This window comes from Sander vitreus, chromosome 21 (genome assembly GCF_031162955.1).
Source record: "Sander vitreus isolate 19-12246 chromosome 21, sanVit1, whole genome shotgun sequence".
NCBI classification, from domain to species: Eukaryota; Metazoa; Chordata; class Actinopteri; order Perciformes; family Percidae; genus Sander; species Sander vitreus.
In genome coordinates, this window is record NC_135875.1 from 17221754 (window position 1) to 17282701 (window position 60948).

The window sequence follows — 60948 nt, forward strand, 5'->3', positions numbered from 1 at the left end:
AAATGTGTCTGTGTTTACACATCTGGCTTCTGAACCGAGCAACTGTAAATGGATGTGAGGAGGGGCTGAAAGAGGAAGAGACGTAGGAGCAGCGAGAGCGGCGTGAGGCTTATTGGGGCCAACAGAGGGCATTGTTATCTGTAATATCCATTCAAATGTGCCGTATCAGATGCAGTGAGTGCGGCGCTGCTTGAGGATGGAAATTAGTCTTGTTCCCCCACTCAGCCCTGGTCACACGAAGGGCAAATTCAGACAAATGAATTTACTCAGACAATACATATGGAACCCTGGCAATACAGAGGGATGTATGAATGGCACAGGATGGCAGAAACAGTGGTGTGTGAAGCGCAGAGGCCCATGCCTCAGTATGTAAAACCAACCTGCCCTGACCTTCTTCTCTTACAATACTAAACAACTGTCAGCATTTTATGTCCATGCAGATTCAGGGAGACTTTCCTGAAACAGTAATTGAAGTGAGCCATCATCCATCAAGGATTTTATTTTATTTTTTAAATGCATTGAGCTGTCTCTTGCTGAATCTTTCAAATGGATAAACCTACACCAATGATATGCAACCAAATTTTTTAATTTGAGATTAAAAAATGTTGTTTTAATATGGAACTATAAAACAGTTTGCCATTCATTATTTAGACTAAATAGAGGTGTGTTATGATATAGAATATTAGCCAACATAATAAAAACGTAATTTTTCATTTTGACTTAAATAACATCTTGCCTGAATCTATTTATTTGGAAGACTTTGTACAGTAGCAAAGCTCACCCTTCACCGTAATAGTGCAGATAGGAACACAGATAGTGCTATCTCACTGAGAGACACTGTGAAGTGTAGAGGACATAAATCTTGTGTATTTACAACCCGTGCTGTAGTCAGCTTTAGGATGCCCTGCCCTCCTCCCCCTCCTTCTCTTCCTGATCTTGTCTGTGCAACATCTTGGAGCTTTCAATAGCTTCTGTTGTCAAATGGGATATCAAAGAATGGTGTTTCTCAATCAGCCTGTTGTGTCACAGATTGCGATCAGAAGGTTCTTTAAAAAGAAAAAGGCTTGGTCATAGAAAATATAAATGTTGCGAAGGAACAAAGGGTGGAACTCGACACTGGTAATCCTAGAGTTGGGTCCTTTTGTCTGCGGATTATTTTTTTCTTGTGTTATGCTTTGTCATGATAGCTTGCATTTCTATCCAGTAATAGAGTGAGATTACTCATTTGGAGTCATCTCACAACAGTCCACTTCCATTACCAGATCCGAAGTGCTAATGTCATTTGACAGCATATAAAATGAGAGTACATTTTTTTTTTTTTTAAATGTGTCGACGTATCAGCGAGAGAATCTCGTTGATGCTGAAAAGCTGGGCTATATGATTGCACAAGTCAGGTCTTGTGAGTAACCATTGATCCATCGACTGCTGTGATCCATGTCTGACTGACATCAATACACATTCATCTCTGCTTGTTTCACCTCAGGCTAGTAGGCCACAGGCTACAGCGGCTGGCATAAGATCCGGACAGGCAACAAGCATCACTTTGTCTTCCACGCTCGCACTATCACTGACATCAAACACCAGGGGAGGCGATCTGATGGACCTTTTGCTTTGTTGGGAATTAGTCACTGTTAAAGGGCCTTGAAATGTCAGTGGTCAGTGTATCTGATTTATGTAAACCCTCCATTAAACAGTAATTTAGGGGAATACTTTTTTACAACAAGGTCTTCTCTATGTCTAACACAATAGTCAATGCAGTGGAGCTGAATCCATTGTTAGTCGCTTGACACCTGATGCTTTTTCCTGGAGTAAACCAATCACCTCTCGCTTACTGTCCCAACACACACACACACACACACACACACACACACACACACACACACACACACAGTGTGTGGCATTATCTTTGTGGGGACGCGTCAATTCACATAATGCATTCCCTAGCCCCTTACCCTAACCTTAACCATCACAACTAAATGCCTAACCTTAACCCTTATCCTAACCCTAACCATAACCTAATTCTAACCCTAACCCTAAAACCAAGTCTTAACCCTCAAACAGCCCTTTAAACTTGTGGGGTCCAGCATTTTGGCCCCACAAAGCTGTCCAGACCCCACAAGTATACTGTATTCCCAGTTTTTTGACCCCACGAATATAGTTAAACAAGAACACACACACACACACACACACACACACACACACACACACACACACACTTAGAGCTTCAGATTAGACCTCTGTGCTGCTTTTTAAATTTTTCTTCTATATCAGCGTCATTAACATTCACAACTAATGTTTTGTTCCACTGGGTAAATCCCCCCACAGAGCAATCTTAATCCATCTCTACTCTTCTCTGTTAGAAATATATTCTGTTAGTACAACAGCCACCGCTGCCATATCCCTCCCTCCCTCCCTCTCCCTCTCTCTCTCTCTCTCTCTCTCTCTCTCTCTCTCTCTCTCTCTGCTCCTCTTTTTAATTATAAACTAATCTAGGGAGGTAATCACAGACAGTATGATCACTTACTCATGCGTATATGCCATACTATGAAATGCAAGCAGTTTATTACCCTGTCTCTCCTGCCTATTTACAGCCACCAGGAAGCATGGATGCAGCCATAATGCTGTGCCAATTAGCCATAAAAAAGATACATTAGTGGACTGACTGGATATTGGAGAGTGCTGGCTCTTATTTGTCTTTCATGGCAGGTTGGTGTACTGTACTGTAGGTGCTTCATGTGGCATATAGGTTAGGGGTCAGGCCAGCAGAAAAGCGTGGAGTCAGTTTATTTCTTTCTTTTAGAAAGCACAGTGCTGAAAGGCAGTGGTGGAAGAAGTATTTCCATCCTTTAGGCTACTTAAGTAAAAGTACTAATACCACACTGTAAAAATACTCTTTTACAAGTAAAAGTCCCGCAGTGAAAATGTTAAGTAAAAGAATGTAAGTATCATCAGAAAAACATGTACTTACTGTAAGTAAAAGTACTCAATGCACATTTTAGAAACTGGAAACGTTCAAAGCGGTTCAGTCAATCAACTAAGTCCTAAGGCCTATACATTGTTGGGTAGTTTAATTTATAATAAAACATTGTATATTATAAACTACATGTGTGTTGTGTGAAAAAATCTTAATTTGTAAAGTAACTAGTAACTAAAGCTGTCAGATTAATGTAGTGGAGTAAAAAGTAGAAAGTGGCATGAAAAGAAAACACTCAAATAAAGTACCTTACATTTTTAGCCTACCTAGGTACGTTACTTGAGTAAATGTACTAAGTTACATTCCACCACCGCTGAAAGGGGCTTTGTGGTTTTCATTTCATGCAGCCTTAAAAACATTATTGGAGATGTGATTGGTGCTGAGTGGCAGCAGCGCAGGATGGAACTGGATCCTCAGACTGATGAGCGCTCTAATAGGCCTGTCTAATGTATCATCGATGGATTGACTGCCGTCTCGGAGGAGAAATTTCAGAGGGATTCCAGGAGATGAATTTCAGGAAAAAAAACTGCTTTGCTGCTGCGTTTAACAGAGCCAGGCTGAATATTGGCCAGTGAAAAGACGCCCTCTTCTTGCGCAGCCGGGATGTGCAGGGAGGATTTATTCTGAGAGGAATACAGACAAGCAACTATATGCTTCACGTGGTCGCAGTCTCTCTCTCTCTCTCTCTCTCTCTCTCTCTCTCTCTCTCTCTCTCTCTCTCTCTCTCAGCCAATCTGCGCACAGTGACGCTGAGCAAAGGCTGGATCTAGTCTTGGCTTCATCATCATATTTAACACACCCACCCAGATTCACACATGCTACAGGAGGTGCATTTACTCCTAGAGGTTGGCTGGTCCTGCGGGAGGATCTCTGTCTCCTGTTACCTGTGCAGTTTATTGCGTCGGCTCGCCTCGGGTGATTAGTCTGGGACTCGATGTGACAAAAAAATTACGCATCCTGGATCGCCGAGGTGGATAAGAGCATGCATTACTTTTCGGGGACTTTCCCATAAAGCACTTCAAATGTGAATAGGTTGCACTTCCCGTACATTCCTTTTTCCCCCCTCCCCGGGCCGAAGTCCCAGCTGATCCACGGCTGCTCTTCCCCGCACAGGATCGAGGTTGGACGGTGAGACCGATGTGCGCCCTCGAACCTTTTGGACACGCACGTTTAACGGATCATTTACCCCCGCGTATAACAGCTGCTTTTGGATCCTACTCACTTGTCTGCTACTCTTCTGAAATATTTGGTGGTGGCAGTGGGAAGAAGATGTGGCTTGCGCAAATCGACCGTTGGTCTGAACCGACTCAACGTGTTTTACCTGGACGCTTGCGGATGATTTTGCGCTTCTGAAAAATCTCTCCTGGACACCCGCGCGCATAAAGCAGCTAGGACTCTGATGTTGAAAATACAAAGGCTGAACACTGAATCCTTTACTCAAGACGGCAAGTGAAGATGGCTCCTACGTGTTTAATGTATATTTCATTAGATTGGCGTCCAGTCTAATAAACATCATCAGCGATGTAGTCAGCTTGTTCATCTGCGTGCTCATCATTTGCAGTAAATACTCACATCTGCTCAAAAGAGAGACCATGAAGATGATCCTCCTGCGCAAATTCCGGGTTTTGATCCTCATGGTGTTCCTTATCGCATGCTCCATGCACATAATGATAGACTTGTTACCAAAGCTGGAGAGGCATGGCAACAGCGGCTGCTCGTGCTCCCACACGCCGAGCGAGGAGCCTCAGAGCTGGGGGAAGCAGGGCTGGCCTAACAAGCACACACTGCGGATCCTCCAGGACTTCAGCAACGAGCCCAGCTCCAATATTTCCTCCCACTCCCTGGAAAGGATCCCGGTTCCAGGCGACAAAACGCAGGCTCTCAGGAGACTGGAGCATCTGGGGCAACGTGGTGACAGGAAGAGACAGTTCATCCAGGACGCCACAGTGGCCAAAAACATGCCGGTTAAGGGTTCAAGGTTGTCGGCTCTGTATGACCACCCCTTATATAAAAGATCCCCGCCACCTCTGACAGACGAGGACACGCTGTTCAACGTCAACACGGACATCAGATTTGACCCCAAAGCTGCAGAGGATCAGGCATGGTAAAGCATTTGGCTCATAAAGTCACTTTTGAAAGCATCTCACAGTCAACTCTAATGCAACCGAAGCTTTAAATAAACATTTCATAATGAGACCAAAACGTCACATCTGAGGGCTTACAGTGCAATCGCATTATTGTAATGCTGCATGTGCTTATGGGTTGTTGCACAACACCTGTCACTGTTTACAAAAAAAATAAATAATCTGACTTCCTCCTTTACCCTTTCCTTTCCTCACCCAGGAACACTGAAGGCAACATGGATGAGTTCAGCCCAACAGGGGAGCTGACGGCGGACTCCTACCCCAACTGGCTCCGCTTCCACATTGGAATAAATCGATACGAGCTGTACTCCAGACACAACCCGGTCATCGACTCCCTCCTGAAGGACCTGGTCACCCAGAGGATCACCAGCGTTGGTGAGTCATAAGAACCACAGGGGGTGACTGGCTGGTTAACAGCAGTCAGCAGGAGGGCTTCATTGCACAGACACAGGATCAACATTTCACTTCACTCTGAAGCCCGAGCTTATAAAGCAGGAAATGTGTTCTTTTTAAAAGTCATCATGACGTGCATTTTTGGCGTGTGTTGTTCAGGTGTAAGGATGGTGTAACAAATGTGTGCTCATGCTGGGGGCTGCTAGCCGTATGACCTACCTCTCAAGCTCAGGGCCACTTTGACAGGCCACTTGTCTACTGATGGACACACATATTGGTTGGGCTCATGGATTAAACCTGTGCCATTTTGGTTATCTAGTTGCTGGGTGTCTCTGCCACACAGGTCAAAGTTTGGTTTACAAATATCAGAACCTGTGTCAGCAGCAGTGTTGCCAGATTTGACTGACACCAAGTAGCCCAATCAAGCGTGGGGATGTGTGTGATGACATTTCATACAATTTTATCATAAAATGACACAAACACACACAGCTCTTGGTCCAGCTAGACAGCAGTGAACATTTTATCTTAATAGCTTTGTAACATACTGATAACGGACATATTGGGTTTGTCCTGTTGAACAGGAATTTGCTCCCTCAGATCCTCTCTGGTTTGTTTTTTATTCTGCGGCTGAAGACAAGTGAAAAAGCAATAGCGATGAGAAGACGGTCTTCTGTTTCTTTTGTTCAATTAGGCAAACCCAATAGTATGGTTGCAGTAATTAAAAAATCAACTTCACAAGCGGATGTTATATTACATGTAAAAAGTACTCACTTTTATGAACAGACATATGCTCTTACAGGGCTTCTATCACAGAGTTGTGACTTTGTAATGGAATAACAGTTTGAATAGGAAAAGACTCCGCCTTGTTGTAACTGAAATGACATTTCAGGCCCAATCACAATACACAGAGAGGAGAAACACAAAACAAATTTTACCAGCCCAATTGGGTGGAAAACAGCTCAATCTGGCAACACTGAGTGCCAGTCGAACAGTAATGTGTGCCTCTAATGTAACTTGCCCTACTGGTTATGACTGAGAGGAGATGCTGCTAAGTAATGGACAACTATGCCTATCGATGCCACAGACACTGACAACATGAACCCACACTCAAACACACACACACACACACACACACACACACACACACACACACACACACACACACACACACACACACAAGTATACATGAAGATGGAAGTCAGCTGCAGGCTATAGCACAACAGTGCCGAATCTGCTCGGCCTGTTCACTTCTCCCTGCTTTACGAGGCTGAAGGAATAGTAAGAAAAACACCACAATTTCCTCTCATTTATCCACACAAAGCATCACCGCAGAATATATCAGAACACCTGGTCTCAATGCAAATTATGTGGCTACACATCACGGTGTGATTCAAATCAAACATTGTGGCTTTTTTATTTGATTGGCGAGTGCTTGGGGAATCCAGCTTTTTTGCAGAAAGCCGCAAGTGCAAGTAGATACCTGACAGAGACGATAATCCACGCTGGGCCAGTTATATGGGCTCTATTTCTGCTTTTCTTTTTTTTTTTTTTCAAGGGATTGTCTTCCTTTTTTGGCTCAGTCCAGCTCCCACATTCCAAGAGTGCTTGTCGACTCAAAGTCGCCCATCTTGCGCTCGCTGTGAAAAGTGATTGCAGATTTCAGGTTCATCTGCCAATCACAAAACTGTTATTGGCCTTTAGCAAAAGATTAAATACTTAACTGGGAGTAGGATTAACTGTTTATAAAACTAGTATCCCTGCCTGGTTACTAAAGGAAGAATGTATTTCTTGCTTTTCTGTCTTTCTGCTCAACATGTTCTCTGGTTTTCTCCCTCTTGCTTTCTGTCTCTTGGGCTGGGTGGATAGAGGAAGCAGTTCTCAGCATCTCTAGCCAGCTAAATACATGGTGGCTCAGTAATTACAGAGCCTTAACACAGGCCTGGGGCAGAATACCAATAGAAGCCAATAGCAGTCGGTTACTATCTAAACTCAAGGATAGGACTGCTCGGATGCATTATACGCTCTAACCTCTTTTGAGCAACGTTCATCAATAAGGGCATGGCGTGCAAATGCAGCAGATATGATAAATGTTATTACAGATTATACGGGAGGTCTGTAACTTTCATTTGCGGTTTGCATACTGTGAGTGGAGGTTGAAATGAAATGGTATATTCATGGTCCCCTGTGTACAGTTCCTATCAATTACAGTTGGATTTGCCTTTATCCAACATGCCCCCAAAAACTCTTTTGACACAGAAGCAAGTGAGACCAGGCGGACATTGATCTTTTCACTTGTAATTTCTTTCTCTGTAAACATTTTTCTTGTCCTCGTGATTCCCATATGTAAAAAATAAATGAGAGCATTGATTGAGAAGGTTGTTCTTTGGCAAAAGGCCACTGAAACACTGCTTTCGATCGATCAGCTGAAGAAAGAACTGCTCTGCTCTGTTTTGTTTTTTTGCGCGTTTCGCTGTTTTTCAGCCCTGAATAGTCCTCGCCACAGTGCCTGGCCCAGTCCCACGAGTGCCTTTAGACTGCATTATCATGTACAAAAAGGGGAAAAACATGAAGGATAGAAGGATGAATACAAACACAGTGAGACAGGGAGAGATGGACCCTCCAGAGAATACAAAGAAAGAGTAAACAGGGGAGGAACGGGCGAGCACTGGCTGTCCTTCACCCCCTCACTCTCCCTTCCCAACAAACACTGTGACATCAGCGCTCTGCCTTTTCAGTCTCTCTCTCTCACACACACACACACACACACACACACACACACACACACACACACACACACAAACAGTGCTTCACCAACATGACATGTCTCTAAAATGTGAAATCAAATCAACGTCAGGCAATATTACATTATGGTTAATATGAACAAAATATAGGCTCATTTCCTCATGTGTATATGCACTTATGGCTAGGCTCTTATCTCTGAGCTTTATGCATTTTATTCTACTCATGTGACACAGTCTACTGGTCAACACACTTCTAGTCGGTTAATATATGTGCTTATTACTTAATTTGGCCTTCGGTTAATGTATTGTTAATGGCAGTGTTGTCTGTTTCACTTCAACAGCAATGAAGTCTGGAGGCACTCAGCTCAAGCTCATCATGACCTTCCAGAACTACGGCCAGGCTCTCTTTAAACCCATGAAGTAAGTATTGTATGTGTTTGAAAAAAAAAAATAGTTCCCGCTAGCTCTATTGTTCCTCTTCTTTAAGAAAAGCAATCTCTTAAACTCATATCATGTTAAAGCTTGAGTGCCATTTCAGCATAAAACACCAATATATGCAGCTCTTTACCTCCACTGACTTCCTTTTTTCATCCTACTACCTACTCATTCTCCTCACAACATCAATCTCATTTCCTCATTCGCCTCTCTGGCTGTATCAAATTGCTTTCATTTCAGCACAACCTTGATATTCGACTGAAGGCCGACATCATTCTGCTGTGTCAGAGCCAAATGTTGAGTAGGCATTTCACCTCGCAGGGCTTTCAGGTGACACGACACATCCTTTAGTGGCCATATTTGAGGTCCTCAGCCCTCAGGCAGCGCTGGCTGTGTTGTTTTATGACTGATTCATCTGATCAATTATCTGTGTTGTGATAATGTCAAACCATCTAGTTGGCTAAATGTCACTGTCTTGTTGTCAACATGTGATTTTGCCTTGCTTGCTACAGCATGAAGTGTTCATAACCCAATGAAGTTGAAACCAAATTTGTAAACCATGACTTTTTAATTGGTTATCTCTACAGTTTCAATGTCGAACCTTTTAGTCATATGTTAGCGGTGTGGCTCTGTGCATGTTGGTTGTTTGGTTGGTCGGTTAGTCCACCACTTTGGTCCAGACTGAAACATCTCAACAACTATTAAATGGATTGCCATGAAATTTGGAACATATATCTATGGTGCCCCGAGGATGAGTCTTAGTGGCTTTGGTGATCCCCTGCCCTTGCATATAGCGCCACCATGAGGTTGTGGTTTTTGAGTTAAATGTCTCAACATCTTCAGGCTAAAACTTGTTACACACATTCATGTCCCCTTCAGGATGAGTTTTGATTCTCTGTTCGAACTTGATTGGGCCAGGCTATAATTTCTCAAAATTATGCATGGCTTGAATGAGGTCGGGTTTGCGCTGTTTTTTGTGTGTACTTAAATTGTTTAAAATTAAGACCTCATAGCCTGGTAATGTCATGAATTATGTATGGGTGTGCACAGCTGTGTTTGATCACCGTCTTCTGGTTATCTATTCAGCCCCCTCCATTTGCATGGATTAAAAAAGCAGGCCCAAACCTGCTGCAGTGGTTCAGGCTCAGTTTGGGCTTAGACAGAAACTATACAGGTTCACGTAGGGTTTGGGTCTGGGTTTTTTTGGGCCCGATTATCACTCTAGTTGTAATAACGTTGGTGATCCTTTTTATCTAGTGCAATCATTAGGTCGAAACTTAACTTATCTGTTACCTTTGTTCATAACCAAATATCTGCAAGCTCAAGCTGTAATGTATACTATACTAATTAGCATATGTTAACATCACTGGGAACATGTTAGCATTTAGCTCAAAGAAAGAGCTGCTAGCGTGACTGTAGACTCTTGTTGTCTTGTTAAATTTGTCACAAGTCCCATATTGGTTCCTGAAAGAGGATAAGGTATAATTTAAGGTATGTATTTTTGGCTTGGTGCCCGCTGCGCAGACGTGGCTACAGGCAGCAGCCTCTCAGGCATCAATCTTACTAACCCAGGAGCTACATCTTTTGTCATTATTTCTCCATAGCTGGTTCTCTGTAATGGTGCCAGACATAATTGCTGTAAGCTTTGTAATCCAACACCTCTGTTCCGTGCCTCATCTCCTTCTGAATCCTATTCCAGTTGTGATATGAGAGGATGAACTGTAGCTTATTATCAATGTCTCACATCAAGGGGTGAAGATGAGGGAAAGCACCACTTTCTTTTTCTTTTGTACCTACTGTGCTTATGTCAACACACCCTGTATTACACCTTGGTTTAACTTGTTGAGCATCTAAGTCTATCCAGTGGTTAAAAAAAATGCCACACTGTTAGATAGATACTGTGTAATATTTGATTAATTCTCATTTCCTTTATCCAAACTGTCATATTTAGACAATAACACATCCCAAGAGAAGCGCTCTTTGCTCCTTATCCCTCCTCGATTGGTGGATTTAAATGTTACCCGTCATTTGTTATGGTGATTGTAATTTAATTGTGGGTTAATACTTTTCTACACAAGACTGTTGTCTGGCCCCTGTATGTCAGCATGGAGAGCGGGGTTAAGCCTGTGGATGATAGGTAGTGAGGTGGGAGGAAAAGCTATTCAGAGACTGTTGTAATTACTGCTTCAATCGTACCACACTAAGTCAGGCTAGACGCAACAAGCCTGAAATCATCCTGACAGGTTGGGAAGAGGAGAGATGAGAATGAGGTGAGAGGAGGGAAGGGATGGGGAGGGGAGAAGTGTGGAGTGCAAGACAGGAGGGAGGAGAGGTGAGGGGGCCAGGGTTAGAGAAAATAGTAGAGAGACAGACGAGGAGACGTAGGCAAAGAGTGTTGTAAATACACGCACAGAGATAAAATCCACAGATTTTCTTGGTGCACTGCCTCGAATTTGAACCCAGACGGAAATGTGAAATTACATTTTCCGAGAAAAGCATGGGATGGTGGGCTTGGGCGTAAATCTGATGGTTGACAGTCGTGGTTGTCAGAGCCGCCGTGATGTTTGATAATCCTGAAAAATGGCAAGAGTGAAATGGGAGGGGGGCTTTTTCATTCCCTCCTGCTTGAATGCTCTTGACTTTAACAAAATAGGGCAACCCATGCTGGCATGTGTGTGTGCTCATTTGGACTGCAATCAAGGTCTTGACAGATTTGCAGTGTCATTCCCTCGCAAAGATCACACATGTACGCACGCACGCACGCACGCACGCACGCACACACACACACACACACACACACACACACACACACACACACACACACACATCCACTTAACACCCAACATCATCTGCTGGTGTGTTTCCACATGGTGCATCAAAGAGACAGAGGCTGAGAGATCAAAGACTTCTCTGGCTGTGCTCTTCTGCATGGCTCCTCTCAACTCTAATTCAAATGTGTGCCAGCCAATCAGGCAGCGAAAGCAGGCAGGCATGTATGCGGTGTCTGGGTAACGATCGACCCCTCAAACCATCCATATCTGTGGAAACCTGCTCTCTCTGTTTATCAGCCCCTCTGTCTCTTTCTCATTCTTAGTATTCTTCATCATTCTCCACCCGTGTCTGAAACTCTGCCTTTTTGTTTTTCTCTCTTGCACTTTCTTTAATGAACGGCACAGAAATCCATTAACAGGGTTCCCGTATTTGTTTCATTTTTTCTCAGAGAGAGAGAGAATGGTCAGTACCTCTGTTTTGTGATGACATTCAGAGGAACCCTTTGTATGTGTAGGTCAAGTAAAACACACTTTAGAATGATTTAACCATTCATATGACAGAGATTGAATCAGCTTCTACTGTATTGAGGCACCACAAAATGGCTTAAAGTACCTGTCCGCTATGATGTAACATAGATGAATCAGCCCACTGAACTGCTGTCTGCGGTCCACTTTTCCAGACATGGAATAAACCCAGTCTTTACTACTCTAATCTAACTCAAGGCTTGTTTTGCAAAGTTTGTTAAGACCACAGGTCTTGTGAGATCAGAGAGTCTTTAAGGGATGGCACTAAAATCCCAGCTGATGCCCAACCCTGTGTTGCTTAAGTAGACAGATGAAAACATCATGGCTGTACTCTCTGTCACAACATTGTAACCTGAATGAAGCTGAGTTTTATGACTAAGCTCAATTATTACTTTCATCATCCTCTGCATGCTGTTGTGCCTGTGGCCAGGACTGAAATAACCCTAAATTTGCGGAATTTCCATAATTCCTCCTTTTGTTCTTGTAAACAAACATTTTACGCTGTCAGCTTTGGAGCATCTACTACACATATGTGGGTTAAAACAGGTTCATTTTACTCATAAGCCCTCAAAATATACAACATATAGACATTTGGAAGACTTATCCTGAAATCTAGCTCAAATGGCAAAAATGCACATTGATGCTTTGGTATACTGTAGAACAAGAAGAAAACAGTCCCAGCTGTCCTAATAGATAATTCCTATGGTGCAGCTACTGTATGCTGTAGCTTGTAGTGTTTTTCAAAGTGGATATGCTAGAATACTGCTGCTAAAAGTAAAGTGCTTGGCTGAAACAAATATACATAATACAGAAATAACTCTTTTTTTAGTACCAAAAGTAAAACTTCCAAAAAGTTGACAATGCAAAACAATATCAAAACATTTGCAAAAACTACCAGCATTTAGATTAATCTAGCAAATTGAGTATATTGAAACTGAAGTCTAACAAAAGTAGAACATTTTTGCATGATTAACACCACTACGAATTATGACAGAAAACTGAGTATCACACCTACATATTTAACATGTTTAATGTCCCACACCCTCTTCGTTTAATTCAAGCAAGAGTAAGTCAACCAATCTGCTATTTTCTACATAGCTACAGTAAGAAAATTGCATCTTGCTATTTAGAATTAGCATGTATATAAATTGCTGTGTCATCTGCATACATTTTGATATTAACTACTGAACAGATATGAGGTATGGTAGATCATAAATATAAATTCTAAATAAAAAAGGGCCCAAATAGAACCTTGAGGGACACCGATAGAGCATCAAATGGTGTTTTTTCCTTCAATTCTTGTACAGTGGCTTTGTATGCCCCTGACATCTCCACCAATTGCAGGGTTAGGGAAACTGCTATGTTGCCTGACAGGTGAAACTCTTGGCAAAAAAAACCCTGTAAGTCGTGTTCAATCATAACTCACATTCGTTAACTTGATTTTCGATTTCCAAAAGGGCCACTAATTACTACCACTCTGGTTAGCAGCTATGAGAAAATAACTACAGCTTGAAACTGGACCGGTAACCCACTCTGTTGTTCTGTGGGGGGAAAACTTCGCTCTTTGAAAAGGTGCAGTCCCTTTGGGAAGAACGCTCCAGCAACAAAACATGTTGTACCTTCAAAAGCTTACCTTCAAGCTCAAATAATGATAATACACATAATGTGCCTTTTGCTGTCAGACACTTTTAGTGCAATGAAAAGGTATGTATGTAATACCTTAAGGACCAAAAGGAACCTCTGCGTGCTGAAATAGGCCTTTGCCGTACAGTGTGTTCGAGTCCCAGCTGTAGGGTCGTACTTTTCAGCACTTTGAACCTGTGTGTCTGGATAGAGAACACTGACAATGAAAGTCATTAATTGTTTGATTTTCTTTGTCTCTTTCTGTCTTTCCCTCTTTCTTTTTGTCTCTCTGTAATTATGACTTTGTGCTGGTGTGAACCGGGGAAATATGATTGTAATATTTACAGTGGAAATTGTCTCGGAGCACACAAAGCCCATTAGATGATGAGTGCAGATGATCGACAAAGGAAGGCGGGGGGAAGGACTGATGATTGATATAATGATGGTCTTCCGTTCCTTCTCACTTCCACTTAATTGTATCGCTTGTCAATCAGCCGACCGTTGGCTCAGTCGCACACAAATCAATCTGAGTATTCCTAGAAGAGATATCCGCTCTGTCCGCTGCTCCTCCCCACTGAGCGATCTATATCTGTGCTGAGTCGGGTCCATGAGTAATTTTTGATTGACACGTCGGGGAGACAGGAGACGAGAGCCACATAATGTCACCTCGTTTGTGTCAATAACATATTGACTGCAGCACAAATAACAGCCTGGAGGAAATGTCTTTGTTAAATGTGAAATATAAGTGGGAAATTTGCTGCGTAGAGGAGATGATGTTGTATCATCAAGCTGCATTAGCCGTGGGAGGTGAAATAATAAGATTGAGGGAGCTTTGTCTGAAGATGGGGAGGGCATGTCTCAACAAAAACCCTTATTATCCTTGCTTAAAGCTGCCCAGATTTGTCCTCATACAAGGCAAAGACCGAGAGACTGATAAAAGACAGGACAATTCAGCGATTGTTCCCGTGTGTTGCCAGACAAAAGGATGTCAAACAAGCGCACTTCTCTCTGGACTAACCTCCATTTTTGGCCCTCACTTTTTGTATACATTTTGTCAGTTTGGTGTTTTTGTCAGCGTGTGTGCATGTTTGCTGCGTGATATTGTATTCACAAGGTCTTTCTGTGCCTGTGCTTTGACTTTGAGTCAGAAAATAAAGGGATGGACCGCCTCAGGACAAGTCATTCAGAGCACAGATAATAAGAGGAGCTCTGTTTGGAAATTCACAGCAGCGCAGTTGCAACGCCAGAGCTGAGTGGGTAGAAAGTAACATGTTAACCCCCAAAACTGCTGGCCATCATATCTGGAAATGGTGCAATACACACTCTGCAGTCTGCAGCTGCATTGAACCATGATATAAAACATTTAAACATTTTTACAAGAATAATTGGATATATAAAGCACATATAGTAATTAAACCCTATACTGTACATGCTTGTGGCATACAATAGGTAGCACATGCATGAAATCCACTGTGACTATATTTGCATACATTACATGCTTATAATTCACATAAAGGTTATATCTCATAAGCAGTTTTTTATACACATTCAAACTGCAATCACAATTATCCCTGTATGACCAAATAAACATATATTTCCAAGCCCAGAATATGAGCCCACTTAAAATGTAAATGCAATAGGTCCTGCACATGCTCCACATCTTAAACAGAGCACTCGGGGATCATGAATAATTGCAGAATATTATAATTGCTTTTAAACGCACTGGCCCACCTAAGGAAATATCTCCAATCAGTTAATTTCTGCTGTTCTGTTGCTAGAGAAAACAGTTGAATAATTAAAAAAAAATTACAACCACTGTGAGATGTGTTATTTAGCAGCACTTAAGGCTTTGCACTGCTCTCTGCTTAATGTTTTGACTGTTCCCCCTATGTCATAATTGTTTCACCAGGGTATTATTTGTGTTGAAGCAAAATTGTTAGAGGAACAGAGAAAAAAAATAGTGTGTTCAAGTGCTCAGTGATCCAATCGAGCCCCGAGGCTCAGTTATCTGACCCCCTTTCTTTCTTCCCTGCCGAGACTGTAACACACTACAGGCCACCAGGATCATGTAAAGCACAGCCACACTGCTTTCCCCTGTGTGTATGTGTTAGTTTGTTGGAGCTTGAGATGGAGGAGAAGTGTTAAAACAAAAATGGTAAAATCCACCCTGATGCTACAGGAGCCTTAGATATTTAATACTAATTAGCTTCAGTGACACTGGATGCTAGTCCTAATCTATAAGGCCATAATGATAATACACCTGTATTTATCCCTGATGTATTGGTGAAAATAGCAGAGTCTGTGTGTTAACAGAGAATCATTGCTGGAGGATGCTTAAATAACTTCCATGTCAGAAAAATGTAGAAACTTGTAATTTGTGAAACAAAGTAGAGTAAGACAAAGCAGCCATTTTGCTAGATTAACATTGTTCGAAATGGACAGAAAAATGAACAGGCTTATTTTTATTCCCTTAAAGGTCCCATATTAAGCTAATTTTGAGGTTCAAACTAACGTTTGTCTGAATATACCTGTATTCATCTTCTATCTGAAACGCTCTGTTGTAGCGCCTGTCTCTTTAAGACCCACTCACGAATAAAGCCCAGTCTGCTGTGATTGGTCAGCGTTTTCCGGGTCTTCCGCATCTGTGCTCTTTGCCAAAAGATACTAAAGATAGCGCATTTCAAGCGGCACCAATGTTATGAAACTGTACACACTTACTGTCTCCTAAAGGGGTGTGGCCTCGTTTGAACGTGTAGTGAACGTCGTGTGGATGGATAAAAAGTTATATTTGAATCATTTATTAATATGTTCTTTTGCAAACGTTGGATATTTACAGTGCTAAAAGACATATTTAGCATGACACTGATACAGAAAACTACTCCAGGATAGGGTGTCTCAGTTCTAAACCGTCTCTGTCTTGGCACTGTAGCAGCACTTTCTACTTATATATAGTATAGTTGTGACATCACATTTGTACGGAAGTTCTGATGGCTCCTGCACCGTTTCTGAATACAGACTGTGTGCATTCTTTGTGGATTGACATTTTGATACTTTCACAGTATTTATATAGCATCTTGTCTTGCTTTATAATAAAAAACAGACATGGAAATCTCACTTTTCACAATATGAGACCTTGAAAATGATCAATATTGGACAAGGTCGGGCCATAGGGCATTGATGCAAACTGTGTTATTCAGTGGCCTGGTTACCATAAATCATTACTTTTTATTCAATCAGACAGTCAAGGCTCAAAACAGGGTTGTGTACATTTACGTAGACAGACGTAGAGACATGTTTTTGGGGTAAATTGTATGTGTTCCAATGCAAATTGGTCAACTAATGTCATGCATGGAAAGGCTTATATCACTGGCGACTATAAAATGAACCACTTTTTCTGTCATCAGGGAACATATTTATCACAGGATAAAAATAACTCCCTCTAGCTTCCTGTGTAAATTAATTTTATGTTATGATGTAAAAGTGGTTTATATAACCTATTTACCAAGCAGCTGTGAAATACCCTGTAAATAAAAATAAAGGCTAAACTGGCCCACTCTGATAATAATCTCTTAATATTGGGCTGAAGTTGGTATGGTAATGGACAATAAGCAGTGCAGACCTATTGCTCAGCGTACTATAGAAAAACATGCTATGAGCAGAAGCTTATGAAAATAATCTATGGTCCATTGGGGATGGGGGGAAAAACTGTTGTAATCTGTTAATGTACTGTTGGCGTTCTGCCATCTACAGTTATCAGCCATCATGATTTATGTAGAATGTAGATATTAGTAAGTAATGTATTCTAACACACAGTGCCAGTTTTATTTAGTGTAGCTGATTAGCACAATCGTTAAGTTTGACACGTCTGTGTAATGCTAACATCCATTTCTTTTCTAAAAACTCAACATCAGCATCCAGTCTTTTCACCACTTCCTCACTCTGCACCGCTGTCACTGCAAATGAGGTGTGTGTGTGTGTGTGTGTGTGTGTGTGTGTGTGTGTGTGTGTGTGTGTGTGTGTCACTGTTTTCTGCCACTTCTAATGATTTTGGACATGCATGTGTTCCAAACTGTCTCAGTATGCTGTAGTTGTAGGAGACAGACAGTGGTCTAATTTCTTTGTCTTTGTGTGCTGATTTGTGTGTACATGTTTTTGTTTGTGCTCATGTGCGTATGAGCACCACTTGGCAGTAATTCTGTTATGGCAAATTCCACACGGCCCTCGCTTAGGCCTTCCAGGAGCAGAAATGCCTTGACGATATTATCAGTCAACTGCCCCCTTCAGGTAAATGTTATCAGCTCTAATGCTGTGCTGAAGGAACGATAACACAGTGTTGCAGCCAGCAGAAATGACAAGCCAGCATCCAATCTGCATATCAAAGCCTCGGCTAAATTCCTCTGCCATCTCTGTGCGCACGCACGTTAGTGCATGTTTGTGTGTGTGCGTGCTTGCACACACATACATGGATTTGAAATGCTGTGCTGCCATTTCTCCGCAGTCTCAGAGGCAAGTTGTTCCTGGCCCCGCCACAATGACGGTTCATCCCTGATAAACTCAATCACTGTTTCTTAGAAAATTCCAAAAAGAAGCTTAATTACTCGCCCATAAACATCTCAGAGAAGCTGATCCGGTTCTGTGTTTCTGTGGGAATGCAAGGCCTCGATACCATCTGTCATCTTGTCTCTTTGCTTTGAAGGAGCTGTCACTCAAAGCCAGGCTTTACTCTCTGTCTGGACACAGCACACCTCAACAGCTAATGTGACAATCGCGGCAGACGTTGCTTCATCTGTCCTGGGCCCAGCCCTACGCGCTGCCATTCTTATTAAGGACCAGATGCTGAAAGCGGAGGCACAGAGGGTGTTTCATGACTGGAAATGAGACTTTTATGTCTTCCCAGAGTCAATGAACAAAGAGAGAGTGTGACAGTGTCATGTGTCCTGTATTTAGTATCACATACTTTAATTAAGTGGAAACACCAGCTTTTTTTTCTTGCTCGGGTTACAAACTGAATATTAACGACACAAGACTAAAAAAGAATCTCATTACAAAAAAAGAGTAAAACTTAGATTATTTTTCTTGACATCCTTAAAGGTCTAATTACGTAACTTTATTAACAAAATGGATTTAGTTCATGCTAGTTTAGGCTGCATGATAACCAGGTCTTGTAAACAAAAGTCACACAACTGGCTTGTTCACTGGACAGTGTTTTAGAAACCTGTCACCTCCATGAGGTTGGAGATTTTGGCAGCATGGTAAATCAAATAAATCTAACTTGAGTCCCTTCAACTTTAGCCAAGAATCGTGTACTTTCTGTGCTTAAGAGCATGTGAAGGAATAACAGAGCGTGAGCATCAGTCCTGACTGCAGCTTGTTTTGCTCAGCTGTCGGCTATCAAATGTCAACATCTGTCTTCGTATAGCATTCAAACCTTGGCGTTTTTTGTTTCCTGTTCTCAATACATTTTTACATCTAAGAAACAGCACCACACTCATCTTAGAAGAAGCATTTTCATCTGTCTGTGCTTTCACTTTTCTTGATCTGAGAGCTGCGATGGCCTGAAGAAGCCGCCGTGCTCAGTGGTTAATATACACACAGTATCTGTTATTCTGCCACAGGGCGAGACAGCTCTGGTTTTACAGAAATATCCAGCGTTTTATAATGTGGCTGAGCTTCAGTCTGGTCTGCAGAGCTTCTCCTGTGATCTTTCTCCTTACTTTCTGTCTTTACCTTCACCAGCCATTAAAGCTGACCGCCTCTTCACGCTGAAACTGATCCCTTTTATAAGCTGTAGTTAGCGTCAGGGAAAACACCTTAGGGGGGATCATTAGACTGTAATGAAGCAGGAGGTAAAATACCATGTTCACCCGTCGCTCTCCAACATTCCTGATTGTCAGGTTTAATTATAGCACCGCAAGGTCTTTGGGGCGTCATGTTGTTTTACTGTGTTTATATCATTTCTTTTATTCACCCTCCACCTCTCCCTTTCAGCAGATGGATACGTAGTCTAATTGGGCTTTCTCTTCCCTCCCGTCCCAAAGGAATTGCCTTTTGAGGGGGGCATTTAGGAACGTGGGGCATGTTGTGATACGTAATTAACAAACAGCAGAGCGGCGGCTAAGGTTATGGTGGGAAAAAGGTTGTGTGAACCACAGCTGTCCATGCTCTGGCTATGGTATAGATGCGGATTAAATAACATCTGTTCCACACGGCTGCATACTGTATGAGCTTGATTAAAGTAGAAAGCTCTGCTCTTACAATTGAATATCTGCATATCCCCCCCCCTCCCCCTCCTAGCTTCACCACTGACATCCTCTTCAGAGGAAAAGAAGGAGGTTGGGTAGTCAAAACAAGTGATGCAACCAACCTCAGATGGGAAGATTAAAAAGCCATCCATAATGCCCAAGTCCCAACATGAATTGCTGCCTCATATGAAACAGGATGGAAAAGGTTGCTTGTACTGTACCAGTCAGTCTCCGCTTAAGCACCTCTTTGAGATGAACATCATTTGAAAGGGATAACAGCATGTGATTTGTTGATGTGCTGCTTAAGTGGAAAAACAATATACTTAGACTGAGTTGCCTATTTGTTTATTGGCACACTTTAATTTTAATTGTGTTTAACAATGCTGTGTCATTACAGTTTATAGGTGCCTTATTGGCAAAAGATGCAAATGTGCTCGCTGCTGAAACAAAAACATCAAATAACAGATTATACATGGACTCAAATAGCAACCATTATGTAACTTATGTAACAACATAAAATATGCATCTTTTTTTAAATTAATAATGCCTTTTTTGTTTTAACAGGTTCAGAGAGAGATTATTGCTAAAATATTTTTTATGTGTGCAGACTAAAAGCAGTTTGAATTGATTTTATTGGCCAGTGGGGGTACAAGCTGTAAACAAAACTTTCGCATATACAGCAGATAGGGCTTAGATAGATAATGTGTTTGCAAACAAGAAGCAACATTAGCATTCATTTTGAGTTTTGTTTTTGGCCACCCTAGAAATTGTACCTACAAATTGTGGAAAAAATTTGCATCTAAAAAATAGTGCCTTGAAAACTCCTGAGCTAGGTTAACAAGCTAGTCTATAACATAGCATGACTAGCCTGCAGCCAAACAGCCACCAGCATGGCCAGCCCCTAAAGTTAACTGAAATTACAAAAACTGTATTTCTGGCCACTTCGGGGCAGCATAAACAATCTGTAAACACAATAAGCACTATTTTAAGTCGGTATGTTAAAGCTGTTATCAAACAGTTGCCTATCTACACATCCAACAGATACAGAGCAACGTTAGCATTAGCTTTGGAGTCATGTTTCTGGCCACCCGATTCATGTAGGTTCAATATTTCCCCCCCTTTTAGCTCTGTTTTACCTTCCACCAACTCCTGAGGGGAAATATGTGGCTCTTTAGCTGCTAAATGCTCCACTGTTTTCACCAGCTGTAGCTGTCTACAAATAGCGTTCAGAGCATTTTCACTGAAAACATAATTTATCCATTAAATTATGCTATAACTGCATTTTCAGGTGATAATTCTCTATGGGACTGTCACTACGAGCCACACCTTACACATTACACATTTCATTTTGTCATTTAAACCACTGTTATGGAAATATAAAAACTGACTTGTGCAGCTTTAATGTAGGCTACTATTGGGATTTCAAAGACAATGTCAGTTTCAGCTAAAAGAAGTACAAAAAACTACAGTGGGATTATTTGAATTTTGGGAGTGTTTTGGCCCTATACCATCTTCCCAGTCCTGCAGATTATTAATGTCAGTGGGGTGTGGATAAAGAAAGGATAAAGACAAGACCATATGGTTGCGCCCACCGAAGGATTATGATTTGTTGTTGTTTGCAAAAAAAGAGAGCGAGAGAGGGAGGAAAAGTGACTTCAGCATTGTTAGGCCTGGCGAGGAGAAAGCAGCTTGGCAAAATGGCACGGATTAGTGAGCTGTGCTGTGCTGTGTGTTCAGTTAACTCAGTGCAGCGTTGAAGTGGGAGGGGGAAGGGGGGCATCTATGGTGTTTTCCCAGCGCTTATTCAAATATGAGCTTTGGAATCTGAGTTCTCGTCCAAGCACAAGCTAACTTCAGAGGGGGCGTGGCCATCTCATCATTCAAAGTAATGATCCCTGAAAATCATAGCCCAGCGTCTGGAACAGGCCACTGCTTTCACCTTTAATTCCACATGTCCTCCCCTAATTTACTGTTCGCGGACAACTTAAGCAGGCAGACCACTTAAACATGCAGCGTTCACTATCCAAAACACTCCCTCTCCTACATAGAAGAGCACAACTCATAATTTATTAGTCAGTCTGAAGAAGGGCTTTCACGTCTGTCACACCGTCCGTGTAAAGAAACATTAAAAGCAGTTTGTTTGAGCTCTTAGCCAATATTCACTCCTTTATTCTGCAGTGCAGTAATGGAAGAGCTGCAGTTAAGTGCAACAGACTTAAAACATTTTAAATATGCAAATTATCATTGGTCTTCTTTTTTGACCATGTTTCTTTTATTCCCTGAATTAAATGTGCATGCATCTGCCATGGTGTGTACATCATTATTAGCTGTTGCTAGCTGCAACTAAGGAACTAAGCTTGTCAGTTTGTGTCTCCATGGCTGGTTGCCTGCTGCATTTTTCTCCCTCTTCACTCGTTTCTTTGTGTAGATCTGATCACGTTTCGGAGACGTGAAAACTGACGTTCAAGTCTTAAAAAGAGACTTGAAAAAAATGAGAACCTATCCTTCAATATCGTAAAGCTGTCAGCATGATCACACTCTGCCATCGGCTCATTCATTCAACACCTTTCATCTTCCTTTGCTTGTCATCCTTTTTTTCCTCTTTCCCCTCACTGCTTCTTTTCTAACCCTCCCAAGGCCATTTCCTATTTTTCTCTGTCCCTTTTCTCTCCCCGTCACTCCTTTTCACCATCACTCCTTCTTCCTCCAGCCACACCTCTCAATCTGTGGTCTTAGGAGAATAGAAAGCGTGAGGAGAGCGCTGCTCCCCACGACAACATCTCTGGGCTCTCATTTTCTCCTGATATGATATGAGTTATTCACGCTCACTTTACTCTGTCCCTTTCCTCCCCTCCTTTGAGTTTCTTCCCTCTACTTACTCTCGCAGCCCTCCCTGGAAAATCTGAATCTGACGTTTATCGTTCCTCCTCTTGCAAAACTTGTTTTTCCTGCTCATAAAGCCTCCCAGACAGTCCTTATAAATGCTTAACAAGGTCAGTTTTGTATTGTACTTTCCAGCCGTGTCCATCCGTTGGGCTTCCTCTTTTATTTGTGAGGTTATAATGGTGCTGCAATAAAAAAAAAAGAGGTTGGTTCCTCTGAGGTTTGAGGAATACGAGGCTGCCTTTCCCTTCATTTATTGCTCTTATGAAACAGAAGAACTGACTCATGGTGTTCGTGAGATCTGATAAAGTTTGTTGCTTGTATGTTTTGTGGTTAAATCTCCTGGATACCTTCCTCATTCCATCTCAGTGCTTTGGTTTCTCCATTCACCCCTCTCTCCCTCTCTCTTCATCTCGCTCTTGTTTTTCCCCTGGATATTTTTCTCCAGTTTGGAGCCTCTGTGACCTTGCCATACTAGTCCTATAGCTCCAGGGTTTCCCTATGTGTATTTATAGTTTATTTATAGGCGCAGATCTGTGTTCTATCTGCTTATCAACAGCCACCGTGTACCCCACCCACCAATTTACCAGACACAGCCCTTGGATTTCAGGACACCACAGGCCCTGGCTGCAGTCGCTCACAGCTCGCCAGACCTTGATGCCGATCCTCCCTCTCTTTTTCATTCGCTGCTTTTTACTAAAGTGTATCCCAAATCCCTTGATTTGTGTCGCTGAGTCATGTTCTTTTTTTCACCACCCAGTTTGTATTATTTCTTTCTTTGACCGTCTCCCTTTCTCTCCGCTAACCCACTTTTTGGGGGTTTCTCTTCATAGCTCTAAGACTCTGAGGCCTTCGCTGCCCCTCGGTGGTTCTCTCCAGAAACGACAGAAGAATACTCAAACGCTCCTCTCTTCTGTTCTTCTCGTCATGTGTGTATTACTTTAGCTATGAGGCGTGAACTGTGATCCGGAGAGATTTGTGTGTTATAAATCAGACGTGCGAGTCGCCTACTGGAGCATGTTGCCAAATCCCATCAGTGCATATTTTTTACACAGTCCGTGTTTCTGCTTTTACAACAACATGTGAGTCAAAAGTGGCGACACACAGAAGCACACAAGTTGGATCCTGTTACAGTGGCATGCCACCGCCTTCTCAGCTAGGCGGCAAACTGTATAATTAGACTAATTGTTTCAGCAATAAATTTCAATCCAGACATGAAAGAATTTGGGGGGGTTTACGTTACTAATTACTCACGCCGGGACATGATATCTGTTGCCTGATGCAGTGGTGGATGGTGGGTCATTTTAAGCCAGCTTTGATTAAAGTAAAACTCACAAGTTGATGCAGAGTTAAATGAAATTGTGCGCAGCAGCCACATGATTAAAAAAAAAGCACCTTGGTAGTTTGTAGTGTGACTCAGAGATACTGTACAGAGAGAGAGAGAGAGAGAGAGAGAGAGAGAGAGAGAGAGGGCGAGTGGGATGGAGACAACGTGGGAGGCAGACAGGATGAAGCGCTGCCCGGCAGAATGAGCCACTTCAACTGGATTTAATGGGACGTTGCTAACGGATGTATGAATGGTTTATCTTCTCATGTCTAATTCAGCTCCGCTCTGTCCTCATTGTCAGCCATTCTGAATGAGGTGAGGCAGGGAAATCCTTTCATCCCATCCTAATGACTTTTATATACAGTATAGTTTCAACATAGACACGTACTTGACATATTATACTTCCCGCAATCAGGTTGGTTAAGTCTTCATCAAAATGGACAACTTATTGCATAAAACAAGCACATTTGAAAAAAAAAAAAATCAATTCATATGAATGCAGCAGTGTTAAACCAAACATTTTAAAGTAACTGTTCGAAGAACAACACCACTCTCATGTCTGTACTCTAAATATGAAGCAAGAGCAAGGAAGCCATTAGCTTATCTTAAAGACTGGAAACGAGGGGAAACAGCTAGCCTGGCTCTGTCCAAAGGTAACTCTAAAGCTAACTAATTAACAAACCAAAATGTAACTACAGTAAGTTGTTTTTTTACGGGCAGTTACGTGGTGTAACTGTCAACTTGTAAGCATTAGAGGTGTTGGAAGGGGGACTTTTTTTTAGCTTTGGACATCTGTTTCCTCGTTTTTGTTGTTTATGCTAAGCTAAGCTAAGATAACCATCTCCTGGCTGTAGCTTCATATTTAACCCACAGACATGAGAGGGCTATCGGTTTTCTAACTCTCAGCAAGACTGCAAATAAGGGCATTCATTTAAGCTTTTGACTTTTCATGCTGACAGAAATCCCCAGAAATTAAATCCAGGTAAATTTTACTGCTGTTGCCTTATATATATATATATATATATATATATTTATTTTTTTATTTATTTTTTTTTTTACCCTTATTTAACCAGGAAGAGACTCATTGAGATTAAAAATCTATTTTTCAAGAGTGTCCTGGCCAAGACAGGCAGCAGTACAACCACACATACACTACATACACACAAAATACACAAAAACACTAAAAACATAAAACAACTGAAACAGCAAATCCTTCAAAGTCAACCAGAATCCTAAACACATCAGGCAAAACATCTACAGCCAGATGTGGCTGCCTCCAAGTCAATCAACATCCTCTTAAAAGCAACCAATGAGACCAGCTCAGTAAGTTTCATGGATTTCTGTAACTTGTTCCATGTAGAGGGAGCAGCAAACTTAAACGCCTTTTTCCCCAGCTCAGTTCTAACCTTTGGACAGACAAAAGGAAAAGATCCTGGGAACGAAGATTGTAAGTCCTGGTACTATTTACACTGATATAGGTCAGAAGGTTGGATTGAAGGAGACCTAAAATAGCCTTGTATATGAGGATATGCCAGTGTTGAAGTCTCCGTGTTGATAAAGAAGGCCATCCAACACGTTCATACAGTTCACAATGGTGAGGGCTTTCATACCAGTGATGAACCTCAGAGATCCATGGTATACAGTGTCAAGTGCATGTAAACTTTGAGATGAAGCATGCATGTATAAAACATCACCATAGTCAAGTACAGACATAAAAGTGGCAGCGACCAGCCTCTTTCTAGATTTGAAGGAAAGGCAGGGTTTGATTCTGAAATAAAACCCTAGTTTAAGTTGAAATCTTTTTGCCAACTGCTGAATATGAAGGGTAAAAGAAAGAGATTCATCAATTAAAATACCAAGATATCTGTACTTAGAAACACATTCAATATTCATTATCCATTTATGTTAGAAAATGTCGAGAGAAGACTTAATAATGCTGCAGCCATATAGACCTTTCTGTATGTAATACATTAATACACAGCCATGGTCTAAGATGGGCTGAGTTTATGGTGATTAAAAGATAGCCCCATTTGTCTCTAAACAAGCACTCTTAACAAATCACTACTCTTACCATCACCAGGATCTTTTTTCTTCTTCTTTCTTTCAAGACCAAAGCCACAGGAAATGAGAAAAATCCATTAGCTGGGTGGTTTTAGCCGTCTTGCCCCCCCAACACTGTACTTCAGTGGAGTGGAAGCGTAGTCCTGCCCTGTGGGCCTGCTGCATAACAAGGGCAGAGGAAATGGCCAGGCATTAATGGCAGCTTTGATTACTCTCCTGTCACTAATGTAGCCAACATGAAAGACAAGAAGAGGAGAGGGATGGCTTCAGCCCCAATCAGAGGCAATCTGATGGCATCTACATGTAGCCGGGCCATTTCGAGCACAAAGAAAGGCTCTTGGGGGCATGTGCAGATGATCCAATCACCACATACCTCCAAGCACACAACTCTCATCCGTAGATCTGGATAATGGTTAGTTACTAGGAAGGTTACAGTATCTTCGCTCTTATCGCTGTCCTTCTTCCACCCTCTAAAGCCAGAAGGGTTGCTGTGCTGCTGTCTGTTATAGGTTGTTGCCTGCAGCTTGAGCAGCGGAGCTGCATTGCATGAAGCTACACATGGTTGTAGACACACTGGGTGTGGCAGCTATAGTCAACATTTCATGTTGAATGTGTTCTCACAATTGAAATAGTTTCCACTGTGCACCTGTGTTCATATGTATGTAAACAAGACACATGGTATCTATCAGGAGCATAATGTGTCATGGAAATAGAATATTTGACTTGGTGCTTTTTGATAGTATATGTATCAAATATGAGAATTTTGAGATTGTGGCCATGGCTAACAAAATCTTCTGCTTTTGGCCGGGCTGGTATCAGCTTGGCTGATGTGCCCAATAATGCAATTTAATAATACTAAATCATAATAAATTGGTTTTCCAGGACTAGCTTATTAGTCTGTAGGTGAACCAAACTAGTGACACTACTCTATATCTTGACTGTGTAAGCCTGCCAGTTGACCCTCTAAAGTCATAAATGTGTAGCTGCACAATTACTATTTTAATAATCAGTTAATCATTAAAGGGGTGATAGAATGCAAAACCGAGTTTACCTTGTCATAGTTGAATTACGACAGTTCGGTGGGTAAAGTAGGCATACGTAGAACCTCAAAGTCCCATTGACACCCCTTTCCTATGCAAATCCCACAATTTGAAACTGCAGCTGAAAACGGGCGAATCTCAACAAAGCTAGAAGTTGACATCAACTCGGTGGCTGTACCTTATTTGGCTCTAGTCTGTACCTTTGTCACGCCCCAAAATGTACATACAAACCATTGATCTGAGGCCAGCAGGTCTTCTGAAAATGCGCAGCTCATCTAAATATTCATGAGCATACCGTATAGGGGAGAAAACCTCTCGTTTCATTCAGGGCTTTCTCACAGGGTTGCATTAGGGCCCACAAAACAGCTCCCGGGCCATTTTCAGCCCAACCAATGTTGTATACCCTATTCGGAGACCTTAAGGAACAGTGTGAAATACCCTATATAATCATTCTATCACCCCTTTAAAGGCATGTTTCAAACAAAAAAAGCCAAACATTTTATTATGTTGCTCCAAGTTTGCGTAGTTAATTAAATATGTTTGCGTTTTGGACTGTTGGTCGGACAAAATCACAGTTGTCTGATGTTTTATAGACCAAACTGTCAATCGAATAATTAAAAAAATAATCATAAGTTGCAGCCATGCAATATCATGTCATGAATGAATGAAAAGAAAAAAGTCTTTTTTTGGATTAGAGTTATTTCTTTGCTTCAATCTGCAATGTAATTTATCAACTCAACAAATGTGGTACTTTGTCTCTGCCCACTAAGATTAATTTCTGCCAATGAGATTAGCTCTGCCTCCAGAGAGGCTCTGGCTCCTTTAAATGTTTGGATAACCACATTTCCAATTTGGCACATCCATGTCCCCAAGGGCATTGGTGTGTCATATAAAACCTGATAATGTGCTCAAAGTGCAGACATGTTGTTATCCACCTAGTTCACAATGGGAGTCTGTGCCCAGTGGAGCCATTTGTGTGTCAACCTGAGTAATATAAGTGCAGTATGGCAGCCTTTACTGGTCCTGCCTGCACATAAAAACCTAGAGGTGCTAGGTTAGACTGTTAAAGGATTCAATTTAAAGGAAATTACTACATTTAATTTAAAATGGTTTGACTTAGTCCATTTTGAAAACAATATATATAATAGAATATTTTAAAAATTGCACTAGACTCCATATTTTTGTGAAAATATACCCATCTTATCGGTTGCAAATATTGCTGCAATGGAGAAGAACACGCTGTCCCCTGTAATTGACATGCTGCAATTTGCCTTATTTGCCCAAATTATTAATGCTGGCGGGAAATCTTCTCAGCATGCAGGATTGATGAATGAGAACTCAAGAGCAAAATGCAAAGCTGTCTCCTAATAAATATCAGCCAGCGAGCTGAGTTTGTAGGAGAGGAGGCTGGACTCAGCAAAGATGTCCGAACCTGCTGGGAAGAGAATTATCCTTTGGAGTTCAAGTTTAATTTTCCTGGCACCCATTTTATATCAAAACTTGGATGATTATGACACAGATGTTTTTTTTTCACTTATGTTTCTTAATTTGAACTTTTTATGACTTCTTTATCGCTGTTTTGAATTAAAACACATTTAAGAAACAGACATTTTAAGCCATATATACGCCTGTAAATGCATTTTAAATGACCTTAAGCACGTTATGAAAAAGTTAATAATGTGAGACAGGACCCTGGTGCACTATAAACTATTAAAGCACACGGTGTCACGCTGCTGAGCTGATTAACCCCGGTGTGAGGTTCTGTGCCATGTACCAGCGTTGATCGGCCATGTCCAGCTGTTTCCAGACCGTCAGACTGCTCTAGCCTCGGCCTCTCTCCTGGGGAAAACACACACACACACACACACACACACACACTATGTATTGCCCGTGCACGACTGCAGCATGTGTGCTTGTGCCTTTAAGCTGTTAGAAAAGTCAGCTCCCCAACATGTGTGTCATGAAAGTGTGTGTGTGTGTGTGTGTGTGTGTGTGTGTGTGTGTGTGTGGAAGACAGCTGGTAGCCTGTGTGTGTGTGTGTGTGTCTGTGTATGATTTGAAATTGTCCACCTGCTCACTCAGCATCAAACCTCACTGGAAATAGCATTTCCTACACTACTAGTCTCTCCCTCTCTTCTCCTATTGCCTTCTCCCCAGTCCCAGATGTGGATGTGACTCATCTGGGTGCTCTTAATCTGTGCCTGGAAGTTCATTTAGTGTCAGTTATTGACTGGAGTCTGCACAATGGCGACAAGTCTGAGGACAACTCCTCTGGAAATGATTCGTCTCTCAACGGAAACATCCGTGCCATTCTCTCCTCCTTTCATTCCCTCCTCATAATTCTATTAGCGCGTCCTATTCAGGAATGGCCTGATAAGTCGGCGGCACAATGAAGCGGCTGCGATGGAGAGCTTCTTCTGGGGTTTGGATGGCGCCTGCATGTATGATGTTTCAGAGAGCCGTGGCTTTGTTCTCTGTAGTGTAACAGAAACTGCTGCTGCCGCTACAGTAAGCTGCAGTCTATCAGCTCAGAGAGAAGATAAGCTTAGGAATGGCCTGTGTCTTTGCTGGGTATTTTCAGTGCCACAAATGGCACGCATAACGTGTGTCACCTAAATAAACTTGCATACACATAAATGAGCAAACCTAGAGACGTGTGAGTGTGTGTGTGTGTGTGTGTGTGCGCGCACAATCTTCACTCCTACGATGCAACGCTATGATGAACGCAGCCTGCTGCCTAAGCTAAACGCTATAGAGGGAAAGTTGCCGATTTTCAACCCTTCTGAAGTCATCCAGCAGAGTTTTACCGGCGGGTAAACGTGGACGTCAGGGTACTGGCGCCATTCATCTGCATGTATAGCAGTACAAAATTGGCAGACTTTCCCTTAAGTTACCAGCTAACGCTAGTTTTAGGCGTCCAAAATCTTCCAATTAACTTTGAAGTAAAAACACCCAGAGAACACCCAAAAACAAGTTCACTGTTATTTTGATATACACAGTGCCATGGATACGCATTGCTAAGCCTCTACCACACCTTAAAGCATCCCCTGCTTTATCGTTCATTTTAAAATGAATGGGACCATAATTTACAAATTGAACATCATGCTGTATTGAAGAAGACTTAAAACTAGCGATTGAGACAATAAACTCATTACGCAAATGTTTACTAGTAGGAATAGATCGATTTCTCATAGACTTATAACTTCTTTTTGTAACCAGTGGAGTAGTCCCTTCCTGGAAATTAGATATAATACTGGTTTAAGGCACTTCTGTATTGGCTTCACTTTTCAGACCCGAAAGCTCCGTCTATTATTTTTAGTCTATGATTAAAACATAATTGCATGTCTTGTCGCAGGCACATATTTTAAAATGTCTATTTTAAAGAAAACATTCTGCCCCTCCTCTTTCCTGCCTCCTCTCATGAGTGCTGCTGTCGTGTTACCTCTCATGTTTCTTCCTCCCTTCTCCTCTCCTCTTCTTCCTGCATTGTGTCCGTCAGAATGTAAGAACGGTTAACGCCAGGCCTTCTTGGTAATGCCTCCTAATAAATCCATTGCACGCTGCGAGACCACAAGGGCGGATGAGGGGATTGAGGGAAGGAAGAAGAGAGAGTGCAATGAGGAGGAGGGCCGGGCATGAATAATGAAAAGCAGCAGAACTGTCCCATCAGGCCCGGCAACACCCCGGCATCCTCCTGTGCTGTTTTGGTTACAGGCAGATGAGGGCTGCGTGTGCAGAAGGAGAGGGCGATAGAAGAAGAAGAATAGCCTGAGACATTAGCGGATGGATGTGTGCTACGTGCTTTGAGTGCTAAGGGCAGGAGCTGAGGAGGGCAGAGCGGCTGATAATTAGCCGTAATTGTTGTTCAGGGAGGGAGGGAAAAAAAAGGCAATTGGTTTGGGTTTCATCTCAGGTGCTTCTCTGTTTATGTCGAAGAGTTTTTCTTTTTCTCTGCTGTGTTTGCTTGAAATGATTTTATGTTATATTTCATGTGATGCCAGCAATATCGAAAAAGTCTACATTGATACATTGATATTGCTACGTTTTGGTTTTCAAGCAGTTTTGAGCCAAAAGCGAACTCCGTGCACACAAGTGTTGTTAGCTCCAGTAGAAGAACTATCACGCCCAAACCGCATATCGCATGAACATTCTGGTATACTGGGCATGCGCGTGCTATAGGGTAAACAGAAGGCAGCATACATACGCCCGTTGCTGGTAGTTGCCATGGTACCGTTAGTAGCTTAGTCTCAGAGAACGAGACGTCATGACCCAATAAGTTGCTAAAGGTCTCCGTTTGCGGCCGTTGAGACTGCAACACAACCCCGGAGATTCCAAACTCAAACAGGGTCGGAAGTGTTTACAAATTTCTCCGGTTTAGGGGCCATGAAACGCCAGAACAGTGTGAATGCGAGGTGCAAACATAGCAAAACATATTTGTTTTTAAACCAAATTGTAGCAATGTAAAATGTACCCTGTGTGTAGTGCAATTTCATAGAAGGTGATGTCACCAGGTGTCAACAACAGTCCAAATATATTCAGCTTACTATATTATACGACAATCGAATGCCACACATTCTAACATTTAAGAAGCTGGAACCATCAAAATGAATAATTCATCTTCTGTCGACCGACTGACTTCCATGTATTTATTATTTGTCATATAGCTTTTCATTCATGATCTGCTTAAGTAGCTTCTCAGGTACAGTACAGTAGATAGGTCTGTATGACTGGTTGTTAATAGGTCCTATATTAGAGATGTGAAAATTAAACATGTAGACACCCCCCCCCCCCCTACAAAAAACATACTGTGCAGTTCAGATCTCTCAAATTGTTCGCCAAATTTCACCCATGCTCTTGCAGTTGGCTAGAACAAAATCTCCTCTAAAATGGACAAATAATGTAGGAGCTTTTAAAGTCTCAGTGAGGCGGAAGCTAGAGCTTCTCTAGCTTTAATAATATATGTGACGTACTGTATATAATTATCAGAAGGATTTCCTTCCTCAGATTTGATTGGGTTGCTCAAAAGTGCGTGTGGCTTAGCGATTAGTGAGATACGGCTCATTTAGCATGGACAAATGCATTTAATTCGACCGCAACCACATTCTTTGGTAATAAAAAAATGTTTGACTGGGATCCAAACATGTGCAAGCTATATGCTATCCAATGATGTGCTATGTTAGTCGCCAAAATCACATTTGATTGGATAAAGCTATGTATACGCCCCAGAGTTGAAGATGAGCTCTCCAAAATATGTTAATGTTTTACTCTATTTTTATAAGAAAAAGGGGATTGTGAGATTATATTTGGCATAAAACACAGGATAACTGAACAATTAAGACACGGGGGGAAGAAAAGGTGAAATGAAGACTTTAAGCGAGAGAAAGAACGGCCATGACAGAGCTGTAAAGCAGCAGCCCTGTATGTAGTTACATAAAAGTCAGGGCCACACACTTTTTGTTGTTGCACGCTGGAGAGTCAGTGTAGGTGATGATGGAGAAAATTGCAGTGTAGTTGAACACAGCAGGCCGGTTACACAAAGTGAGGAAGGCTCTCAGTGAGGCTCTCTATTAAGGTTTAAGCTTCTTAAAGGTACAGTGTGTAACGTGTTTTGTTGTACATTATCAAAATCTGTGTTGCCCGTTCACAAACTTGTCCTTTTTCATGAATATTTACCACCACCGTCAATTCAAAGTATTGGAGAAATTCCCACGCATTGGACCTTTAATGAGAATCTTTTCAATTATTCAGACATACATCTTGATAGAATATATCAACGCCCAAATAGTATAAAGATAGAGTGTTTTTCTTACAAGATGAGGGACAGAAAAGAAAGCTCCTGAAAGCAGCAGTGCATTTTGGTCATCCAGATATTTTTTCCCATTATTGTGTTGATGTGTTCTATATCTGACCTTTAACCCCGAGCCATTAAATAGCAATCATTTTTTTCTAACCCTACCTATCCACCGAGCCGCACAGTTACATGGATGAGATGCTCAATTCCAATTACATTGAGGTGATTGCAACGTCGTCACAAAGCCTACAAAGCATGTTCAACGATGCACGACCGCACGCACGCACGCACTGGAAAGCAAGAGTGGCTGGCTATTGTAGACGCAAGGAGAATTCAGAGAGGCTACATCAATCTTGTCATCAAAAATCAACATGCTTGTTAGTCTGTGTGTTTGTGTGTGTATGCGTGGGCTTGGCTGCGACTGTGTGTGTGTGTGTGTGTGTTTGTGTGTGTTTGTGTGTGTGTGTGTGTGTGTGTGTGTGTGTGTGTGTGTGTGTTTAGAAATGAGATTCACCTTTTGGTCTGAGCGAGGTTTTACTGGACTGTGGGTCGATAGATCAATGTTGAGTGGAAGGCACACACTCAGCAGAGCCAGAATAGCCCTGGAAAGGCCACAGCGATCAGTCTTAGCCCAGCCTGTCCCCTAATCATCCAGTAGAGATTCTTATTCTGAATGGAGGCTATTTTTACAAACTGGCACTTGAAGCACTTCCAATAAAGTCAAATATGCAGCAATTACAGTTGTGGATAATTAAATGTGATGACACATTCACTGTCTGTCGTAAACCATGATTGCGCATTGCTGCTGTTTGACACTCTTTTGTTGTTTACCGCTAGAAAATATGAATGTTATGGCAGCAGGTCCGACTTTAAATTAATGTAACAATACTCAAGGCAGCAAATCTTAGTGTTTGAGTTAAACCTTAACGAGCAAAACCAATACCACAGAATACTAGCTGGCAAGCTTGAATGGCAAATAAAAAACCCGGATCAAAACATGTCTAGCATTCATCAAGAGAGTGAGGCCTTATAATAACACGGTAGCAGCTTTCTCTCCACCATTGAGGTTGAACTCAAACAATCAAATTGTTTCTGCCTCAGAGAGATCTTGTTTAACCAAAGGTCTGCATTATAGAACAGTCTTACTTACTGTACTTACTTTTCAACTGCAATATCAGTCATCTGAAATTGTTGTTATTGCAGCTGTAATTGTAGTCATCATTTAGGAACATTTGGTTGGTGGTTATTGTGACAAACTGCAGAAAAAAAGTAATGAATCACTTTAAGCTAACTGTTTCATTTCAGTTCAATTACAGTCTCATCCACTAGGGCGTTAGCCAACCCGGACGTTAGCATCGACTTGGATTTTTGCAGAAAATAAGCTCTGTGGCAAAGGTTTATGATACTTACACGTTTTGTTCAGCAAGATAATCTTCACAAATGAACACCACTCTTATGATTTTTGAAGCGCAAATGCAATTGCCAGAGGTTAGGCTATAAACCTAAAACTACACCATGGTCGCATGACTTCAACGTCACCACTACCAAGCTGACGATGACGTTTAATGTGTCCGACAACCTCTGCCACTAGCTTTTATTTTGTAAGACATTTAAAAGCTTAAAAATTCACGAGTGGGGTATTTACGTCTTTTATGTCGTAGAACAAAACATGAAAATCTTCAAAGCTTGTGTTAACCCCAGACCTTATTTCAAGCATCTAACCAAAAACCCATTCAAAAAACCCGATGACATCAAGACGAGGGAACTGGAACCCTTATTTTAATCAGTCAGAATAATGAATACTTTTTTTCAAATTCTGAATCAAAAGAAGTACAGTTGTAACTGTTTCCTTAAAAGGAATTGGGAGTGAAAATCACCAACCTGCACTGTAGAAAATTAAATCACCTACAAAAATTAAATCACAGTAAAAATCTCTGATTTATTCAAACCGTGCAAACCGTAACTGCTGTATTGTCTTATTTTCTCCCATTGGCTCATTTTAAGATGCAAACGTTATTCCCATGTATCACAATACATATTTCAAAGGCATAATTCAGCCCTCTATAGGTACATTCACAGTCCATACAATTGTATAGCATAATGTGATTATTCGGTCAATGTGGAGCCCTGCGTGCTGCACTCCTTAGCAGCTCTGACGGTGGCACGCTGCTCTTCATTGATGCTGTTCGTTTATAGCTGAATGAACGGTGCAGATTAAGGATCATCTTTTATGCCATTCGGGGAAATTCACCATCTCCCCTTCCCACTCACCGAGACACACACATGTGTAATCCACCTCTGCTTTAGAAATGGAGATTAGAAAACAGTTCAGTTGTCCTCTTATATGGCTTATATGGGAATCCAATGATGCATGTTTACATTTCAGTTAAGAGACTCAGTTTAAATCTTCAGAACATTTTATCGTGCCTTCATGTGGCATTTCTTGGTTTGGTGCATGGAAAATGGGATTTAATCTCTCTGTGGGAAACTCCAAAATATTTGAATGGCTAAGCAGAGAAATGTTCTTGTCTCTTTAACATCCATCCATCCAGCCATCCATGTTTCACTCTGTTCAACCCTCCAAGTAAAGGGATGGCATTAGGCGTTTTGTAATGCTTACTGTAATTGCGTTTTAATCCAAGACAATTTAATTAACTTCTTGGTTTCCTGCTGGCTTTAATGCATTTGAAATGAAATGTGATTGGAAATTTCCTAGGAAATATTCCATCACTGGAAGGATGACTCCTGGAAGTGCCTCGCTGATTGTCTTCTCTCATGTAGAAGAGATGCTGTGCTGAGTCCACCCAGTCAAACCACGAAAAACATATTCCAAAAAGAAAGTAACAGCATCAGGCCTGGCATGCTCCTATTTTTTCTGAGCGGTAGATCTAGACGTAGAGAGAAGCAGACAGCGAGACGTAGAGGGGTTGATGTGTTTTCTTTTCCTACAAAGATCGTAAGGAAGATAGACATGCAGAGATGAGAGGTGGCGCCATATTAGGACTTTTACTGTTGGGATGAGGCGTCCTGCTGCAGTATATCTGTCTCAGATGTTGATCTTTGTGGCCTGTTTATCTACAATGGATATTAACAGGCTGAATGACAACAGCTCAGGCAGCAGGAGAGGAAAAGGAGGCTGGATGTGTGTGTGTTTACATGCTTGTATGTAGGCGTGCCTCTCCATAAAGGATTATTGCAAAGAGTAATGGCAAAAACATTTCACCTTTCTGTCCCTTGTCTCTTGCCGTCATCTAAAAAGCCTCTCAATAACAATCTAGTTGAACACTCTTCATGGTCTCTTGCCACGCGCTAAACCTCTAATAGCTGTGTTTTGCTCAATGATTTGTATTTAGGAATTATTCTTTACTGAATCACATGCCTCTTTGAAGTGCCTCTGGATTAAAAAAAAAAAAAGTCTGTTGTGTTGTATTTATTCAGGATGCCTTCATTTACATGGTGCTGCCCCCGAGGACTCGGAGGCTGAACTTGAAAAAGGATGTAGTTTATTTTTAAAATCCTGTCCATTGAATAAATCATTATGTTGACATTATCTTTATTCATACACATTGTGATGTATGTGAATCATGGTTATGTCCATGCATTGCTCTCAGAAGCAGGGTACAATTAACATGAATACATAACTGTTGTCAATGGAGAATTTCTAGAAGGCCGTAACGGGTGTGTTTGGTTGTGTGTGTGTGTTATTGTAGTTGTCAGTATCCTAGCTCTCTATACTTTCATCACTTGCCAGTGTGTGTATGTGAGAATGTGTGTCTGTGTTGTCTATATATTCCTATTTGTGGCTCTCTCCTGTGTCTATCCTAATCTGTCTCTCCATAATGTGTGTGTGTGTGTGTGTGTGTGTGTGTGTGTGTGTGTGTGTGTGTGTGTGTGTGTGTGTGTGTGTGTGTGTGTATGCACCTACCTGTGTGTGTGTGTGTGTGTGTGTGTGTGTATGTGTGTGTTTTGTGGGCGTGTATGCACCTTCCTGTGTGTGTGTGTGTGTGTGTGTGTGTGTGTGTGTGTGTGTGTGTGTGTGTGTGTGTGTGTCAAAGAAAGAGAGAGACCTTTGCTGGAAGGAAACAGCTGTCTCTCTGTATGTCAGGCCTGGGATCTGAAGGGGTAAGGGAGTAAAGGAGAAGGAGAAGGAGGAGGAGGAGGAGGAGGAGGAGGAGGAGGAGGAGGATGCATAGCACTGCAGTGCCCAGGGAGCTATGACAGCCATCACACTACTTAGAAACTGCGACACACATAACCCAAACCACACACACACACACACACACACACACACACACGCACACACACACACACACACACACACACACACACACACACACACACACACACACCTGGATCACGGTGTGAAGGCTGTTTTGAGAGCCCCTGGGTGTTTGTTGTGTGCTAGTTAAAATACTTGAATGTTTTTCTTCCCTATTATGGCTGCATGCACACTACAGTTTAAAGGCAGAGGCTGATGTTTTCAATATTTAAGGTCTTTTTTTTCCTTTCAGATTCAAATTTTGGGTTTGAAAAAGCCTTTGAAACAACCATCATTGCTCAGCTAAACTCTTTGTTGTGTTTAGTGTTGGAGGATATATTACTGTAGGCATCTAATGAAGAATTGCTTTGCAATAGGCAATAATCAATTAAGCATTTAAAGGATATGATTTTGGTTTTAATGGAGTGTTGTGATGTTGCTGTGGTCAGGGAGGAGCCTTCACTAACCCTTCACTCCAGCAGATAACAGCTGGCTGATAACCAATACGAAAACTTTCAATTTCTTTCTTTCTTTCTTTCTTTCTTTCTTTCATTCTTTTTGTATTTCCTTCCTTATTTCTTTTCTTTTTTTCATCTTTGCTTTCTTCTGCTGGAGTTGCTACCCCCGCGACCCGACCCCGGATAAGCGGATGAAGATGGATGGATGGATCTTTGCTTTCTTCCTTCCTTCTTTCTTTTCTTTTTCACTCTTTCTTCTCTTCCTTCCTTTCTTTTCTTATCTCCCTCTTTCTTTTTCCTGCTTACTTTCCTTGCTTTATTTTTCCTTCTTTCTTTCTGTGCCCATCCTTTCACAGTCAAAAACTAGACGCCATCTCCGTGTACCATCAACAGATTACTTACTCCTAAATAAAACGCCTGTCTCATGTGCTGTGAAGGGCTTTTTTCTCAGTTTATCAAATGTCAATGCTCAAAAGGTCAGCCTTCACGTGCATGAGATAAAACAATGCACCGCCTCCTCTCATCTCCAGTCTCCCTGTGGCGTTTTTTCTTTTTCTTTTTGTTGACCCATGGATGGGATTCGCTATCTTACTCTCTCATGCATTCGATGTTAACCTTCCTCCTCACAGCTCATCACCCAACTGTTGAGGTTTTAAACAACTATTTCAAACTGCTGCTGCTGTGTGTGTGTGTGTGTGTGTGTGTGTGTGTGTGTGTGTGTGTGTGTGTGTGTGTGTGTGTGTATATACAGTATGACCCTATATTTTGTGTATGGGTATAGCCGTGCAAGTTTTGTGTGTATGTGCGAGCATGCACTCTTTGCCATGCCCGTGGGTTTGACGGATGATGTGTGACAAGTGTGTGGAGTCAGCCCTTTGGTGGGAACCCGCTGGGGCTGAAAGATGCCCTTGTCCTTCTATATTTTACAGCGTATCTTTTTAGTCCTCCAGTGTGCACGCTGTGGCCTGTACTGTGGCTTTAGGCTTATGGTGATCGATTGGCAGTTTGACTTTGAAACTAGATAAATTTCTCTACCATGCTTTGCCCAACTGCACTGTTGACACGCTGATACTTTTTTATTCATCACCTTGGATATTCACTCTTATTGTAAATTCAAAGGAAACACGTTGATATCTTGTTTCCATAATTCAGCTCATATGAAACAGAATACTGGAGAAAGATACTGGAGCATGAGTGAGGATTATTCAAAAGTAAGCAGGTTGGACCGTGAACAAGATGAAAAGAGAATGAAAATAATATTCAGTTGTGTGGAAGGAATTCGCCGTAATGCTGAGCTGTTACAACTTTTAGATTCTTCATAATGGATAACTTGTAGCCACTGGGACACATGAGATGTGAGCACCCAGAAGTACTACTAGTTTTTACTACTTTTCTGTGGCTCTGGAGGAGCTTCCTAAATTCTGAAAATTACTCTGATGACATCATCAGGGCAATCTGGGTTTAGGTTTGAAGACTACACATCTTTAATAGAAAGCCTGGCTAACAAACGGACATGGAGTTTGAAAGACATTGTTGCATTATGGGAAGTGTAGTATCTTGCCTTTTTGGAGCTTGACCAAAATAAGGAACAATACAAAGTGCCTCTTGACAATTTTTCACCACTTTTTTAATCTACGTAAAGCCTCCCAGCTTTGTAAAAATGAATACTAAATGGCTGGAGTAACTAAACTTCGATACCCAGAAATCCTGCACTGAACTGCACACAGCAGACTCATGCTACAGGTTTACCATCCTAGTTGATCTGTGATGGTTGTGATGGAAAGGGACAAGACAGCTTTGCTGTGTAGGAGTATATCTTTCACTTCCAACTCATCACTGAAGGCAGGAAAGTGACCAAGGCCAGATGTTTATTTGGACAGAGTGAATTGGAGTGTATTTTTATTTGCAGCTTGAGACAAAATACCTTTTTTTTAATTTGATGTCAATAACAGAGCAAAAGGAAATGCCTCTTCCTTATTTTCCCTCCTTCCTCTCTCTCTCTCTCTCTCTCTCTCTCTCTCTCTCTCTCTCTCTCTCTCTCTCTCTCTTGCTGGTGTTGCAAAGGTCAGCTATGCACTGTATGCGCAGGTAGATTTTCCAGATGCAGCGCTCTCATTCACCCTTATATTCTCACACTGCTGTGAGTTTGCTGCTAGACCTTCGCTGACCCAATGGCTGCTGGGGCCCCTCGGAGCGTGGAGAGGAGCCAAGAAACTGTCTGGCCACCCAGTGTAAACTATTGTGTTTACAGCAAGGCCAGGGTCACACTGGGCATGTGCTCAACTCAGTACGTCTCACCTACTGCCGATGATAAAGGATCTGATGTCGGTGTAGACAGCTGGCTATAGTGGCGCTACTGAACCCTAAAAAACACACTATTTCTTCTGTGCTTACATACAGTAACAGCATTTGGCAGTTCTACTACGTCTTGCTGAGGAGGAAAATAAATCTATGCTTCTTTTGGCAGCCTGGTGCAAGATATCTACTTATTATTCAGCATAAATCTGCTGTGATTTGTAAATATTTTAAAGGTTAAGCTTGACCAGGCGGTCCAATGTGAAAGAGACGAGTAGCTCTTGAGCAACCAGCATCTTTGCCCTCCTCTCGGTTTTCTCTGAGCTCAGTGCATACTGTGTACTCAAACATTTATAGACTTTATAATGTGGTCATACATTTATGTATGTTTCCTCCTGCCTTACGTTGGCGGCACAGCTTCCTCGCAACAACATGCCTCTAATGGTTTGCTTGATCAGAACACGCTCAGATTTGGATGAACACAGGTGCTGCTGTTAGAGGATTCAGACATAATGTTACGAAACGCATAACAGCTGCTTATTTGTTAGTTCAAAGAACACTAAGAGACGTCTTCTGTAGTTTGTCCTCTTTACTGTTGCTGGCTATCCTCCCCATTTAATTCCAGTGCCTTTGTCACTTCCTCGGTTTTTAGTTCCCCGTCAGTTTAGGGGGGGGCGTCGTGCCATGCTCTAAATAACTTTATTGACATTTGAATTGGATGTGGATCACAGTAATTATCCAGCCTTCCTGCTTCTTGGCTGGCATGCAGTGAGAAGAGAGCGTCGGTGCAGCCGGGCCACAGGCAAAGAAATTTGTCTAAAATGCAAACGCATGCTTGTATTCACATGCTCTTCACTCATATTAGCATTCACTGACTCACAGAAAAGCAGTGACACATAACATGCACGCCTCATTGAGTTGTGTTCTGGTGCGTATTGAAGCTTAAGAATAGCAGCATGAATAAAGCAGCTTACTGTGGTGTCCTCCCCTATAGAGACAGCGATGTAGTAGGGTTATGTGAAGTATGCTTTTGGATTTCTTTAAGGCTGATCGGCCATGAATCATTGCACCAGAATATTTGCTCATGCTTATTCCCCAAGAAATCTCCATGACGACGCTCCTGTACGGTCAGCACGGTCATTAAAGGGGTGATAGAATGCAAAACCGAGTTTACCTTGTCATAGTTGAATTATGACAGTTCGGTGGGTAAAAAGGAGAGAACCTCAAAGTCCCATTGACACTTTGACATCTTTCCTATGCAAATCTCACAATTTGAAACTGCTGCTGGAAATGGGCGCATCTCAACAAAGCTAAAAGTTGACATCAACTCCTCAACTCCTACATTATTTGGCTCTACCTTCTATCTTTGTAACGCCCCAAAATTTACATAGGCCACTGACTGGTCTGGGACCAGTTTGTCTTGTGAATCAAGGTCGCGCATATCTCAGAAATTTTATACATTGTTCGTCTGCTATTTCATCACTAAATTCACGAAATAAACGCCTCTTGTCCGGGAGTCTCATTGAGAGAGCCCGTGGTGAGCTGGATGGAGCAGATACACGCTAGCTAGCCTCCTCCTAACGAGACCTCTGAAATTCACAAAAATGCATTGAATTGAAATCGGACAAAAGTGTTGGCTTTGTAAGGTAGCTGTCACGGAGTTCATGAACTCCAACACACAATCGGACAAAATTTGCAGTTAGCCATCAAATTTCGTAAAACGGACGATATTTGACCTTTACATAGTTGATTTTTTCGCATAAAAAAGTCTCAGAAGTGAATTTAGTAATGAAATGGCAGATGAACAATGTGTAACATTGCAGTGTCTGAAATATGAGACCTGCTGTCTCGTCTCCGCTGTATGTGTGTGGTTCGCTCAACCAATCAGCGCACAGCTCATCTAAATATTCATGAGCATACCATGTTTGGAAGAAAAGCTCTCGTTCCAAATAGGGCCAAAACACAGGGATGCATTACTGTAAAAGTCTCCACTGGTTGCCTGGCAACTTCAAGGTGACTACAAGACTGAAGAAAGTCCCTGCGCTCGCCAAGAAATAGTCCAACACATAACATAAGAAGTTTTTAACTTAACGTTCCTTGGGTAAAAAAAGAAAAGTCATGATTTGTGGCTGTTAGTACTAATGCAAAAATGTTCACTGAACAACAAAAATGATTGTGCTTTCAGGGTATTCATGTAAATCCAGGGTGTCTTACTTACAATACTTGTGATACCAATTTGACTGACTAAATTACCACTGCACCAGTGTTGCTGTTTTTTTGTTTGTTGTTGCAGTAAATGGATACTCTTGCACAAAAAGACACTGTTTAATAAAAAGACCCCACAAGTTGTAATTTTTACACCTCACTTTTCGTACAGATTATAAAGTGTTAATTTGTGAGCTTTAGAGGTGCTAAAGGATTTGTTACCTGTGGACAGAGCCCGGCTAGCTGTTTCCCCTTGTTTCCAGTCTTTATGCTAAGCTAAGCTAACCAACTTCTGGCAGTTGCTTCATATTTAGCGTACAGACATGAGAGTGGTATCCACCAACTGCGGAACGGCTGTGGATCCGCTCCGGAACGGCGGCGGAGTCAATAGGTTTCCATTAAAGTCAATGTGTGTATTTTCACTGACTGCAGAGCGGCTGCGTTCCGAATCCGTCCCAGCTCCAGCGATCCGGAGAGCTCCGCAGCAATTCAGCACAGGGCAGATTGTGCGGGACAGGAAGTCGAGCACAGAAACAAAATAAAACATCTGGTTAATTTAAAATAAAATACACTGTGCTCACGGCGGATCATATTTCCCTGCAGGTCAGCACAGAGTTGTTTCCCCTCTACTCATCTGGATGGAAACAAACTGTTGTTGGTTTTGTGGTTCTGTTTATATAAACTACATCCGGTTATATCGCGCGATTATACGTGAATTCGCTAGAAGTCGTGGGGCCTCGTGACTTCAGCTGTCAGTCTGGCCCAAAGCCCGTCTACGGAAAGCCGTTCCACTCCCTATTCAGCCCCATTGTACCGAATTTGGTTGCAGTTCCACCAGAGTTCCACTGGGGGTGATCACGGTCCAGTGCTAAATGAATGGGACTCTATGGAGCTAGACGGCTAAATTTGTCTCTTTCGCCTGATTGTCGTTGAGAAATCTCAGATTTGATTGTAGTTTTTGCAAGTTCAACATGGATTATAGGTCGAAAGTTGAATGAATGAGTACTTGTGTCCTTTCGATGTCTTACAGGTTGAGTCGTTGTTGCCCATAACACGCTAGCATTCTGCTAATGAATGCTGATTGGTCAGTGAAGGACTGATTACGATCGTAGATCGTGACGGCATCCGAAGCAGAACCAGAATGTCAGAGTGAATATTTCGGCGTGGTCTTTAAAACATTAGCAAACCTCTTTCTAGCACGTGTATTAACAGGGAGATCCTAATCTGTCAGCTGTGTTGTCGATGCTTCGAGAGAACAAAGGAAGTGACTCAGAGCTGGCCGTAAAGCAGTATCTCTGGCTGTATATGTGTATGACATCATTGACATTTTAGGACAATGCTTTTTAGAACAAAAAAGCCACTTTAAAAAAATCTAACACCCAGCAGTGTGTATTTTCTTAGCCTCCCCTTTCAAATGCAACATTCAAATTACTAGACAAATGGATTATGAGGGGTATAGCTCCATAGAGTCCCATTCATTCTTCACTGGCCTGTGAGCGCCCCCTATATGGGACTCTGGTGGAACTGCAACCAGTTCAGAAGCCGGAAGTAACGAGAGAGTGGAACTTCTTCCCTTATTAGAAATTCTTTGGTCTGGCCGCAGCCGTTCCGCAACAAATCCATACCTGGTGGGTATTGAAGGATGGCGGAGACGGAGTCGACACGCAGCCGTTCCGCAGTTGGTGGAAATTGCGGGTAATTCTCAGCAAGAAAGCTAATTCGTGTACCACATCAGAATATAATTTTGTGTTGACTTTGGTCAAATTTCCACCCATCTGCACGTGGCTGTCTGTCAAATGCTTGCAGGGAGATCGGGGATGGAGAAAGGTGAGAGAAATACAGATAAAGAGAGGAGGAAATTGGGGGAATTTTTAGTGGATGAGTGTGTTTCCGTGCTCCATGTTGGGTTAGTTAATGACTGGTGCATATGTCAGCCACGCAGCTGTGGAGTTACAATCAGCCAGCCAGCTGAGGAAGGGAGTGACGGATGAGAGAGAGAGAGAGAGAGAGAGAGAGAGAGAGAGAGAGAGAGAGAGAGAGAACACATATGTAAGTATTAAGAGGAAAGCAGAGAAAACAGTTCTGCGTGAGGGAGAGCGGAGAAGCAGAGGAGGTGAGATAGAGGGTTTTTGAGCGAAATAAACAGAGAGAGGCATCAGTAAGGAATAGACAGAGAAGGAGAGAATGAGAAGTTGCCAAGATAGTTTCCATTCTTCTCATCCTCCGTCAACTAGCTGAAGCAGAAATGGCAGAGGCTGCAGTCCAAATAATTACACTCAGCTGCCTTCCTGGAAAGTATTTACTGTTGTCAATAAAAAAAAAAGCAAAGAGGAGGCAGTGTGTATAAAAGGAAAAATAACTCAAATATACAAAGATAGCAATTTGATGACGGAATTCACTGCCGCCCTCGCATTTTATCAAAGACATATTTTCTAAACGCTGCACCACCCCAAGGACTCTTCTCACCTCCACTTCCTTTGACTTCGCCTCTTCACCCCGGTATGTCCTGTCTGTCCTGCCCCATCCTGGCCGTCCTCCATCAGCTCCGGGATTTAAGCCTTTAAGAGCCTCTTTTCCCTTCAGTAAGAGCTTTAAGGTAGAATGTGTGTGGAAAGCAGTTTGTTTGGGTAAGGATCAGAGCTGGACAGAAATAGGTACAGATAGAGTACAGGAGTGGGCGCTTCAGGAGGAAGTCTCTGACCTCCGATTGTGTCCGCTTCTTGTTGCCCCACAAAACACCAACAGTAACTCTGAACAGGGGCCTTTTTGTGAGGCAAGGACACCAGTTTATTGTGTCTCGGTTATTGCTCACAAACGCTGTTCGCAGTATTAGGTACACAGGTGTAAAGCCGAAGTGGTTTATCACCTCTGCAGTGAGACGTCTTTGGAAATTTTAAGTTGTGTTGAAGACATGGATTTGTTTAAATCCAATGCACCTATATATCAATGTGTACCCAGCAAACACTGTGTGTATATACTGTAGTATGTCATCTTGCATACCTGCTACCTGCTTTGTTCTGTAAAATCAGCTCTATTAATATGTTGCTTTGTCAGGTTAACACAGAACATTTTGCATATTGCTGACTGTCAAAACCTCGGCTTTGCCTGACAGTTAAACCTGACCGCTATGCTTTGTTTCCTTGTGCCTCTGCAGGCAGACCCGGGAGCAGGAGACCCCACCAGACTTCTTCTATTTCTCTGACTTTGAAAGACACAATGCCGAGATCGCTGCCTTTCATCTGGACAAGTAAGTCAACATTGTGCCCGTCTCAGGGATGTGTGGTACATGATATCTGGGATATCACGTGGCCATGTCATCGGCCCGTCTTCTCTGGTAGCCAAAGGTGCCCCCAAGCTGAAGGGGTAAAGAATTTTGTAAATAATTTCAATAATACCCTTCAAAAGTGTGAGCTGGGCTACTCTGGGTTTCAATTTTTTTTGTTTTGCATCAATTTCAGAGAAATTTTTCTGGTGAACAAACCTCTACAGTGCTGCTTTTTGGTTAAAACATTAGTATTTTAGAATTGCACTCATAAATAACACTGCTGGAATCACCGTGGACTGAGTTTCAATGAATCAAAATCGATGCAGTAGAAGCAGAGATATAATCTTTATTCCACACATTCTTCTTCCTTGTCAAAGCCTGGTGGCTACATTACCCTCAGGGGCAGCAGTGGATGTCCGGTCCAGATACGGCCCAGACGCTACAAACATTTCAACTAAATAAAGGCCCAATCAGATGTTCTTGAATGTGCTTTAACTCCTTCAAGCCCAAGTGCTTCTTTCCATCCTCGAGGGCCAACGTCCTGCAGGTTTGTGTTCCTCCCTGATTGCTAATTTGCTTCTCCTCGTGTCAGCTCATTAACCACCCGGGAGGAACAAAAACCTGCAGAATTGGGTACCTTTTTGTTATACGGTCGAGCTTTAATGTGATAAGATAATGTGTTTGCAAGGTCCTCCTTAAGTATAGCAACACAGATCCATGTGTGTGAATGTAGGCATACCCATTTCTTAACATCCTCCATGCACTCCACATTTTCTCTGCACTTGTTTGTACATGTGCTTCTCCTTTTCACCGTTTCTGACCCTCAGAAACTCTTCTCTTTCAAACACAGCGAGCAGTGTGAGCCCGTACAGTAGAGGCTGCGAGCTTGGAGAGGCCATGAGTCATAGAGGATGAATGCCGCCCTCCCGCAGCTAGCATCTGACTGAACAATGACTGCAGCCTCCTTGCTTAGCTAACCACCACGCTCTCTGACTTCACTGCCTTTACAAGGCTAACCCTTTACGGCCGGTCGGCCTGCCCCAGAGACTTTAATGAAATGAGAAAACCTCATGAGGCTCTCTGATCGACCAGAAAAAGAGATGAGTTTTAGCGCCGGTGTTGCTAGTAAAGTCGAGCTGACATCACTGTGGATGTATGTTATTATGAGCAGAGGGCTTGTGTTGTAGTGCAACTGCTGATGATACCGAGGTCACACACTTGTCCATTCACATCTACACGCACACACATGCTGGGGCCACAGCGGGTAGGGATGTTGAATCTGCTTTTCCTTCAGGCACAATGACACAGTTCAGCAGCAATTGCATTAGCAGCAGCTTTCTTCACCAGTCTGCTACACATCTGGTCCTCCTCTATGCACACACACACACACACATACATGAAAAATACACACTCCCTGCATATGTGTGGGTTAAGGGGAAGAGGAGGAAACCAAAGGCATGAAAGGCCCTGTGCCCATTCTAAATATAAGCCAGGCAGGGTTTGCCAAAAGCAGTGCTTTATTTTTTTCCCCTTATTTTGTCTGTTCTAAATTAGAGCCTGGCTAGAGCTGCTGCTGCTGCTGCTGCTGCTGCTGGTGCAGAGGCTTAGGCTACACTGCCTCCCAGGGGACCCGCAGACACACACACAAGCTCTTTTAAAAGCAGTATTCGCACCGGCATGTGCACACATCACACACACACAGAGCCACTGTCTTTTCTTATATAGGCAACACCGCTGTAAGCATCATTAATTATGTGATTGGATTTAAATGGGATGTGCACTTGGTGTTGCTGCATTAGGTGGGGAAAAAAGAGCAAGCAGTCAGCAGATATAAAGACATACAAGGACTGATCTGACCTTAAAATATTAAACGAAATAGCTCTGAATTCCCACTGGCGTCTTATACTCTTTTCAGCTGGGAGTATATGAAATGATGATTCCCACTGTTGTTCATGCGGAGCTCTTAGCGGGCTTCTCTGTTCCACCCTGAATATAACTCAAGTTTTAAATAGCCACTGTGGGAATAAGGTTTATTAAGGATGGAAGAAAAAGTGTGAGTGATGAATAGAATTGAAGCCAGCCCTAGCTGTTCCCTATAGCATGGCAGCAGGCCCAGGCCCAGCAGGCCAGACGGTGCAGTGCGGCGCTTCATCCTGTGTTCGAGGAAAGAGACTCATTCCACCCGCCGCCACGCTACTTGGTGGCATCATTTATACGACAAGCTCTCTCCACCAGGTTCTCCCATATCTCGCTCTACCTCTCTCTCCTCTTATTCCACTGGCTCCATCTTTAATCTCATTCTCTCTTTCTGTGTCTCTCTGTCCTAAGGCCTAGGCCATTAGGTGTTGTCAGGGGTATCAATTTTTAAAGAGCCTGTGCTGATGTTGTAGCCAGGTGGTATTGACGACAGAGGCAGCGCATGCATAAAATAGGCAAGTGGCACGCACACAGGAAGACAGTCATGCCATCTGTCAGTGAAACCTACATCTCGAAATACATGAAACCAGAAAGCTGTGTGGAAGTTAAAAATGTGTGTGATGCAGAATAATAGCCATAAAAACCACAGAGGTTTACCACCATGTGGTGTAACTGTCAGGGCAGGACTTGTGTCACACTGCCCCCTGTTGGCAGTGACAGTGAATTACAATAGCATAGATGTATACTGTGTCTCCCATCTGGGGTGATGTGTCTCTTCTTCCTAAATCTACATACAGCTCATCTTTGTTGCAACACTCTACAGACAGTTGTTAAGTACATAAATAGCTCTTTAGGTGATCATATACAGTAAAACTCTCAAACATACTTTAAATATGTAAAATAAAGCACCAGCAAGGTTATTGACAAATTGGCACCATTAAAAGTATGCCAAATTAGCTATTAGCTGTTACTGTTTGCCATGTACCCATGGATGTACAGACAACTATCAGTGGATTACTTAGAACACTTAAAAATGTCATGATTCTCAAGCAAGTTCTAGAGTTTTAAGTAGCGTATTTTTCTATAATTTCTAAACTGATTTATTTGTGATGGGCATCTACAATACATGATGAAAGTGTAAGTCAAACTGTATCTAAAAATATGTGTGTCATGTCTGTGTTGTTAAATTTGACAAAGTTATGACTCAGTGAAGGAGTGTGATTTTTGAGCAGCAATTTGCTTAAAGTATGTTAATTGCCTCCATGAGCTGTGTGTCACAGCCACTGTTTGAAAATGTCTGCTGTATTCTGAAGACAGAATGTAAGCCCTCAGTATGTGTCTCTGTCCTGTAGGATCCTGGACTTCCGCCGTGTCCCTCCTGTGGCCGGCAGGCTTGTCAACATGACAAAGGAAATCCGAGATGTCACACGAGACAAAAAGCTCTGGAGGACATTCTTCATTTCACCAGGTACAAATTGAAAAAGGGCAGAGTTATTGGTTTGCAGAGACGCATCTAGAAGGGAAAACTTTAATCAATATACCATGAGATCAAAATTAACTAAAAATGCTGCACAAATTCCAGTTCAGTTCTCTTTTTAGCTCCCGTTATGTGTACCCCCCAAACTGCGGGACAAACACTGTTTTACAACAATTAATCGAGATTACCTGGTGATCTCAGAAGAAAACATAATAATGAAATGCTATCTGTGCAGTCTTCAACAAAGAAATGTCATCATGCAAAAGTTAAAGCCAAGCAAAAATGAACAGTTTCCTTCTTCATAATGTAGAGCGAAGCTAGTTCTGTGCCCTGAATTACTGGGATATTCATTTGCATGGGATTAGTATTATCAGGGGACTCTGGCTTGTGCCAAAGCGCAGTTAATTAGCAATGTAACTTTTACATTTTCTATATTATACACATGGAAAACTTTCACAGGATTAAAATGACTGAAAAACTCAGCAATTAATACAAGTCACTGAATGTCTCCAGGTAATTTTAATCTTGTGAAAACTGGCCTTTAAATATATGTGGTGTGCATTTCAAAAGGGCAGAAACAGGGTGTAGTCATGTTAAAATATTTAACACTGAGTAGTATAATAGACTATATCTAACAGTTACTTTTTACGTTGTACGTTTTGTGTCAATCTGTGTTCTTTCTCCAAATCTCAGCCAACAACGTGTGTTTCTACGGAGAGTGTTCGTACTACTGCTCCACTGAGCACGCTCTGTGCGGTAAACCAGACCAGATAGAAGGATCCCTGGCTGCCTTCCTCCCAGACTTAGCCCTCGCCAAACGCAAGACCTGGAGGAACCCGTGGAGACGCTCCTACCACAAACGCAAGAAGGCAGAGTAAGAGATCGACCCTGCACTCAGACAGTGCTGCGTTCACTGATTGAAGCAGACACAGAGGGATTCACTGTAGAGTCATGTAGGTCCAGCTTTCAGAGGATATTTATTACACTCACTGTGCCAGGGGCAATAACTCATGAGAGCTGAGCAAGAGATCTGCGGTGCGTAAGATATCACGTAAATCAAGTTAAAGCTGTCTGGCATCCAAGTAGAAAAAAACAACCTGTACAGACCATGCCACGGAAGAAAACATTTAATTGCAATCTTATTAGTTTCCCAAAATCATTTCAAGAATAAATTGGAAAAAAAAAAACATGTTAAAAGGCGAAACAAATTGGATTTTGGTGACCCATGAATTCTAATGAATTAAAAATGTGAACAAGATGTTTATGTGATATTTTTAAACTCTTCAGATGGGAGGTGGACCCGGACTACTGCGAGGAAGTCAAACAGACTCCACCTTATGACAGTGGGACACGACTGCTGGACATCATGGATATGACCGTCTTTGACTTCCTCATGGGTGAGTTTCAATGTCCCATGGTGGTCTAAGCACCGTTTCAGAGGTCAACAATGGGCAGTGTTGGGCAACACAGTATATAACACACAGTAGGTGTACTACAGTACACACACGCACACATATGTGCTGAATTGCTTACTTGTATTCCAACACAGGAAACATGGATCGCCACCATTATGAGACGTTCGAAAAGTTTGGAAATGAGACCTTTATCATCCATCTGGACAACGGCAGAGGGTGAGCCCCTGCATTGTAACTCAAGAGGTTATAATGCAAAGATTGTCAAACTGATTGTCGTTCAGAACTGTGCTACTTTCATTATTCCACTTGTTGGTTCCTCTGTAGTGTATATCTCCATACAAATAATAACCAATGAGAGAATTATAAAAACAAATACATGATGTGCAGGTGTCTCACTGTTCAGAAATTTGGAATCATTTATCAAGCCGTCTACAACATCAAAATAAAACACTTTTTTTTTAAATAATGCCTAAATTTAGTGATAAAGATGCAGTAAAACTAAAGAAACATTTTCTGAAGAAAATGCATACCATTGCTGTGCTTGCTCATGGTTACTGGACTTACTGGATGACTTATAATCATTTGAAAACTCATTAACCTTAATGTGTTGGCTAATTTATCGATGCAATGGTAGTGAATGGGGGCTTTACAAAAACATCATCATTAGGCTTTAATGCATTACAGTATATAATTCATAAACTAAATGTCATCATAATAAACTTACATTTGTAATACTGAACATTTTAAATTGGAGTTTGACCTATTCAATGGCTGATAATATTTAAATAATTAAAAAAGCATTAAAAAATACTTTTTTTAAGGAATAGCTCATTAAATTGTGTGCTGACAAACTAGCGCCAGTATTTACAACGATATTTAACCTGTCACTGGCTCAGTCTGTCATACCCACATGCTTCAAGAAGTCCACCATCGTTCATGTGCCCAAGAAAACAAGACCATCCTGCCTAAATTACCACCCAGTGGCACACACACAATAGGTGGTGCCCTACCCTGCCTAAAGGTTATTTACACCAGCGGTTTTAAAGGAAAAGGCTAAGAGAATCATTAAAGCTCCAAACCATAACAGCCTTTCTCCCTGTTGAGGTTAGGAAGAAGGTACCGGATACATCAGGCCAGCACTGAGAGCCTCGGAAATTTTGCTAATATATGCAACCTTTTATGAAACCTGCATACAATTATGCATGTATAAATGTATCAATTAGAAGAAGATTATTAATCCCGCAAGGGGAAATTCACATTTTTCCCTCTGCTTGGTACAGTTCCTACCCACAGGCCTGAAATACACACACAGGTATTGCCTTGCTCAAGGAGGTGAACTGGCATCTCTCCAGCGACCAATCCACACTCCGACCGGCAACCTTCCGGTTCCCAACCCAAATCCCTACAGAATGAGCTACTGCCACTCAAAAAATTATAATAATTACAATAATAACAGAAGTGCATAAGCTGCTGCACAGCAATCGCATCAAAACGTGTCACTAATCAAAACAGAGACTCGATAAGAAGTTGCAGGCAAACAGCAAATTGCTCAACAGCAGAGGAATAATATTTTCAAACTATTCATGCTTCTATCTTTCCCCCTAGCTTTGGAAAGCACTCCCATGACGAGATATCCATTCTGGTGCCGTTGACCCAGTGCTGCAGGTAAGGTCTTCTTTGCTGGTGTTTGTTTCATGTTGCTTGATAAGAAGGCTGCAATGGCTTTGTTGATCCCAGTGCAGAATATAAGCAGGATTTTCACATGTGATCAGTTGGCTGTTTACATTAAAAGTATTGCCGAGCATATGGGTATGACTGTGCGTGAAGCCACACTGACTGTTCTCCCCCCCCCTCGCTGCGCTCTTTCTGCAGGGTAAGGAAGTCGACCCACTTGCGTCTGCAGCTGCTGGCTAAGGAAGAATACAAGCTGTCCATGCTCATGGCAGAATCCCTGGTGAGGGACCGCCTCAGTCCCATCCTTATCCAGCCACACCTGGATGCCATGGACCGACGACTACGCCAGGTCAGTGCTCCATACTCAGTTTATACAGGGTGCCTTGTTGGATTTTGTCTTTTTTTTTTTTTTAATTATTCAAACCTTTAAAGGAATAGTTCAACATTTTGGGATTATGTGTATTAGGGCTGCAACTAACGCTTATTTTCATTGTCAATTAATTGAGTGATCTATAAAAAGTCAGAAAATGGTGAAAAATGTCCAAAGCCCAAGATGATGTCCTCAAATGTCCTGTTTTTACCACAACTCAAGTATATGGTTACACTTTACTTGAAGGTATCTACATAAGAGAGACATGACACTGTCATGAACGTGTCATAAACATTATAAACAAGTCACAGGGGAGTGAATAAACTAGAAAATATTCACATTTAAGAAGCTGCAATCAGAGAATTTTTCCTTTCCTTTAAAAAGAAAATGACTCAAACCGATTATCAAAATAGTTGGCAATTAATTTAATAGTTGACAACTAATCGATTCATCTTTGCAGCTCTGTGTGTAGTCACTTTCCTGCAGAGAGTAAGGTACTCTAGGAACTCTTGGCAAGAAAGTAAATTGCCCAAATGTTGAACTATTCCTTTAAACATTTCGGGGAAAAAATGTCACTCATTGTCTCTCTTTAAACCTTATTTAACCTCTTATTGTGACTACAAACAAATGTCTTCTCTATTCAACAATTAAACCTTTTCTCTTGTCTCATGGTATTTCCTTGTCGCTAGGTGCTGAATGTGCTGTCAGAATGCATCGAAAAGGAGGGCTACAGTTACGTTGTAGAGGACGACCTGCAGGGGCACCAAGGGACAGACCACGCCCACACCGGCCCGCGGCGGAGGTAGCTGTCTAGGGGCGTTGGCAGTTGGATAGGACTGACTCCCTGGAGATAGGAGGAGATCCAGTCTTTCCCTTAAAACTGAACTGGCATCCCGTAACACAGACGAGCTCCATCTGTAGTGAATTTCTCAGAGGGCTTGATTTTCTTTTGCTGAACTTCCAGGGACGCCCGTCTGCCTGAGGTTTAATAGGAGCTGTCTGGAAGTGGAAGCCTGCTGAATAGGACTGGTCTTTGATAAACGAGTGCAATGACTTGAACGGCACAGATGCTCGCAGGTGACGTCGAACACTTCTGGATGGATCTGGGGCTGGGTTACAAACTGAACTGAACCAACCCCCTCCCTCGCCTCACCTAGACTCCTTAAAATATCCAACCCTGACTCTTGTGTAGGACAGGACCCACCGCAGCACTACCAAACCATGAAAGCCTTGCAAGAGACGCCTTCTCTCTGTCTTGGTTAGGACCCTTTTTTTGAATTCAGTGAATTCTGAGGGACTTGTAAAGAACCTCCCGACGATCCCCCCCTCCCATCCCCTCTCTTCACAAGCTGAATTATGTGTTTATACGTATCGTTGGTATTGCGAGTGTTTCGGTTGAACATTCCCGGGGGTGGAGTAGGATGAGGTGGTGGTTGACTTCCTGTTGTCTTAATGATCAAAATGATGTTTTATCGATTTGCTGAGAAATGTTTTATTGCATAGTGTCTTTTATTTCTTATTTGATTTCTGCTGAGCTTCTACCATTGGGATTCAAGATGGAAAAATGTTATTGGAGTGCAGGTTTACTCCTGGATTTGTCCGTTAATTTCGCCCATAAATGTTACTTGTACTTGAGAGAGTATTTATTGAAATTCATATTTATTCTTTGAGATGGATACTAACCAGTGGAATTGACATCACAGTGGTGCACTTCTTCATTTGTCCAAAAGAGGGCAAACTGAGCACGTGTAGGAAAAGTAGCAGCCAGGTACATGCCTCTCGGTTAACTTACCCCTCTCCATTCCAAGTATCAAGCTCGCTTTCAAATTGCTTTAATGAAGCCTTCACATGTCTTGATTAGACATTTAACACAAGATTTTCATCCAACTACTGTTTCCGTTTTATTCTTTCAGTGCAACAGATGTGAGGTTAAAGTTATGGTACCAAAAGCCAAATGTGATGCTAATAGTTTTATATTATTGTTTCTTTGTAATATATTTGATTTTCAGATGTTGCTGTTGTGGAGAGATTATTTTTCAGGATGTATATTTCATTCATTACCAACAGCTGATAGCTTTTATCTGATAACGATTCAGTCGCTGGCTGATAGTTAATATATACAGTAGGAAAATCTAGTGCCTGTGCAATGATAGAAATACTTGAATGTCTGGTTTTGTAGCGGAAAGGTTTCAACTCCTCCCGGGTACGAGTTACAGGTAAGATACGGAGGTCTACATATATGTGTGTGCTGACTCCATCTGTTCCATTAAGGGTTTAATTCTACAGTCAAAGTTTCCAAAGTCCTGTTAGGTCAGTACTGTGTGTGTGTGTGTGTGTGTGTGTGTGTGTGTGTGTGTGTGTGTGTGTGTGTGTGTGTGGATCCATGGAGAACCTTGAGATGATGTTTTTAAAGTGAAAATGCTTCTTTTTTTATTCAACTCTGTTTCTGTGGAATTTTCTTTCATTTCTTTGCATCATGGTAAAAGTGCAATAAAACAAAATGAGCAGAATATCATAGTACGTCTATGTTTTTATCAGAAGTGTATTTGTTTAATATACATCTTATGTTTCATCATCATGGGAGATAATCCCTGTATAGTAGTTCAACCACACAGTCCTTCTTACAGCCTGTAAAGCGATGTAGAAATGAAATCATTCATGATTGAGTGTTTGAGGAAAATATTGAGAGGATGCTGCTTAAGGGGGAAGCTGCACTTAGACATCCCTTAGAAAGGAGCAATCTTGACAGGCTGAGTAGTACATCACATGACTAGTAAATTGACTTGGACATGTAAAAGAAGACCTCTACCTTTTTAAAGCAGTGGGTCCCCACCTTTTTCCTTAAAGGTGCCCTGCCACACAAAACCGTTTTTACTTGCATTTTTTGATGTTAGGTCCATATGTGTTTGTGTTATGTCGTGAATGTGAAAATGAACTGCTACCTCCTCTGTCAGCTCTAGCCACTGAAAAGAAATAAGCGGAGAAATCAGGCCAATTACAAAAGCTGGTCAGTCTGACGTGGTGTTGCCTGAGCTCATTACTATTAATGAGCTCACCCAGTTGCGCTGGGTAAAGGATGCTGATAGCCAGGCTCTCGTTGGCTAGCTGTTAGCCAATCAGAGTCAAGCAGCTTAGCTCGTTGAATATTAATGAGAACTGGCACAAATCGAGCTGAGTCTTCCTGCAGGCTTTCTATACCACGCTAGAATGGCTTGAAACAAGGTAACCAAGGCATTTATTCCACAAAAAATGTTACAGAGTCCATGGTAGAACCTCAGCCATTACCACAAAGTAATGAAATACGTGTGGCAGGGCACCTTTAAGAGACCCCTTTTCTATCATTGAGTAAATTGACAACCCCTGACTAAGTGACATATACTATGGATATTTCATATTATATTTAATGCATTACAATAACAACACAGAAGAACTGATAAACTGTGCAATTAACCCAAATGTAGTCTATATCCACGACCTTCCACTTCTGGGATTGCTCCGTTGCCAGTTGAGTTTTCTGTTGCACCACTAAAACAACTTTTAAACGTACACATTTCCACCAAAACAAGTTCCTTCCCTTGGCTATTTTGCAAAGGCACTGTTGCTCTGTCCGGTGTATAGCGCCGCCCCTCCTCTGCAGCGCTGTGGAGGAAGGTCTGGCAATGCGAGACTAACCCAAATGATAACTGCCGGAAGTTTGTGTAGAAGGAGTGTTTTGGATGAATTTTAAGCTGATTATTTCCTGTGAATATTGCATCAGAGACAGGGTTTTTCTTATTTTTTAAGGTATTTTTAATACAATTCTCTTGTGTATTTTGTCAAATTTTTAACAATCATATACACTTAATATGCTTCTTTTTTGACCAATTTTGAATAATAATTTGTTTCTTATGTGTTTTTTGCTGGACACAAGATGTGTCCTACTTCAGTAGTCAAGTTTCCACATCACACCTTTGTAAATTACATACTGGACCACGATTGGCTCAAAACTAGTTGTGATGTCACTAAATAATCTACTATGTACACGCCCTAAACTCAGAGAAACTTTCCCCCTTTACTTTACAGCCTTCATCTTTCTGCACAGTGAAGCTCAAACATCCAAATAAAGTCACAATAAACAAAACACATGTTTTAGTGAAGGGGGGCTTTACATTTGAAGAAATCACAATCAGATCAATCAGTCAAATTTGTGGATTATTGAATTTTTAAGGAAAACGTTTTACACGGAAACATTGACAAAATGGGTCCATTTTTTTTATTTATTTTTTTATTCTTTTGAACCAGTGAAAGAATAAACAGTAATTATTTTTATTTTTTTTAAACCAAACCGAAAAATAAAGCCATTTTTCTGTTTTTGTTGAACATACCAAAGTTAAGTAACGGACCAATTTTGTTTTGTTTTTCAGCTCATGGAAACTGGAGTTCATGCCATCCAACAATAATGGGAAATCAGGGATTTAATTAGCAAAAGTCATTTTCTTGTGAAAAATGCAGCACAATGACAACATGTTATTAGCTCTAATCGAAATAAACACAACAGACCCCATGAGTCCGAGTGGATGGTGGTTTGGCTGCAGCGTACAGGCGATCACAGGCCTGTTCTGGAGGTCTTATCTATAACCCAGTGTAATTCAACAGTGAATGGTGGCAGTGAGGTTGGCTGCACAGTACAGTGCAAAGGAAAATGGCCCTCAGCCCCAGCTCTGTGCACAAGCATGTTTACAGTTCCAAGTGCACTGTTGTATTTTGATAACCTTTCCTTGCAGAACAGCCCCCGGAAAAGCTACTTGGTTGGTTTACATAAATGCATGCACACACGCACACGCGCACACGCACACACGCACACACACACACACACACACACACACACACAGGCAGACAGCTATGAATGGAGGAAGTCTGAGACAAGCATCAAAGGGACAGAGAGTGACCAGAGGAGAACTAAGGGCTGTAATCACGGTGGCCAGGCGGCCGCAGACAGGACGCCAGAGGAAGCCTCGTCATGGGAGTGAGCCATGAGGTGCTTATCTGATCTCAGTTCAGACCAACCTGATATGCTGACCTACTCTTCTCCTCTATAATGCCTTTCTCTGTTGGTCTGTTTCAGGGCCGGTTCTAGCCTGCTATATTAGAGTGGGGTGGTAGAAAAATAGGTGGGCAACCTAGGCAGTTAGCAGCACAGGTTAACCTCTCAAAGGTTAACTATAGTCCTCATAAATCCACCCGAGTTAAGAATGCCGAAACAAAGAAAGCGGAAGGTAAGGACATCCGGCCAAAATCAGGGTCATCCGGCGGGATATCGGCAGCACCTGAGCAAGTCGGTATAGACCTGACATAATATACTATGACTTTTTTGGACATACTAGTCTATGAACTTTTTGACATACTATACTATGACTTTTTTTCGACATACTATACTATGACTAATTTATCACTTTTTTCGACATACTACACTATGACTTTTTTCACTTTTTTCGACATACTATGACAATTTATGACGTTTAGACATACTACACTATGACTTTTTTCACTTTTTTCGACATACTATGACAATTTATGATGTTTAGACATACTACACTATGACTTTTTTCACTTTTTTCGACATACTATGACAATTTATGACTTTTAGACATACTATACTATGACTTTTTCAACCTACTATACTATGACTTTTTTATGACTTTCTTTGACATACTATACTATGACGTTTTTTATCACTTTTTTCGACATGCTATACTATGACTTTCTTTGACATACTATACTATGACTTTTCAACATACTATACTATGACTTTTTATGATTTTTTATCGACATACTATACTGTGACTTTTTATGACTTTTTTCGACATGCTACTACATACTATCTTATGACTTTTTTCACTTTTTTCGATATGCTATACTATGACTTTTTATGAATTTTTTCAACATACTATACTATGACTTTTTATCACTTTTTTCAACATACTATACTATCACTTTTTTCAACATATTATACTATGACTTTTCGACATACTATACTATGACTTTTTATGACTTTTATCAACATACTATACTATGACTTTGTATGACTTTTTCGACATGCTACACTATGACTTTCTTTGACATACTATACTATGACTTTTATGATTTTTATCGACATACTATACTATGACATTTTTTCGATCATACTATACTATGACTTTTATGACTTTTTTCGACATGCTATACTATGACTTTTTTATGACATACTATACTATGACTTTTTTCGACATACTATACTATGACTATGACTTTTTTTTCGACATACTATACTATGACTTTTTTCACTTTTTTCGATATGCTATACTATGACTTTTTATGATTTGTATCGACATACTATACTATGACGTTTTTTATGACTTTTTTCGACATGCTATACTATGACTTTCTTTGACATACTATACTATGACTTTTTATGACTTTTTTCGACATACTATACTATGACTTTTTATCACTTTTTTCGACATACTATACTATGACTTTTTTATGACTTTTTTCGACATACTATACTATGACTTTTTTCGACATACTATACTATGACTTTTTTATGACTTTTTTCGACATACTATACTATGACTTTTTACGATACATACTATACTATGACTTTTTTATGACTTTTTTTCGACATACTATACTATGACTTTTTATGATTTTTTCGACATACTATACTATGACTTTTTTATGACTTTTTTCGACATACTATACTATGACTTTTTCGACTATTTGTTTCTGACATACTATACTATGACTTTTTCATGACATACATACTATGACTTTTTTATGACTTTTTTCGACATACTATACTATGACTTTTTTTGACTTACTATGACTTTTTGACATGCTATATCTATGACTTTTTTCGACATACTATACTATGACTTTTTTATGATTTTTTTCAACATACTATACTATGACTTTTTTATGACTTTTTTCGACATACTATACTATGACTTTTTTCGACATACTATACTATGACTTTTTATATTTTCACTACTATACTATGACTTTTTCGACATACTATACTATGACTTTTTTATGACTTTTTATCGACATACTATACTGTGACTTTTTATGACTTTTTTCGACATGCTACTACATACTATCTTATGACTTTTTTCACTTTTTTCGATATGCTATACTATGACTTTTTATGAATTTTTTCAACATACTATACTATGACGTTTTTTATGACTTTTTTCGACATGCTATACTATGACTTTCTTTGACATACTATACTATGACTTTTTATGTATCTAGTCGACATACTATACTGTTACTTTTTATGACTTTTATCAACATACTATACTATGACTTTGTATGACTTTTTCGACATGCTACACTATGACTTTCTTTGACATACTATACTATGACTTTTATGATTTTTATCGACATACTATAGGGTGACTCTTTTATGACTAATTTCAACATGCTATACAATGACTTTTTCATGACTTTTTTCAACATACTTTACTATGACTTTTTATGAAATGTTTTGACTTACTATACTATGACTTTTTTCAACCTACTATACTATGACTTTTTATGATTCTTTCAACATACTATACTATACATTTTTCAACATACTAGGTGTAAGTCTGAAGGTTGATAACGGTAAAGGTTCTAGTTCCTTTTTTAAGTTTTAGTGGTAGATAGTCCAGTGGATAAGCTCACTGGGATGTTAAGATGCAGGTTTAAACCTTGCCTAAGGTAAAATGTAAATGTAATGTATGTTTCTAAGTGTGTCTTTTCTTTTCTCTTTCTGTGTCATACTATACTATGACTTTTTTGACTTGCTATACTATACATTTGTATGACTTTTATCAACATACTATACTATGACTTTTTTATCACTTTTTTTGAGATACTATACTATGACTTTTTATCACTTTTTTCAACATACTATACTATGACTTTTTATGACTTTTATTGACATACTATAGGGTGACTCTTTTATGACTTATTTCAACATGCTACACAATGAGTTTTTTCGACATACTATACTATGACTTTTTAATGATTTTTTCATCATACTACACTATGACTTTTTCATGACGTTTTGCAACATACTTTACTATGACTTTTTATGATATTTTTCGACTTACTATACTATTACTTTTTAATGATTTTTTTCAACATACTATATTATGACTTTTTCGACATACTAGGTGTGAGTCTGAAGATTGATAAAGGTAAAGTTTCTAGTTCCTTCTTCAAATTAGAGTGGACGATAGTCCAGTGGTTAAGGTCACTGACTGGGGATGTTAAGAAGCAGGTTTGAACCCATCCTAAGACAAAAAAGTGAATGAGTATTGTTAATGACTTATTTTGACATACTATGACTTTTTTTGACATGCTACACTATGACTTTCTTTGATATACTATACTGTGACTTTTTATGATTTTTCAACATACTATACGCTGACTTTTTTTTACTTTTATCGACATACTATACTATGACTTTTTTCAACGTACTTTACTATGGCTTTTTATATTTTTCGACTTACTATACTATGACTTTTTTCAACCTACTATACTATGACTTTTTTATCACTTTTTTCGACATACTTCAGGATGACTCTTTTACGACTTATTTCATCATGCTATACAATGAGTTTTTTTTACATACTATACTATAACTTTTTCCTACAC

General features: G+C 41.2%; 1 protein-coding gene across 1 annotated transcript; it reads left to right on the forward strand.

Moving 5' to 3' along the window:
* The first annotated feature begins 3783 nt into the window (after positions 1–3783).
* Positions 3784–54794, forward strand: fam20cb (FAM20C golgi associated secretory pathway kinase b). Its single transcript, XM_078279390.1, has 11 exons — positions 3784–5078; positions 5318–5493; positions 8594–8672; positions 45321–45413; positions 48701–48816; positions 49519–49699; positions 50113–50222; positions 50375–50456; positions 51846–51905; positions 52113–52263; positions 52974–54794. Exons 1-11 carry the CDS (start codon positions 4567–4569, stop codon positions 53088–53090), a joined length of 1677 nt encoding a protein of 558 aa, XP_078135516.1. The 5' UTR covers positions 3784–4566; the 3' UTR covers positions 53091–54794.
* Positions 54795–60948: the final 6154 nt, after the last annotated feature.

Bases quoted from the DNA above. Each gene is read 5' to 3' on its own strand.
- fam20cb (XM_078279390.1), top strand. From the start codon at position 4,567: ATGAAGATGATCCTCCTGCGCAAATTCCGGGTTTTGATCCTCATGGTG. The intron at 49,700-50,112 runs GTAAGAGATCGA...TAAACTCTTCAG, and splicing joins CACAAACGCAAGAAGGCAGA to ATGGGAGGTGGACCCGGACT. The intron at 51,906-52,112 runs GTAAGGTCTTCT...CTCTTTCTGCAG, and splicing joins CCGTTGACCCAGTGCTGCAG to GGTAAGGAAGTCGACCCACT.